Raw genomic sequence first — 69210 nt, 5'->3', positions numbered from 1 at the left:
AGTTGGCCAATAAAGCTTGTTTGGAGCAGTAGTTGGCCAATAAAGCTTGTTTGGAGCAGTAGTTGGCCAATAAAGCTTGTTTGGAGCAGTAGTTGGCCAATAAAGCTCGTTTGGAGCAGTAGTTGGCCAAGTTGGCCAATAAAGATTGTTTGGAGCAGTAGTTGGCCAAGTTGGCCAATAAAGCTTGTTTGGAGCTGTAGTTGGCCAATAAAGCTTGTTTGGAGCAGTAGTTGGCCAATAAAGCTTGTTTGGAGCAGTAGTTGGCCAATAAAGCTTGTTTGAAGCAGTAGTTGGCCAATAAAGCTTGTTTGGAGCAGTAGTTGGCCAATAAAGCTTGTTTGGAGCAGTAGTTGGCCAATAAAGCTTGTTTGGAGCAGTAGTTGGCCAATAAAGCTTGTTTGAAGCAGTAGTTGGCCAATCGCCGTCTTCCTACGAATTCCGGCCAATACTAAAGTGCTCTATCACTTTTTTAAAAACTTCGTTCTAAACGAGGGCAGGAAAATGACATCGAGACTACCAAGACTACTGGCTGTGAGACTAAGCAGACAATATGCTAATTTCATCCAATCAAACGAGGACATACTAATTGTTTGCCAGTTAGACGGCTGCTGGTAGAAGTGTTAGCAAGCCTGACGTCATCAGCTGGGTCAGTCATGTTGTCAACACGCATGACGGGAGAGTTGCTGGACCGGCCAACTACCAGGTGTGACCAATCAAGGTTAATTACAGCTGACCTGTAGACCAATCAAGGTTAATTACAGCTGACCTGTAGACCAATCAAGGTTAATTACTGCTGACCTGCCACCCCCCCCCCTCCCGTGCTGTCTGACCGCATCCATGGACGTATATCAGTATCTGTGGATCAAAGTGGGGGGGGGGGGGGGTATCAATTGTTTCTTGTTTCCTAGTGTAAGTTTCTTTCGTTATTTCGATACGATATTTTTACGTCACCCAATACTCCCCCCCCCCCCCACCTTCTTAAAATTCTAGGCACGAATATGGAAGTGTTGTTTGCAAAGACGGTGCCCACACAGACCTAATACGGTAATAAATATGTGCCCAGTGTTTTACACGGCCGAGGGTATCTCATGTACGAAGTTTTATTTGGGGGGGGGGGGGGGGGAGTGTATGGCAGGATTGTTTGATTACATTTCAAGCTAAACAAAATGACCATCCATACGAGACAAAGACCTTTAAACCCGGTCCATACGTCACTGGCTTAAAGTAAATCTTGACGTTTATACTTTAGACCGTTTCCATTTTTTGATATGAAAACGTGATTAGAAAATTCCACAGGAAAATTCCTTGCACACTCTTGTGTCAACAGAGGCCACCATTTGCCCACAGTACCAGATTGGCTTCACTTATCTCAGAGGCCGCCAATACAGGCTTTGATCCAAGGGGGGGGGGACACACACACCCCACCCAACCTTGCACCCCACCCTCCCCAACACGAAAAGACTACTGGTACTACCTGCTTTGATTGTGGGGTTGAAGCCACGCCCCCCCCCCCCGTACACACCATTCACCGTAAGACCATCCGTACCAGAGGTTTATTTATACATCCTAAGATCTTTTCTTTTTAGGTTCCCCGCAGACTTTAGAGGAAAAGTGTATTTAACAAGAACATCATCCCACTGCTATTTCCCCCCCCCCCAGCTATTATCCCCCTGATATTACCCCCACCCTTGCTATTACCCCCCATCCCTGCTATTACCCACCTACTATTACCCACCTACTATTACCCCCCTGCTATTATCCCCCTTATATTACCCCCACCCCTGATATTACCCCCACCCCTGGGTCAAAGGGGGAGTGTTTGGCTGCCACTAGCAGCGTTAGCCCGGAGGTACAGAGTTCGGATCTCGGTTCGGACCTGTGACTGTAGGACGTCACTGAGTTGACAACTGACCAGTGAATGACTTACTGGCGACTGACCAGTGAATGACCTTCTGACATCTGACAACTGACCAGTGAGTGACCTAATAACAAGTGACAAGTGAATGACCTATTGACGTCTGAGCTACACCTACTAGCGTGCTGCTCGCTACAATCCCCAGCTGAGGATCAATCAATCGATTGATTGGATGGTTGCTATTGATCACTTTGATTGGACCGTGACCAACTAATTAATTTACAGCAGCTCCAATTAATTAACGAACACACAAGTGGCTGCAAGAAGTATTTTTGTCTTCAATCTATTTCATTAGCCCACCACAAACTACAACAAACGACCCCCGCCAACATTAAACCACCAAACCACCACAATCCACCAAACCACCACAATCCACCAAACCACCACAATCCACCAAACCACCACAGTTTCCACCGCAAGGGGTGGAGATTGTGTGGAGTGTTAATTTAAATTAAATCTATGTGGTTTAATTTTGAGAAGATTAGAAACCCAGTCGAATTTTTAATTTATCATTTGAAATGTGGTAAAGCCACTGTCATTGGAATGTGGTAAAACCACACACCAGTAATCCCCCTGTTGATGTAGTGATTTCAAATTTCAGTCGAGTATAATCCAACCCGTCAAACAAGTTGGCGAGCAAAATCTGGCGATTACACACAATGACTCAACAAGTGGGCCTCTCTTGACTTGCTCCACTCTCCTGCCCCCTACAGCTGACGACAATGGTTTGAAAATGTTTGTTTTGAAAAAGTTGTTTCATTTTTTAGCGCTTTCCGTGTCGCCAAGTTGGTGACGTCATGCAGCAATGGCCGCCCCTGTTATAGAGAACTAGAGTGACCTTTGAACTTGGAGCGTCTGCAGGGAATAACAAAGATACAGCATTGTTTTTTTTCCATAACTAAACAGTGCCCCGCGTCATTCGATTTACTGGCAAATATTTGACAACTTTAGACCTAATGAGAAACGTTTGACAACTTTAGACCTAATGAGAAACATTTGACACAATTTAGGTCTAACGACATATCAGACATACAATTTAGGTCTAACGGGACATATCAGACATACAATTTAGGTCTAACGGGACATATCAGACATATAATTTAGATCTAACGGGACATATCAGACATACAATTTAGGTCTAACGACATATCAGACATACAATTTAGGTTTAACGGGACATATCAGACATACAATTTAGGTCTAACGGGACATATCAGACATATAATTTAGATCTAACGGGACATATCAGACATACAATTTAGGTCTAACGACATATCAGACATACAATTTAGGTTTAACGGGACATATCAGACATACAATTTAGGTCTAACGGGACATATCAGACATACACTTTAGCAGCAGAGATACCATCTGAATACCATTAGGTCTCTAATTACCTGTAGGCTAGAGATGCACAGAGATGGGTCACATGATAACCGACATGTGAGGTGCGGCTAACTAACAAAACACACATGAATCGAACTTTAGTCGGATGTACTTCTTAAGTTACTTACTTGGGGCGCTTTAACCTTATTTTTATCTATTTGGTTTCAATCAACGGTCGACGTGCAAGGAGAGAGGTGTCGAATTCTGATTTTTCTAGTAAACATGGTTGGTAGTGATTAAACGGTAAATTAATTAACACATTTTGTTTCTAGAGGCGTAGCGACCCTTCCCGGCGCCCGGGGACATACTTTCAATTTGGCGCCCCCCTCGGGAGCAAATTTTCGATTTGCACCCCCCCCCCCCTCGAACTTTTCATTTGCACCCCCCCCCTCAAATTTTCGATTTGCACCCCCCCTCGAACTTTTCATTTGCACCCCCCCCTCAAACTTTCAATTTGGCGCCCCCCCCTAAGGTCGGCGCCCGGGGACATATGTCCCCCCCCCCGCCCCCCCCTCGCTACGCCTCTGTTTCAATAAAAAAAAGTTGTTATCGGTTAAATTCGGAGGTGATCTCCCCTAAACTTACTCGAATATACTTAATAAGACTACGGGGGATGGCAACTCGGGATATAGACATGATTTTTAATCCATTTTTAATTACTTAAACTTTAAAAAAACATAATAGAATATGGTTGAACAAAAATTGCGCATCAAATGAACAGCAAGCACTGTGTGTATAATAGTGCGGAATATTCGTACTTTATGAAGTCATATGCGTTTTTTAAATTTAGAAATCGGAAATAGCGCAAAGTTCTACTTGCGGTCAACTGAAATTACTCAAAATTCCACAGAAGGCAGAGAATTAGATCTTTTACTTACTTGTGAAATTTCGTCTATCTGAAACAGTACTCAAGTTATTGGATTTTGATAAACCAAACGTAGAATAAGTTCAACTTCCGGTTGAATTGCTCAAAAGTTGACACATAACTACACATTTGATATAATACTTATATATGAAATTTCATCAGCCTAGCTGTAACGGTACTCAGGTTATCGTGTTCACAGACATACTCACATACACACACAGATGTTTTTTTCGACTACATTTTTTTGCACGCTCTATACTTCGTGTACGAGAGAGTAAAAAAAAAACCCAATATGTTTTGGATATGTGCTGTATACTTTATGTATGATGTGTGTGATGTTGACTAGGGATATGATGTGTGTAATGTTGAAAGTTGGGGTATGATGTTGACAGTTGTGATTGATGATGTGATTGATGATGTGTGATGTCAAGGTGTTTGAAGGATCCCACCTAATCATATCCCTAAATATCGGAGTGCAAGAGTTGTGACGTCATGTATGTAGAGAGAGAGAGAGATAAAAAGAGAGAAAGTTGTGAGACCCACACAAGACACAGGTCACGTGAGGTTGTCTTAGTACCAGCAGACCTGTCTTACCGGTTAGGGCAAAAACTGAATGGGGGGTGGTAGATACGACATTCTGCAATTGCTGGGGTGGGTGGGGAGGGGATGGTAAGCCGCTCTTTCCCGTTTGTCCCGTCACATGACCATGCTACCACCCCTCCCCACCCATCAAACATGCTACCACCCCTCCCCACCCATCATACATGCTACCACCCCTCCCCGCCCATCAAACATGCTACTAGCCCCTCCCCACCCATCAAACATGCTACCACCCCTCCCCACCCATCAAACATGCTACTAGCCCCTCCCCACCCATCAAACATGCTACCACCCCTCCCCACCCATCAAACATGCTACTAGCCCCTCCCCACCCATCAAACATGCTACCACCCCTCCCCACCCATCACGTAAACATGTGTGACGTCACGGCAGTTTGAACCGTCACAAATGCGTCATGAAGTCACGCGTGCATGACGTCACGCTTTGACCTACGATATGACAGACGACTACCGAAACGCTGACAAAGCAACCGCATGACGTCAGCACTTTCTGTTATTTCTCCCGCCCTTTCTAGCCAGTCAAAACGACCTTGACCCTACGGTTTTCTTGCAAATGTTGTTTCACGCGCATGTTGCGAGAAGCAACAAAACTGGACCTGACTGTTATATAACAAGTGTAAGTGTAAGGACTAGGTCAGGCCGTGTAATCAAAGGTTCTGGTCAGTCATTTATTTGATAGATTTGACCCCTGTTCCCCACGATCTCTGATTACTGCCGGACATTTTGTGTGACTCTCGTCTGTTGCCAGTTTTTAAATCTTCTGCTGGATGGGTCTGACCCGCGACCCCACGACTCGTGACCGCACGTCCCGTGACCCCAACCCCAACCCCAACCCCCACGACCCCAACCCCAACCCCCACGACCCACGACCCGTGACCCCAACCCCCACGACCCGTGACCCCACGACCCGTGACTCCACGACCCGTGACCACATGACCCGTGACCCCACGACCCGTGACCCCAAACCCCACGACCCGTGACCCCACGATCCGTGACCCCAACCAGTTTGTCACGCCGGATTCAAACGGAACTTACGTCAACACGAATTAATGTCTTTAGAAATCATTTGGACAATTTTGATTGGACATATTTGACAGCAACCTACACAAACCCTTCAGAAAATATTGTCTACTTGGGTATCGATTTCCGCAGTTGCAAATCGATCAATCAATCAATCAACCGATCGTTGAATCGATTCAACAGTTTGTTATTCACGCTCTATATTTCAGTGTGTAGTTCTCGTGTCCAAACAGTTGCCGCACCAAACATGAAAACATTTGTTGCCCACAGTTTGACCGTGTCACCAAATATTTGTTGCCCACAGTTTGACCGTGTCACCAAATATTTGTTGCCCACAGTTTGACCGTGTCACCAAAGATTTGTTGCCCACAGTTTGACCGTGTCACCAAACATGAAAACATTTGTTGCCCACAGTTTGACCGTGTCACCAAACATGAAAACATTTGTTGCCCACAGTTTGACCGTGTCACCAAACATTTGTTGCCCACAGTTTGACCGTGTCACCAAACATGAAAACATTTGTTGCCCACAGGTTTGGTCCTCTGGGTGTTCTAATAGTTTCAAGTTGTTGATAGAATTAGGTGTAGAGATGCTTTTAAAGGGTCGTCCGTAATCGACGTCACACTCCTAGGCGTCGGACCGGGAATTGGGGGGGGGGGGCGGGGTCGAAAAAAACGATATGTGGAGGGGGGGGAGTTGGGTTCTAAAAGTGTGACGACACTCTTTTACATTTTCAGATGTCGTGATAGAAACTTTAACAACTGACAGCGACATTCACACAACATAAACAGCCAACATTGTGATTCACTCAACATAAACAGATAATACATTGACATTCACACAACATAAACAGATGAAACAGTGACATTCACACAACATAAACAGATACAACATTGACATTCACACAACATAAACAGATGAAACAGTGACATTCACTCAACATAAACAGATAAAACAGTGACATTCACTCAACATAAACAGATACAACATTGACATTCACACAACATAACCAGATGAAACAGTGACATTCACTCAACATAAACAGATAAAACAGTGACATTCACTCAACATAAACAGATTAAGCATTGTGATTCACTCAACATAAACAGATGAAACAGTGACATTCACTCAACATAAACAGATACAACAGTGACAATCACTCAACATAAACAGCCAACATTGACATTCACACAACATAAACAGATGAAGCATTGTGATTCACTCAACATAAACAGATAAAACAGTGACATTCACTCAACATAAACAGATGAAGCATTGTGATTCACTCAACATAAACAGATGAAACAGTGACATTCACTCAACATAAACAGATACAACAGTGACATTCACTCAACATAAACAGATAAAACAGTGACATTCACTCAACATAAACAGATGAAGCATTGTGATTCACTCAACATAAACAGATAAAACAGTGACATTCACTCAACATAAACAGATGAAGCATTGTGATTCACTCAACATAAACAGATACAACAGTGACATTCACTCAACATAAACAGATAAAACAGTGACATTCACTCAACATAAACAGATGAAGCATTGTGATTCACTCAACATAAACAGATGAAACAGTGACATTCACTCAACATAAACAGGTACAACAGTGACATTCACTCAACATAAACAGATGAAACAGTGACATTCACACAACATAAACAGATGAAACATTGACATTCACTCAACATAAACAGCCAACAGTGACATTCACTCAACATAAACAGATACAACATTGACATTCACACAACATAAACAGATGAAACAGTGACATTCACACAACATAAACAGATACAACATTGACATTCACACAACATAAACAGATGAAACAGTGACATTCACACAACATAAACAGATACAACATTGACATTCACTCAATATAAACCTCCATCACCCACATCCAGTCATTAGATAAACCTTGTGTTCTAAAAATATCTTTTCATTCCCAGCAGCCCCCGTATCAAGGCCAGACGACCAGAGCCTGGACAATGTGAGTTGTTTTATCTTTTGATTAGACTGGACAATGTGAGTTGTTTTATCTTTTGATTAGACTGGACAATGTGAGTTGTTTTAGTGGACACTTTCATCTTTTGATCAGACTGGACAATGTGAGTTGTTTTAGTGGACACTTTCATCTTTTGATCAGACTGGACAATGTGAGTTGTTTCATCTTTTGATCAGACTGGACAATGTGAGTTGTTTCATCTTTTGATCAGACTGGACACATGACTTTCTTTAGTGGACACGCCCACACACTGGGCACTTCCGGTGGCAGAGTCTAACATGGTCTGGTAGTGTGGGGGATTGTGGGGCTCATTATTGTGTGGGCTCCCTACAGTGTTTGGCTGTCTAAGTTGTGGGGCCCCTAAGGATTGAGGGCTTCCTAAGTTGTGGGGCTCCCTAAAGTGTTTTGCTCCCTACAGTTCGACTATCTTTTTAACAAAAAAAAAACAACAACAAACAACTGAGGTAATTAGGACGCACCTGGAAGGATACACGACCCCGACCCTTACAAAGGTGACGCCACTTTAATGACGGGTGACGCCACATGAGTGACGGGTGACGCCGTTTAAGTGGACTCCCGGCTGTCACTTTCCCAAAATCTTAAGAAAAAAAATCGATAACGAGGCCGATATTTAAATGTCTTATCTATTGACTTAATCCAAATCAGTCAGGTATTGAATGGAAGCACAGGAGAAAGCATTTGTTCAATGCTACATTAGTTGGATCGGGATCAGGATATTCAGTGCATTACCAGTAGCTACTTTTTTATGCGTTTGATTGAAACTTATTACGATAGAATTAACCGTAAATAAACATTCAACTGATAGTATAAGGGAGGGGAGTGTTATATCATCTGATTGTCTAAAGGTGTGCTATATCATCTAATTGTCTAAATGTGTGTTATAACTATAATCAAACCTTTCTTCTCGCTCTTGATATAAATGGCCAGAATTGTGTCAGTAAACTTAGTCTATCCCCTGTAGATCCCTGGGGTCATTAAACTTTGCCTGTCCCCTGCATATCCCTGGGGTCAGTAAACTTTGCCTGTCCCCTCAGATCCCTGCCCACACCCTGGGGCCAGAGGAGACCAGGTGGAGACTACTCCAGATCCAGAGGTCACATGATGAGAGGGTTAAGGACAGGGATGACACCATCGCTCACCTTCGTCAGATCATTACAGACCAGGAAACACAAGCACACGGTAGGGGCATTTGTGGGGAGGGGGTGGTGGGGGTGGTAGGGGCATTTGTGGGGAGGGGGTGGTGGGGGTGGTAGGGGCATTTGTGGGGAGGGGGTGGTGGTGGTAGGGGCATTTGTGGGGAGGGGGTGGTGGTAGGGGCATTTGTGGGGAGGGGGGTGGTGGGGGTGGTAGGGGCATTTGTGGGGAGGGAGTGGTGGTAGGGGCATTTGTGGGGAGGGGGTGGTGGTGGTAGGGGCATTTGTGGGGAGGGGGTGGTGGTAGGGGCATTTGTGGGGAGGGGGTGGTGGGGGTATGGGCATTTGTGTGGAGGGAGTGGTGGTAGGGGCATTTGTGGGGAGGGGGTGGTGGGGGTGGTAGGGGCATTTGTGGGGAGGGGGTGGTGGTGGTGGTAGGGGCATTTGTGGGGAGGGGGTGGTGGGGGTATGGGCATTTGTGTGGAGGGAGTGGTGGTAGGGGCATTTGTGGGGAGGGAGTGGTGGGGGTGGTAGGGGCATTTGTGGGGAGGGGGTGGTGGTGATAGGGGCATTTGTGGGGAGGGTGGTGGTGGTGGTAGGGGCATTTGTGGGGAGGGGGTAGGGGCATTTGTTGGGAGGGGGATGGTGATATTGGTAGGGGCATTTATGGGGAGGGGGTGGTGGTGGTGGTAGGGGCATTTTTGTGGGGTGGTAGGGGCATTTGTGGGGAGGGGATGGTGGTGATAGGGGCATTTGTGGGGAGGGTGGTGGTGGTGGTAGGGGCATTTGTGGGGAGGGGGTAGGGGCATTTGTTGGGAGGGGGATGGTGATATTGGTAGGGGCATTTATGGGGAGGGGGTGGTGGTGGTAGGGGCATTTGTGGGGAGGGGGGTGGTGGGGGCTGTAGGGGCATTTGTGGGGAGGGGGTGGTGGGGGTGGTAGGGGCATTTGTGGGGAGGGGGTGGTGGGGGTGGTAGGGGCATTTTTGTGGGGTGGTAGGGGCATTTGTGTGATGGTGGTAGCGGCATTTGTTTGGGAGGGGGTGGTGGTGGTGGTAGGGGCATTTATGTGGGTTGAGAGGGCTTTTTCTAGGATGGTGTGTATACTGTGGTAGGTTGTGTGTAGGGTGTGTGTGGGGTGTGTGTGGGGTGTGTGTGGGGTGTGTGTGGGGTGTGTGTGGGGTGTGTGTAGGGTGTGTGTGGGGTGTGTGTGGGGTGTGTGTGGGGTGTGTGTGGGGTGTGTGTGGGGTGTGTGTGGGGTGTGTGTGGGGTGTGTGTGGGGTGTGTGTGGGGTGTGTGTGGGGTGTGTGTAGGGTGTGTGTAGGGTGTGTGTGGGGGGTGTGTGGGGTGTGTGTGGGGTGTGTGTAGGGTGTGTGTGGGGTGTGTGTGGGGTGTGTGTGGGGTGTGTGTGGGGTGTGTGTGGGGTGTGTGTGGGGTGTGTGTGGGGTGTGTGTGGGGTGTGTGTGGTGTGTGTGTGGGGTGTGTGTGGGGTGTGTGTGGGGTGTGTGTGGGGTGTGTGTAGGGTGTGTGTGGGGTGTGTGTGGGGTGCTGTGTAGTTTGACATGGTCTGGTGGGGGCTGTATAAAGAATCAGACAGGAGACATGTTGAGTCTTTCATCCATCAAAATTTGAATCACTTTCAGCCGACAGCCTCAACTCTGCTGGACATGCAGCAAGCGTCAGACAGACGACACCAACCAGCAAGTTGCTGGATCAGATCCAAAGTCTGCAGAGAGAGAAAGAAACTCTCTTACTAAAGGTGAACAAATCCACCTGACATTCTATTTATATCTCATCAACATGGGGGCACAGCGGTTTATTTGTCGTTAATGTATCACACGTCTGGTCTGTTTACTAGATTGTATTTGAATTCACCTCAAATCATTCAATAACCCATTGTTGTCTATCGTGGCACATTTGGTGAATACGACCAGTTTATTTAGCTTTGGGAAGAGCCAGTAACAATAACTCTTGTAAAAAAAGGGCAACCAAGTAACAACAACTCTAGTAAAATAATTATTTTTACTTTCTCGTATATACGAAGTATAAAGAACGTATTGTAATCGTGCAAAAAATAAAATCGAGATTTTTAGAAATCTCGACGTTTTACACTTCACTGATACGGAAAAATATAATTTTGTAATCTTGTCCGTATGTCTGTGTATTTGTGTGTGTGTCTGTCTGTGTGTAAACACGATAACTTGAGTACCGTTACAGCTAGGTTGATGAAATTTCATATATAAGTATTTTATCAAAATCGTAGATCTGTATCAACTTTTGAGTGATTTTCGATAACCGGAAGTGGTACTTTTTCTACTTTGAATTTTTCAAAAGCCTATAACTTGAGTACTATTTCAGATAGATAAATGAAATTTCACATGTAAGTAAAAGATCTAATTCTCTACCTTCTTTCAAATTTTGAGTACTTTCCGTTGATCGGAAGTACTAATTTACGCTATTTCCGATTTCTCAAAAAACGCATGTAAATTTATAAAGTACTAATAATATTGCGCACTATTATGCACATTTTGTTTTGGCGTTCGCTCGGTGCGCAATTCTTTTTTCTATGAGATTCTTTTCTATTTTCCCACGTTTTCTTTAACTTGCTTTCTCTGTTTGTTTGTCTTTCCAATCAAATCTTGCGATCGAAATTTCTGGCACTTCCCAGTTAGCTAGCGCGCTGAAATTTTCAGGGAAGCTTTCTTTTGGATGACCATTGAATATTCAATTGTTATTATTACTAAATTGATCAATGGAAACATTTTATTGAGCATTTTAGACCGCTATATAATCTATATATATAATTCTCCTCTGCTAGCGTTAGAATAATAATCATTAAAAAAGTTTTAAAAAACCCACGTTTTCTGATTGAACTAAAAAGTAGAAAATAAATACTATACATCACAATAATGCAAGCGATCACTCTACTATAAGCTATCAAAAACGTGGTTCGCCGAAGTAAAAGTTATATTACTATTGATTAGATAATACTATTGACTTTTATTAGGGAGCTTGTAGAGAGTCAACAGTATTAGAAACTGTAAGAAAATCACGGCGCCCCACGTTTTTGATAGCTTATAGTAGAGTGATCGCTTGCATTATTGTGATGTATAGTATTTATTTTCTACTTTTTAGTTCAATCAGAAAACGTGGGTTTTTTAAAACTTTTTTAATGATTATTATTTAAAAGTTTAAGTAATTAAAAATCATGTCTATATTCCAAGTTATATAAGAATATTCGAGAAAGTTTAGGGGAGATCACTCACGGTTTATTTTTATAAAGCAGTAATGATAACTCTTGTAAAATAATAAACTCTTACCACCTCCAGCTGACAGAGCATGAAACCAAATCTATTATCGACTCGATGACGACTGGGGATGGCTCTGGTGATGGCTCTGATGATGACGTGGACGAATCTGTGCAGGTAAGAACCTACATGATGACAGGTACAAAACCTCGATAGATAGAGCCGCACACACACAGGTGGATGCCATACAACATGTGATGAAGTGGACAGATACAACACCTCGATAGAGCCGCACACACACAGGTGGATGGCATACAACATGTGATGGAGTGGACAGATACCTCTCTCAATATTTGATACAACACAACATCAAAGATACAGTCCTTTTTTTCATACACGACATTACTAGAAATTATATTTAATTAAACATTTTTAGTAGAAAATTGAAAGTAAGTCTGACAACAAAACATTTTACCAAACAATCTTTTGGAAACCTTTACATTTTTTTCTAGCAACAAAACATTTTACCAAACAATCTTTTGGAAACCTTTAAATTTTCTTGTAGCAACAAAACATTTTACCAAACAATCTTTTGGAAACCTTTAAATTTCCTCTATCAACAAAACATTTTATCAAACAATCTTTTGGAAACCTTTAAATTTCCTCTATCAACAAAACATTTTACCAAACAATAATCTTTTGGAAACCTTTAAATTTTCTCTACCAACAAAACATTTTACCAAACAATCTTTTGGAAACCTTTAAATTTTCTCTACCAACAAAACATTTTACCAAACAATCTTTTGGAAACCTTTAAATTTTCTCTACCAACAAAACATTTTACCAAACAATCTTTTGGAAACCTTTAAATTTTCTCTACCAACAAAACATTTTACCAAACAATCTTTTGGAAACCTTTAAATTTTCTCTACCAACAAAACATTTTACCAAACAATCTTTTGGAAACCTTTAAATTTCCTCTATCAACAAAACATTTTATCAAACAATCTTTTGGAAACCTTTAAATTTCCTCTATCAACAAAACATTTTACCAAACAATAATCTTTTGGAAACCTTTAAATTTTCTCTACCAACAAAACATTTTACCAAACAATCTTTTGGAAACCTTTAAATTTTCTCTACCAACAAAACATTTTACCAAACAATCTTTTGGAAACCTTTAAATTTTCTCTACCAACAAAACATTTTACCAAACAATCTTTTGGAAACCTTTAAATTTTCTCTACCAACAAAACATTTTACCAAACAATCTTTTGGAAACCTTTAAATTTTCTCTACCAACAAAACATTTTACCAAACAATCTTTTGGAAACCTTTAAATTTTCTCTACCAACAAAACATTTTACCAAACAATCTTTTGGAAACCTTTAAATTTCCTCTATCAACAAAACATTTTATCAAACAATCTTTTGGAAACCTTTAAATTTCCTCTATCAACAAAACATTTTACCAAACAATAATCTTTTGGAAACCTTTAAATTTTCTCTACCAACAAAACATTTTACCAAACAATCTTTTGGAAACCTTTAAATTTTCTCTACCAACAAAACATTTTACCAAACAATCTTTTGGAAACCTTTAAATTTTCTCTACCAACAAAACATTTTACCAAACAATCTTTTGGAAACCTTTAAATTTTCTCTACCAACAAAACATTTTACCAAACAATCTTTTGGAAACCTTTAAATTTTCTCTACCAACAAAACATTTTACCAAACAATCTTTTGGAAACCTTTAAATTTTCTCTACCAACAAAACATTTTACCAAACAATCTTTTGGAAACCTTTAAATTTTCTCTACCAACAAAACATTTTACCAAACAATCTTTTGGAAACCTTTAAATTTTCTCTACCAACAAAACATTTTACCAAACAATCTTTTGGAAACCTTTAAATTTTCTCTACCAACAAAACATTTTACCAAACAATCTTTTGGAAACCTTTAAATTTTCTCTACCAACAAAACATTTTACCAAACAATCTTTTGGAAACCTTTAAATTTTCTCTACCAACAAAACATTTTACCAAACAATCTTTTGGAAACCTTTAAATTTTCTCTACCAACAAAACATTTTACCAAACAATCTTTTGGAAACCTTTAAATTTTCTCTACCAACAAAACATTTTACCAAACAATCTTTTGGAAACCTTTAAATTTTCCTCTACCAACAAAACATTTTACCAAACAATCTTTTGGAAACCTTTAAATTTTCTCTACCAACAAAACATTTTACCAAACAATCTTTTGGAAACCTTTAAATTTTCTCTACCAACAAAACATTTTACCAAACAATCTTTTGGAAACCTTTAAATTTTCTCTACCAACAAAACATTTTACCAAACAATCTTTTGGAAACCTTTAAATTTTCTCTACCAACAAAACATTTTACCAAACAATCTTTTGGAAACCTTTAAATTTTCTCTACCAACAAAACTTTTTACCAAACAATCTTTTGGAAACCTTTAAATTTTCTCTACCAACAAAACATTTTACCAAACAATCTTTTGGAAACCTTTAAATTTTCTCTACCAACAAAACTTTTTACCAAACAATCTTTTGGAAATCTTTAAATTTTCTCTACCAACAAGACATTTTACCAAACAATCTTTTGGAAACCTTTAAATTTTCTCTACCAACAAAACATTTTACCAAACAATCTTTTGGAAACCTTTAAATTTTCTCTACCAACAAGACATTTTACCAAACAATCTTTTGGAAACCTTTAAATTTTCCTCTAGCTCGGCTCCTGTATTTCGGACACGGAAAAAGAATTGATGCTGATAAAAAGGGACAAAACTCATTTGAGCAAAGAGATCAAGGTAACAATTCTTCGTTTGCCTCCCTTAATATATTTGTGGGGGGGGGGGGGGGGGGGGGTTGGAGAATTTTTTTTTTGCTTAATTTTTTAAATACAATTTTTAAAACAACCCTTCCTCTAAATAATTATATAAAAAATGAACTTTTAAAACTAATTCAAACAACGGAACTATTTAGAACTTGGTATCTAGAAGATGTTAATGATTGAAAATAACATTCTGTCCTGTCTGCTTGCAGAGGCTGAAGGAAGAGAACCAGGCATTACGTCATCATTTGACCAGGTGTGGCGTCAACGTCCCCCAGCTGAACTCTCGTACACAGCCAGGTCAGGTCAAAGGTCAAGTCAAAGGTCAGCCAGAAGTTGGGACAGCAGTTGCTTCCCTGGATGATCATCTCCACATGCTGACAAGAGAGGTAACTGCTGCAAGATCTTTGGTTGTGTGGGGACGTCAATGTCTGGTTGTGTGGGGACGTCAATGTCTGGTTGTGTGGGGACGTCAATGTCTGGTTGTGTGGGGACGTTAGGCTCTGGTTGTGTGGGGACGTCAATGTCTCGTTGTGTGGGGACGTCATTTGGATAGTTCCCCTTTGTGTCACAAATGGTACGCCTGACAAAAATTGCCCGAGACATTTGCTACGTCATTCGTCTCGTGTGTCTGAGCATTCACGTTGTCTAAACACTAGGTGGACCTTCAGCTCAAGGAGCTAAGCCACAGTGAGCTCAAGCTGGAGCTGTACGAAGGTCACCACAAAGGTCACGATGAGCAGGTGAGGTCAGAGGTCAGCCAGGAAGTGCAGGAGGAGGTTAGAAAGTTGAAGGCCACGCTGCTCAGGTTACGTGACGTCACAGCGGTGGTCAGCTCCGAGTTTCAGGTTGTCAAGAAATCTTACCTGGCACTGAAGAGAGAGGTCAAGGACATTCCACTCACAGTAGGACAGGCCATGGCACTCTTACATCAGCAGGTACATTTTTTGTCCAGATAAAAATGTCCACTATTTTGTCCAGATAAAAAAGTGTCCACTATTTTGTCCAGATAAAAAAAAATGTCCACTATTTTGTCCAGATAAAAATGTCCACTATTTTGTCCAGATAAAAAAAATTTCCACTATTTTGTCCAGATGAAAATGTCCACTATTTTGTCCAGATAAAAAAATGTCCACTATTTTGTCCAGATAAAAATGTCCACTATTTTGTCCAGATAAAAAAATGTCCACTATTTTGTCCAGATAAAAAAAATTTCCACTATTTGTCCAGATGAAAATGTCCACTATTTTGTCCAGATAAAAAAAATGTCCACTATTTTGTCCAGATAAAAATGTCCACTATTTTGTCCAGATAAAAAAAATGTCCACTATTTTGTCCAGATAAAAAAATGTCCACTATTTTGTCCAGATAAAAAATGTCCATTATTTTGTCCAGATAAAAGAATGTCCACTATTTTGTCCAGATTAAAAAATGTCCATAATTTTGTCCAGATAAAAATGTCCATAATTTTGTCCAGATAAAAAAATGTCCACTATTTTGTCCAGATAAAAAAATGTCCACTATTTTGTCCAGATAAAAAAAATGTCAATTTTTTTGTCCAGATACAAAAAATGTCCATAATTTTGTCCAGATAAAAATGTCCACTATTTTGTCCAGATTAAAAAATGTCCACTATTTTGTCCAGATAAAAATGTCCACTATTTTGTCCAGATCAAGACGAGTTTGGAGGACATCAACAGCAGGAACCAGGAGCTGGTGGAGAAATACCTGCGGGAGATGAAGCTACGCAAGAAGTTGCACAACCAGCTGGTGGAGGTCAGAGGTAAACATGGCGTCACCAGGGTCAAGGTCAGGGTGGGGTCAACAGGCAGAGAGGGGGGGATGTCAGAGCTGGTGTGTGACGTAATTTGTTTCATTAAGCAGTTTACCAAATCTGGGTAATTTGTAACATTTGAAGGGAGGTCAAAAACTGTAACATGAGTTCATTGAGAGCGTGTTACAAACACACCTAAGGCCCGTCTCTCGTGTACCACCAGGCAACATCCGGGTCCTGTGCCGAGTGCGGCCAGCCATCAAGGAGGACGGGACGGACGAGACAGCCCTGGTTGTCTCCCTTGACAAGGACGACGACTCTCTTGTCAAGGTACTCAACAACGGCCGTCTGCAGCTTTTCGACGTCGATAAGGCTTTCGGCATGGGCAGCACGCAGTCTCAGGTCAGACGCCAGTCAACCCTGTCTAGGTAGTCGCCCCTCTCCGGCTAACCTCCCCTGTCTAACTAACCTCCCCTGTCTAACTAACCTCCCCTGTCTAACTAACCTCCCCTGTCTAACTAACCTCCCCTGTCTAACTAGCCTCCCCTGCACCTTATATTGACTGATCCAATTTGTTCAGGTTTTCGATGAAGTGTCGGCTCTAGTGAGGTCAATCATTGACGGCTACAATGTCTGCATTTTCGCCTATGGGCAGACAGGCTCAGGGAAGACTTTCACAATGGAGGTATTTCTGGTTTCTTTAGGGGTCGGTGTGTACCGGGGTCAGTGTGTACTGGGGTCGGTGTGTACCGGGGTAAGTTTGTACCGGGGTCAGTTTGTACCGGGGTCAGTATGTACCAGGGTCAGTTTGTACCGGGGTCAGTGTGTACCGGGGTCAGTGTGTACTGGGGTCAGTGTGTACTAGGGCTCAGCATATGCTTGGGGTCAGTAAGCCGCAACCAGCAATGTCTCTACGTGTTTCTGTTCTAGGGCACTAAAACAGATCCGGGCATCAACCAAAGGGCACTTCAGCTTCTGTTCGAGGAGACCCAGGGCATAGAGGGCAGCGAGTGGCAGTACGAGATCACGGCAAGCGTGGTGGAGATCTACAACGAAACCATCAGGTAAGTGGGTGACCTTAGTTACACGCAAGGTGACCTTAATTACACGCAAGGTGACCTTAATTACAGACAATGTGACTTTATCTACACGCAGGGTGACCTTAATTACACGCAAGGTGACCTTAGTTACACGCAAGGTGACCTTAATTACATGCAAGTTGACTTAAATTACACGCAAGTTGATCTTAATTACACGCAAGTTGACATTAATTACACGCAAGTTGACTACACCCAATGCACGAAATCATGAACTTTAGAGAAGAATGAATTGTCTAAAACGTGAATTTGTCCTTCAGAGACCTTCTGAGCCATGACCCCAACAGCAAGTTAGAGGTCAAGATGAAACCAGAAGGAGGCTACCACGTGCCCGGTCTATACACCGTGTCTGTTTCTTCTTTGGCAGAAGTTAATAAAGTAGGTCAACACTTTTAGTTTTAAAATACGTAATCTTGTTAGCAGATCCTATAAAACTAATCTTTATAAACTGACCACTTATGTAATCATGTCTGCAGATGTAACCTATAAACTGACCACTTATGTAATCATGTCTGCAGATGTGCCCTATAAACAGACCACTTATGTAATCATGTCTGCAGACGTGACCTATAAACTGACCACTTATGTAATCATATCTGCAGATGTGACCTATAAACTGACCACTTATGTAATCATGTCTGCAGACGTGACCTATAAACTGACCACTTATGTAATCATATCTGCAGATGTGACCTATAAACTGACCACTTATGTAATCATGTCTGCAGATGTGACCTATAAACTGACCACTTATGTAATCATGTCTGTGTGACCTATAAACTGACCACTTATGTAATCATGTCTGCAGACGTGACCTATAAACTGACCACTTATGTAATCATGTCTGCAGACGTGACCTATAAACTGACCACTTATGTAATCATGTCTGCAGATGTGCCCTATAAACTGACCACTTATGTAATCATGTCTGCAGACGTGACCTATAAACTGACCACTTATGTAATCATGTCTGCAGACGTGCCCTATAAACTGACCACTTATGTAATCATGTCTGCAGATGTGACCTATAAACTGACCACTTATGTAATCATGTCTGCAGACGTGACCTATAAACTGACCACTTATGTAATCATGTCTGCAGATGTGCCCTATAAACTGACCACTTATGTAATCATGTCTGCAGATGTGCCCTATAAACTGACCACTTATGTAATCATGTCTGCAGACGTGACCTATAAACTGACCACTTATGTAATCATGTCTGCAGATGTGCCCTATAAACTGACCACTTATGTAATCATGTCTGCAGATGTGACCTATAAACTGACCACTTATGTAATCATGTCTGCAGATGTGACCTATAAACTGACCACTTATGTAATCATGTCTGCAGATGTGACCTATAAACTGACCACTTATGTAATCATGTCTGCAGATGTGACCTATAAACTGACCACTTATGTAATCATGTCTGCAGATGTTTGAGACCGGAAGAAGGAACCGAGTCACGGCCTCCACCAACATGAACGAGCACTCCTCCAGATCTCACTGTCTGTTGTGTGTGACAGTCAAGGGGCACAACCCCATCACAGGAGTTCGCTCCCTTGGTAAAGTTTCTGTTGTGTGTGACAGTCAAGGGGCACAACCCCATCACAGGAGTTCGCTCCCTTGGTAAAGTTTCTGTTGTGTGTGACAGTCAAGGGGCACAACCCCATCACAGGAGTTCGCTCCCTTGGTAAAGTTTCTGTTGTGTGTGACAGTCAAGGGGCACAACCCCATCACAGGAGTTCGCTCCCTTGGTAAAGTTTCTGTTGTGTGTGACAGTCAAGGGGCACAACCCCATCACAGGAGTTCGCTCCCTTGGTAAAGTTTCTGTTGTGTGTGACAGTCAAGGGGCACAACCCCATCACAGGAGTTCGCTCCCTTGGTAAAGTTTCTGTTGTGTGTGACAGTCAAGGGGCACAACCCCATCACAGGAGTTCGCTCCCTTGGTAAAGTTTCTGTTGTGTGTCACAGTCAAGGGGCACAACCCCATCACAGGAGTTCGCTCCCTTGGTAAAGTTTCTGTTGTGTGTGACAGTCAAGGGGCACAACCCCATCACAGGAGTTCGCTCCCTTGGTAAAGTTTCTGTTGTGTGTGACAGTCAAGGGGCACAACCCCATCACAGGAGTTCGCTCCCTTGGTAAAGTTTCTGTTGTGTGTGACAGTCAAGGGGCACAACCCCATCACAGGAGTTCGCTCCCTTGGTAAAGTTTCTGTTGTGTGTCACAGTCAAGGGGCACAACCCCATCACAGGAGTTCGCTCCCTTGGTAAAGTTTCTGTTGTGTGTGACAGTCAAGGGGCACAACCCCATCACAGGAGTTCGCTCCCTTGGTAAAGTTTCTGTTGTGTGTGACAGTCAAGGGGCACAACCCCATCACAGGAGTTCGCTCCCTTGGTAAAGTTTCTGTTGTGTGTGACAGTCAAGGGGCACAACCCCATCACAGGAGTTCGCTCCCTTGGTAAAGTTTCTGTTGTGTGTGACAGTCAAGGGGCACAACCCCATCACAGGAGTTCGCTCCCTTGGTAAAGTTTCTGTTGTGTGTGACAGTCAAGGGGCACAACCCCATCACAGGAGTTCGCTCCCTTGGTAAAGTTTCTGTTGTGTGTCACAGTCAAGGGGCACAACCCCATCACAGGAGTTCGCTCCCTTGGTAAAGTTTCTGTTGTGTGTGACAGTCAAGGGGCACAACCCCATCACAGGAGTTCGCTCCCTTGGTAAAGTTTCTGTTGTGTGTGACAGTCAAGGGGCACAACCCCATCACAGGAGTTCGCTCCCTTGGTAAAGTTTCTGTTGTGTGTCACAGTCAAGGGGCACAACCCCATCACAGGAGTTCGCTCCCTTGGTAAAGTTTCTGTTGTGTGTGACAGTCAAGGGGCACAACCCCATCACAGGAGTTCGTCCCCTTGGTAAAGTTTCTGTTGTGTGTGACAGTCAAGGGGCACAACCCCATCACAGGAGTTCGCTCCCTTGGTAAAGTTTCTGTTGTGTGTGACAGTCAAGGGGCACAACCCCATCACAGGATTCGCTCCCTTGGTAAAGTTTCTGTTGTGTGTGACAGTCAAGGGGCACAACCCCATCACAGGAGTTCGCTCCCTTGGTAAACCAAAGTGTCTGTGTATCCCAGGTAACTGCTGCTGTATGGCATCTGTCACATGAGCACATCATCATGGTTGACCTGGACACATTGATAATTAAAGCTTTAAAATGTACCAGTAATGTCATAAAATACAAGCTTTCACAAACGGGACAACCGTTACATTTAAAAAAAAACAAACTATGAACCCCACTTCAGTCCTAGTAAATACTAATTGGAGATACAATTGAAAAAGATATAAATAGATACCGCATTGAACATCAGCACCACAGAGAAAAATTAAGGCTTGTTTAAATTACAGTAGTCAGACATTATATAGAGTTACTTCCCCTACCCCAGACATTATAGAGAGTTACTTCCCCTCCCCCAGTAGTCAGACATTATAGAGAGTTACTTCCCCTCCCCCAGACATTATAGAGAGTTACTTCCCCTCCCTCCAGACATTATAGAGAGTTACTTCCCCTCCCTCCAGACATTATAGAGAGTTACTTCCCCTCCCCCAGACATTATAGAGAGTTACTTCCCCTCCCCCAGACATTATAGAGAGTTACTTCCCTCCCCCCAGACATTATAGAGAGTTACTTCCCCTCCCTCCAGACATTATAGAGAGTTACTTCCCCTCCCCAGGTCGGCTGAACCTGGTTGACCTGGCCGGGTCCGAGCGGGTCAGCAAGTCCATGGCAGACGGCAGCCGTCTGAAGGAGGCCCAGAGTATCAACAAGTCCCTGGCCTGTCTGGGTGACGTCATACACGCCCTCAGGAACAAGCAGGCGCACATCCCGTACCGGAACTCTAAGCTGACCTATTTACTGCAGGACTCGCTGGGTGAGTGCAGCCTTTTCATTGGTCAGTTACACCACACATTTCATTGGTCAGTTCTGGTACACCACACATTTCATTGGTCAGTTCTGGTACACCACACATTTCATTGGTCAGTTCTGGTACACCACACATTTCATTGGTCAGTTCTGGTACACCACACATTTCATTGGTCAGTTCTGGTACACCACACATTTCATTGGTCAGTTCTGGTACACCACACATTTCATTGGTCAGTTCTGGTACACCACACATTTCATTGGTCAGTTCTGGTACACCACACATTTCATTGGTCAGTTCTGGTACACCACACATTTCATTGGTCAGTTCTGGTACACCACACATTTCATTGGTCGGTTCTGGTACACCACACATTTCATTGGTCGGTTCTGGTACACCAGACATTGACAAGCATCTTAATGCCATCTACCTGACATCTAGCTGACAATAACCTGACATCTACTTGCCATTTGGCATCTAGTTGACTTTGACCTTGTTGCAGGCGGTGACAGCAAGACACTGACATTGACCTGACATCTAAATGCCATCTGACATCTAACTGACCTTGTTGCAGGTGGTGACAGCAAGACGCTGATGATCGTGCAGGTGGCGCCGGTCGAGAAAAATGTTCACGAGACGGTCTGCACTTTGACCTTTGGTCAACGTGTCAAGAACGTCGAGCTGGGGACCGCCACCAGGAACGTGGACAGTGTCAAGGTATGTCACTATTTGTCTCGGTATTCTTTCAACACAATCTTGACTTACACAACTTGACAGAGAAACTTGACTTAATCTTGACAGAAAAGTTAACTGATGCACAGAGAAATGTTCTAGAACTTAAAAATTATTTTGCAGACGACCCCCATGACGCCTGCGACCCCTGCGACCCCCGTGACCCCCGTTCGACCTTCAAGCATTAAAATCATGACATCATCTGCCTCCACGCCGTCATCAGTGACGTCATCCCCCGTCAGCTCACCTGGTACCTCCCGCCGCCTCCACCTGACCGCCTCCACGCCCCAGCTGACCGCGAGGTCAAGGACGTCCATGTCTCAGTTGGGTCTCCGATCTCTAACATCTTCACCTACCTCGCCAAGGTCACCCGTCTCGCCCAGGTCACCAAGGTCACTGGTGATAAACAGAACACTCGAGTTGAGCAAGAAGTCGCCCTCATCGAGCAGTCTGTCGTCTGTCAGCAGTCTGTCGTCTGTCAGCAGTCTGTCATCTGTCAGCACCCCCACCACTGCCGGCAGCAGAGCAACACAACGGCTCCACAAGTCTTCCACGTTACCGAGAAATTTTAATGTAAAGCAAGAGCGGACATAAGTAAATTCAGCCCCCCACCCACAGCCCCCCCCCAATCACAGCTCCCCCTCCAAAAGAATAAACCTAAGTAAATTCAGCCCCCCACCCACAGCCCCCCCCCCCCCCTCTAAAAGAACATATTTAAGTAAATTCAACCCCCCCCTCCACCCACAGCTCCCCCCGCCAAAAGAACAAACCTGCGTAAATTCAGCCCCCCACTCACAGCTCCCCCCCCCCCCAAAGAACAAACCTACGTAAATTCAGCCCCCCACAGCCCCCCCCCCCCCCCCCCAAAGAACAAACCTACGTAAATTCAGCCCCCCCCACAGCCCCCCCCCCAAAGAACAAACCTTAGTAAATTCACCCCCCCCCCCCAATTGAAACCTGAAGTATCAAACTGTGCCTTACTATGCCCATGGTGTGTTGTAAACTTTTACTCTCATCGTGTGTGTGACCTATAATATGTTGTAGAGTTGTATACTTCTTATGTATGTAGTTGTTTGTAGTTTTGCATTTCTTGTATATATAGTTGGTGTATAGTTTTATACTTATTGTGTATATAGTTAGTGTATAGTTTTATACTTCTTGTGTATATAGTTAGTGTATAGTTTTATGCTTACTGTATATAGTGTCCCAGTTTTATTGAGGTAGAGATGGCAGCATTGTAAATCTTGTGAACCGTATTTACAACAAGGTGTTCTAGCCTTTTGCAAAGCATGAACCCCTCTGTCGGTCAGTTGATCAACCCTTGTTAGAAAGTAGAATTTTTACATTTCTGGTGTGAACTTAAATGTTAACTTTAGGCAACTCCATTGGTTGAGACCCTAGGTTAAAGACCCCTGGGTTAAAGACCCCTAGGTTAAAGACCCCTGGTTAAAGATAGGAAAATTAGATCATAATGACCTGATAACTAATCTACTTCTAAGTTGGAAAACTTATGTCAAGGAGTAGATAGGTGACAATTTTTTAGAGCTGATGGTCAAGGAAACAGTTTAAAATATTGTCAAGTTTGTGTAAATGACCCATTTTGTTGTTAATATATATTTATGTCAAACATTCCAGTCAGATTTACCTCACTGTAAATTAGAATTAGGTAGACCAATATGTAGACACGTGTTTCAGACTTTTTGATTTACCTCACTGTAAATTAGAATTAGGCAGACCAATATGTACACATGTTTCAGACTTTTTGATTTACAACACGTGTAGGTTATAAAAGCAACATTTTCACATTAACATTTTGAAAACTTTTTTCTCCCTCTATTTATCGCTTTATTAGCTTGATTAGAATAGTGAAGACTTTTTAGCTAACGTGTAATAAATCCCCCCCCCCTCCCCCATCATTGAGTCCATCATGCAATGTTAGGTCGACCTTTGTGTTGGCTCACAGCGCTAAACAGGAGCTTGTCAGCACACCATTCTTCCTGCTTCAATCTTGAATGCTGTTCTATTTTTACATTGTTTGACTTTTATCCACATTATATATATATTTTTTTTTCTCTAAATTAAATACTGTAGCCTATGTGTAAATACATTTGTATTTATTTACTAATTAGACATGCACAATTACACAAATAAATCTGAAAAGCTTGAATTAAATAGTGTTAAATCAACTTTTAAAAAAAATTATGCGCTGTCACTAATTATGAGAAGTCACTAATTATGAGAAGTCACTAATTATGAGAAGTCACTAATTATGAGAAGTCACTAATTATGAGAAGTCACTAATTGCAAGAATTATTTGAGACCGACAGACCTACTAATTTTATTATACAGTCAACAAACGACTCCATGAGAGGGAGGTAACTCACATAATTTACCTTTGTCTAGGTTTTGTTTGAGTTGCTTCCCCCAATACCGAACAGTTCAGTAAGTTGCAGTATCTTATCCTAATATTTAAAAGCGCACTTCTCTCTATGTCTGCAATTTTTTTAAGGCGATGTGATTAGTATGTTCAGCGATATATAGAGAAGTCATAGAAACAGACTTTTATTAAAAATAATATGGTGGATATTATAAATGTATAAACTAAATTTTATTTAAAGAAGAAAAATACAAATAAAGGCATATTCGAATGTAGAAACACAATTTTAATTATGCAACCGGAAAAGCGTTTATTGTTGTGACAAGTTCGCAAAACACAATGACGTCACATGTCACATATTTAAACTATGGAAAATTTAGAGTAAGAATAAATGAACTATTTCATTCAAATTTGATTTAGATCTAGATCTATAGAACTACTTATCAAGACGTACGCTATGAAATGTATACAATTTTCTTGATCTAAACTAATAAAATTACTTTAAATAAACCGGGAGTGATCTCCCCTAAACTTTCTCGAATATTCTTATATGAAACAACAAGGGATGGCAACTCGGGATATAGACATGATTTTTAATCCATTTTAAATACTTAAACTTTTTAAAATAGAATAAAATCTCGTAAAAAAAGAATTGCACACCAAAAGAACGCCAAATAAAATGTGCATAATAGTGCGGAATATTATTAGTACTTTATAGATTCACATGCGTTTTTTGAGAATAAAAAAATAGCGAACATTACTACTTCCGGTCAAAGTAAATTACTCAAAATTTGATAGAAGGCAGAGAATTAGATCTTATACTTACAAGTGAAATTTCATTTATCTATCTGAAATAGTACTCAAATTGAAAGTAAAAAAGTTCCACTTCCGGTTATCGGAAATCGCTCAAAAGTTGATACGGATCTACGATTTTGATATAATACTTATATACTTACAACTTATTTTATTGGAGCTATAACGTGTTGGATGGATCTATACACAGTCTTACAAAGTTTCAAACTTTTTACAACTTATTTTATTGGAGCTATAACTTAACAACGTGTGTGTGTGTGTGGGGGGGGGGGGGTATGCTTTGCCTATTGCCATTCGCTACCCACATTTAAACAAAATCCCCCCCCCCCCCCGCATAAAAAGAAAGTGCTAATTATCACTTTTGAAAATTCAAAAATAATGTTCAAAACTCGCGACATTTTCAGACCACACAGTCAGATGGTGGAGTTAAAAGTTACCGCCCCTAATCGCAAGCAGTTATCGCTCTTGGTTTACCAACACGTCGGCCATAAAGGCCGATCGGCCGGGCTGTAATGGACTTGTGAAACACTCGCTACAAGCCGCTGTGATAACAGGCATCGTTACTGAAATTTATGGCCCGATAGCGTGGCCCGTGTTGGCTGGTGAGGGGTGGGGGGCGGAGGGGGGAAGTAAGAAAGGTGGGGGGGGGGGGGGTGATAGGCTGACACGCTCTTCAATTTCACGGCGGATTTGTTCCTGCCAGTTGGAATAAAAAGAAGAACCGGCAAGCAATGGGCGGGGCAGGAGGTTTATGATTGAATAATGAAGTCGCCGGCCAAGTGTGGGGTCAGCGCACGACCCCGTGACTGAAACATCAAAGCCGCCTCTCCCCTCCCCCAGCCACACACCCGCCCTCCCCGCCTGTACTGCCACCACCGGCGGGCAGACAGCGAGGTCTGGCCCGCCGCCGCGAGTCGGGGAAGACAGTAGTCGACACCATGTCAGACCCGGCCCCATCGATCGCGGACCTCCTCAAAAACACGTTTTAAAGCCCTCGTCTCCCAACGTATCTTTCCCAATCGCGGGGATTTTCTGCCAAGCGGAAACGAAGGAGCTCATATTGTTTTTACTGCCCTCGGAAAATGTGTCGGTTGTTGAGTTGAGTTTTAACGAGGGGTGAAAAAAAAAACTTCTCTCACCTGCCCGTCTCTTGTTTAGGCCGAGTGGCCGGAAGTGGCGTCAGTGTGTGTTGGCCATGGCGAATGGCCAAGACTGGATACAGTCGGCAAGTTTTCTTTGGATTTTTACTCTTCTACTCAGCGAGTCGCAGAGCAAGAAAACACAAATTTGTAAGTTTTAATTTTTTTTTTTACAAATTTATAGTACGAGTGACCTTTACAAGTACATTTCCATGCGATCTCGCCAAATGCCTTCACATAGACTAGTTAGACCAGAACGTGTCGTCTGCTAGTGTCTCTCGTCTGCTACAATGTGTCACATTCTTACCTGGGTAGCGGATAGCCCGATCAACTAAGTACGTCACCTTCATAGCCTTTTTGTTGGTTAAGAAAATCATTTTCTCGCGGGGCCTAGTGACACAATTTGAATTTTGTTTTTTTTCAGCCCTGTTCTAGGCCTCAATCAAATGCATGACTAATAAACCGATTTCATGATTGGTGCAGCAATTATTTGATGTCACGAGTGGTGTAGTAATTAATTGATGACATGATTGGTGCAGTAATTAATTATTGTCATGATTGGTGCAGAATTAATTATCGTCATGGTTTGCATGGTTGGTGCAGTAATTAATTATCGTCATGGTTTGCATGGTTGGTGCAGTAATTAATGATCGTCGTGGTTGGTGCAGAAATTTATTAATTTTATAATTGGTGCATTATTCGTACGGAAATTCGAAGAAATCATCAAACTATGAATTAATACCAGGCCCGAATTCACCTCACAAATGATAATCCCAACAATAATCCCAACAATAATCCTAACTATAATCCTAACTATAATCCTGATGTTATACCTGCCACATTGTGTTTTTTTTCATTCATCAGATATAGGGTTGTCCTGATTTCATTCAGCAGATATAGTGTTGTCCTGATTTCATTCAGCAGATATAGTGTTGTCCTGATTACATTCAGCAGATATAGTGTTGTCTTGATTACATTCAGCAGATATAGTGTTGTCTTGATTACATTCAGCAGATATAGTGTTGTCTTGATTACATTCAGCAGATATAGTGTTGTCTTGATTTCATTCAGCAGATATAGTGTTGTCTTGATTTCATTCAGCAGATATAGTGTTGTCCTGATTACATTCAGCAGATATAGTGTTGTCCTGATTTCATTCAGCAGATATAGTGTTGTCTTGATTACATTCAGCAGATATAGTGTTGTCCTGATTACATTCAGCAGATATAGTGTTGTCCTGATTACATTCAGCAGATATAGTGTTGTCCTGATTTCATTCAGCAGATATAGTGTTGTCTTGATTACATTCAGCAGATATAGTGTTGTCTTGATTACATTCAGCAGATATAGTGTTGTCTTGATTTCATTCAGCAGATATAGTGTTGTCCTGATTTCATTCAGCAGATATAGTGTTGTCCTGATTACATTCAGCAGATATAGTGTTGTCTTGATTACATTCAGCAGATATAGTGTTGTCTTGATTACATTCAGCAGATATAGTGTTGTCCTGATTACATTCAGCAGATATAGTGTTGTCTTGATTACATTCAGCAGATATAGTGTTGTCTTGATTACATTCAGCAGATATAGTGTTGTCTTGATTTCATTCAGCAGATATAGTGTTGTCTTGATTTAATTCAGCAGATATAGTGTTGTCTTGATTTCATTCAGCAGATATAGTGTTGTCTTGATTACATTCAGCAGATATAGTGTTGTCTTGATTACATTCAGCAGATATAGTGTTGTCTTGATTACATTCAGCAGATATAGTGTTGTCTTGATTACATTCAGCAGATATAGTGTTGTCCTGATTACATTCAGCAGATATAGTGTTGTCTTGATTACATTCAGCAGATATAGTGTTGTCTTGATTTCATTCAGCAGATATAGTGTTGTCTTGATTTCATTCAGCAGATATAGTGTTGTCCTGATTACATTCAGCAGATATAGTGTTGTCTTGATTACATTCAGCAGATATAGTGTTGTCTTGATTACATTCAGCAGATATAGTGTTGTCCTGATTACATTCAGCAGATATAGTGTTGTCCTGATTACATTCAGCAGATATAGTGTTGTCCTGACAATTGTTGTCAATTTGACACGTGAAAATAATGAACATGTACCCATAGTGGGACAACGTTCAGCGTTAGTATTGTGTGTTCCGTTACATTCCATTATAATACACAATGTTTTGCTACACACCATCATACTACACACCAGTATACACATCATTTTTCTACAACCATTTCACTACACACCATTTCACTACACACCATTTTTCTACAACACACCATTCCACTACACACCATGCTATGATCGATCATAGGTTAATCCAGTTGATTTAATCCAGTTGATTTAATCCCATAGATTATCTATTGCTTTTTCTTAGTCCATCAGACCCAACACTGGCTGAATACATGACGGCAACTTTTATTTTACAATGCTCTAGAACCAGTGATCGTCGTTTGTAACCCTCAAGTGAGATAACTTCTGATGGTGCTGAGTTCCACTTACCTGCCCTTGTTTAGCACCAGACCCGTATGGGTTGTTTATTTCCTGCCAGCACACATGCCCTGCCAGTGTGGGCACATCTGCCCTGCCAGTGTGGGCACATCTGCCCTGCCAGTGTGGGCACATCTGCCCGGACCAGCTGACCATAGGGCTACGACCTGACCAGCTGACCATAGGGCTACGACCTGACCAGCTGACCATAGGGCTACGACCTGACCAGCTGACCATAGGGCTACGACCTGACCAGCTGACCATAGGGCTACGACCTGACCATAGGTCTACGACCTGACCATAGGGCTACGACCTGACCAGCTGACCATAGGGCTACGACCTGACCAGCTGATCATAGGGCTACGACCTGACCAGCTGATCATAGGGCTACGACCTGACCAGCTGACCATAGGGCTACGACCTGACCATAGGTCTACGACCTGACCATAGGGCTACGACCTGACCAGCTGACCATAGGGCTACGACCTGACCATAGGTCTACGACCTGACCATAGGGCTACGACCTGACCATAGGGCTACGACCTGACCAGCTGACCATAGGGCTACGCCTTGAACTAGGCTTATTCTCCACGAGTTCATCCTTCGCCACCATTGTTCGCCTGTCTGGCGACTCGTGATGTTCTCAGATCGATAAAGCATTGTTGACGCAAATTCTTGAAATAGCGGTTGTCATGACAACTGCAGATTTGTTCCATCACCACCTACACCGGCCACAGGTTTAACCGGCTACCTGTGCTGGCCAGGTCAAGATGACCCACCGGACACAATATTGGGTCATGTGACTTTCTGGATATCTGGTCTGGTATGACACCACAGGATTGACGTCATAAAACACACCGTGACGTCAGTTTGTCGTCACTCACCCTATCACCCCACCAACCCTCAGCCATTGTCTCCCACACAGTCAAGTGACGGCCCAATAGGATGTTTATAGAAGGTATATTTTGTCCGGATGTTTATAGAAGGTATATTTTGTCCGGATGTTTATAGAAAGTATATTTTGTCCGGATGTTTATAGAAGGTATATTTGTCCGGATGTTTATAGAAAGTATATTTGTCCGGATGTTTATAGAAGGTATATTTTGTCCGGATGTTTATAGAAAGTATATTTGTCCGGATGTTTATAGAAGGTATATTTTGTCAGGATGTTTATAGAAGGTATATTTTGTCCGGATGTTTATAGAAGGTATATTTTGTCCGGATGTCTATAGAAAGTATATTTTGTCCGGATGTTTATAGAAGGTATATTTTGTCCGGATGTTTATAGAAGGTATATTTTGTCCAGATGTTTATAGAAAGTATATTTGTCCTGATGTTTATAGAAGGTATATTTTGTCCGGATGTTTATAGAAAGTATAATTTGTCTGGATGTTTATAGAAGGTATATTTTGTCCGGATGTTTATAGAAAGTATATTTTGTCCGGATGTTTATTGAAGGTATAATTTGTCTGGATGTTTATAGAAGGTATATTTTATCCGGATGTTTAAAGAAAGTATATTTTGTCTGGATGTTTATAGAAAGTATATTTGTCCGGATGTTTATAGAAGGTATATTTTGTCAGGATGTTTATAGAAGGTATATTTTGTCCGGATGTTTATAGAAGGTATATTTTGTCCGGATGTCTATAGAAAGTATATTTTGTCCGGATGTTTATAGAAGGTATATTTTGTCCGGATGTTTATAGAAGGTATATTTTGTCCGGATGTTTATAGAAAGTATATTTGTCCGGATGTTTATAGAAGGTATATTTTGTCCGTATGTTTATAGAAAGTATAATTTGTCTGGATGTTTATAGAAGGTATATTTTGTCCGGATGTTTATAGAAAGTATATTTTGTCCGGATGTTTATAGAAAGTATATTTTGTCCGGATGTTTATTGAAGGTATAATTTGTCTGGATGTTTATAGTAGGTATATTTTGTCCGGATGTTTATAGAAAGTATATTTTGTCCGGATGCTTATAGAAACTATATTTTGTCCGGATGTTTATTGAAGGTATAATTTGTCTGGATGTTTATAGAAGGTATACTTTGTCCGTATATTTATAGAAGGTATATTTTGTCAGGATGTTTATAGAAGGTTTATTTTGTCAGGATGTATATAGAAAGTATATTTTGTCAGGATGTTTATAGAAGGTATATTTTGTCAGGATGTTTATAGAAGATATATTTTGTTTGGATGTTTATAGGAGGTATATTTTGTCAGGATGTATATAGAAAGTATATTTTGTCTGGATGTTTATAGAAGATATATTTTGTCCGGATGTTTATAGAAGGTTTATTTTGTCTGGATGTTTATAGAAGGTATATTTTGTCCGGATTTTTATTGAAATATATTTTATCTGGATGTTTATAGAAAGTATATTTTATCTGGATGTTTATAGAAAGTATATTTTGTCATGATGTTTATAGAAGGTATATTTTGTCCGGATGTTTATTGAAGGTATATTTTGTCTGGATGTTTATTGAAGGTATAATTTGTCTGGATGTTTATAGAAGGTATATTTTGTCATGATGTTTATAGAAAGTATATTTTGTCCGGATGTTTATTGAAGGTATAATTTGTCTGGATGTTTATAGAAGGTATACTTTGTCCGTATATTTATAGAAGGTATATTTTGTCAGGATGTTTATAGAAGGTTTATTTTGTCCGGATGTTTATTGAAGTATATTTTGTCAGGATGTTTATAGAAGGTATATTTTGTCAGGATGTTTATAGAAGGTATATTTTGTCAGGATGTTTATAGAAGGTATATTTTTGTCAGGTTATTTATAGAAGATATATTTTGTCCGGATTTTTATTGAAGTATATTTTATCTGGATGTTTATAGAAAGTATATTTTGTCTGGATGTTTATAGTAGGTGTATTTTGTCAGGATGTTTATTGAAGGTATATTTTGTCCGGATGTTTATTGAAGGTATATTTTATCAGGATGTTTATTGAAGGTATATTTTGTACGGATGTTTATTGAAGGTATATTTTGTGCGTTTTATAAGGTGTATCTGCCACTACCAGCCACGTACCTGCCACTACCAGCCACGTACCTTCCACTACCTGCCACGTATCTGCCACTACCTGCCACGTATCTCCCACTACCTGCCACAGGGCCAGATCTGGTATGTGCCTCTGCCTCCTGTCTCTGCCCTCCAGTCTGGCAGATTGATCTAAAGGTTACCTCTCCCCATCACGTGACTGGCCTGGGTTGGGGCACATTTAGAGGACCCCAATAACAGCCCGCATGGGAAAGTTGAGGGCTGAACATAGAGGAGGGTTAACGCAGGGAATTTGTAGGGAGTGTACACAGCACATGAATGCGAGATATACTTTCCCGAGGCGAGCAAACATTTTAACCCTGGAGGGTGGGGGGGGGGGGGGTAGATAACCTGATAGGTTTGCGAGACTCAAGATTAGTTAGACTCACAAGTTAGACTTAGGGTCATCTTAAACCCCTACCCCCACCCCAGTTACCAACCTCCGAACATGATGTGACTTCCTCACCCACCTGCAGTAGTTTCGTTTTTTTTTGTTAGGCAAGACGATCAATGTTGATCCTGTGATACGTTATGCTGAACTAGATAAACACCTTACACCATACCACCACCCTTACACCATACCACCACCCCCACACCATACCACCACCCCCACCCCTACACCATACCCCAACCCCTACACCATACCACCACCCTACACCATACCACCACCCCCACACCATACCACCACAACCACCCCTACACCATACACCCACCCCTACACCATACCACCACCCCACCCCTACACCATACCACCCCCCACACCATACCCCCACCACTACACCATACCCCAACCCCTACACAATACCACAACCTCCACACTACACCATCCCTCCACCCCTCCACCTCTACACGCCGCAACCCCTTACCCTCAGTCCCTCCACTATGCCCGACCCCCGGAGGTGTGAAGTCGGGACACACGGGTATCTCAAGCCCTCGCTACCACATTGATCCACGAGAAACGTGTGCCGGCTTCAGTTTGTGCCGGCTTCAGTTTGTGCCGGCTACTGTTGTGCTATAGATTATAGCCGGCTATAAGATTTAAAGTCATGGAAGTGCTATTTGTAGCCATGTGTGTACGTGTGTGTGTGAGAGGGATTTGTGTGTGTGGGTGTATCTGTAAGGAGGATGTGTGTGTGTATCTGTGTGTGTGTGTGTGGCTGACGACTGTCCGAGGTCAACCAATCACGCGCTTGTGTATGGTAGTTCATTCTGTGAGTGACATGGGTCTGTGAGTGACATGGGTCTGTGAGTGACACGGGTCTGTGAGTGACACGGGTCTGTGAGTGACACGGGTCTGTGAGTGACACGGGTCTGTGAGTGACACGGGTCTGTGAGTGACACGTTGAGTGACACGGGTCTGTGAGTGACATGGGTCTGTGAGTGACACGTTGAGTGACACGGGTCTGTGAGTGACACGGGTCTGTGAGTGACACGTTGAGTGACACGGGTCTGTGAGTGACACGGGTCTGTGAGTGACACGTTGAGTGACACGGGTCTGTGAGTGACACGTTGAGTGACACGGGTCTGTGAGTGACACGGGTCTGTGAGTGACACGTTGAGTGACACGGGTCTGTGAGTGACACGGGTCTGTGAGTGACACGTTGAGTGACACGGGTCTGTGAGTGACACGTTGAGTGACACGGGTCTGTGAGTGACACGTTGAGTGACACGGGTCTGTGAGTGACACGGGTCTGTGAGTGACACGTTGAGTGACACGGGTCTGTGAGTGACACGGGTCTGTGAGTGACACTTTGAGTGACACGGGTCTGTGAGTGACACGGGTCTGTGAGTGACACGTTGAGTGACACGGGTCTGTGAGTGACACGGGTCTGTGAGTGACACGGGTCTGTGAGTGACACGGGTCTGTGAGTGACACGGGTCTGTGAGTGACACGGGTCTGTGAGTGACACGGGTCTGTGAGTGACACGGGTCTGTGAGTGACACGTTGAGTGACACGGGTCTGTGAGTGACACGGGTCTGTGAGTGACACGGGTCTGTGAGTGACACGTTGAGTGACACGTTGAGTGACACGGGTCTGTGAGTGACACGGGTCTGTGAGTGACACGGGTCTGTGAGTGACACTTTGAGTGACACGGGTCTGTGAGTGACACGGGTCTGTGAGTGACACGTTGAGTGACACGGGTCTGTGAGTGACACGGGTCTGTGAGTGACACGGGTCTGTGAGTGACACGGGTCTGTGAGTGACACGGGTCTGTGAGTGACACGGGTCTGTGAGTGACACGGGTCTGTGAGTGACACGGGTCTGTGAGTGACACGTTGAGTGACACGGGTCTGTGAGTGACACGGGTCTGTGAGTGACACGGGTCTGTGAGTGACACGTTGAGTGACACGTTGAGTGACACGGGTCTGTGAGTGACACGGGTCTGTGAGTGACACGGGTCTGTGAGTGACACTTTGAGTGACACGGGTCTGTGAGTGACACGGGTCTGTGAGTGACACTTTGAGTGACACGGGTCTGTGAGTGACACGGGTCTGTGAGTGACACGTTGAGTGACACGGGTCTGTGAGTGACACGGGTCTGTGAGTGACACGTTGAGTGACACGGGTCTGTGAGTGACACGTTGAGTGACACGGGTCTGTGAGTGACACGGGTCTGTGAGTGACACGGGTCTGTGAGTGACACGTTGAGTGACACGGGTCTGTGAGTGACACGGGTCTGTGAGTGACACGGGTATGTGAGTGACACTGAAATTTGTCACAATGTTGGCCAGCCTGGCGATGTCCGCCTTTAATATGTGCAGTCACGCTTGACTGGTGTCCGATGGAGCGTGACGCTAGATCATGGGTTCAAGGGTTTGATCGAAGGCGGGGACTTGAGGGAGGCCTGGGTCATTTGTATCGGCTTTCATCTGCTCTCTCGTCCGCTCTTTCATCGATTGAAGCGATGAAACGGTTAGAACACGAACAGGTTGTTGTGCTACACGCCACTCTATAGCTACCTCAGTGCTACACGCCACTCTATAGCTACCTCAGTGCTTCACGCCACTCTATAGCTACCTCAGTGCTACACGCTACTCTATAGCTACCTCAGTGCTACACGCTACTCTCTAGCTGCCTCAGTGCTACACGTCACTGTATAGCTACCTCATAATATAGGCGTTAAAGCTGTATTGAGGTATGTATCGCATAGAATTTAGGCAAGTTAAAGCTGTATTGAGGTATGTATCGCATAGAATTTAGGCAAGTTAAAGCTGTATTGAGGCATGTATCGCTTATAATTTAGGCAAGTTAAAGCAGTATTGAGGCATGTATCGCATATAATTTAGGCAAGTTAAAGCTGTATTGAGGCATGTATCGCATAGAATTTAGGCAAGTTAAAGCTGTATTGAGGCATGTATCGCATATAATTTAGGCAAGTTAAAGCTGTATTGAGGCATGTATCGCATATAATTTAGGCAAGTTAAAGCTGTATTGAGGTATGTATCGCATATAATTTAGGCAAGTTAAAGCTGTATTGAGGTATGTATCGCATAGAATTTAGGCCAGTTAAAGCTGTATTGAGGCATGTATCGCATAGAATTTAGTCAAGTTAAAGCTGTATTGAGGCATGTATCGCATATAATTAAGGCAAGTTAAAGCTGTATTGAGGCATGTATCGCATATAATTTAGGCAAGTTAAAGCTGTATTGAGGTATGTATCGCATATAATTTAGGCAAGTTAAAGCTGTATTGAGGTATGTATCGCATAGAATTTAGGCAAGTTAAAGCTGTATTGAGGTATGTATCGCATAGAATTTAGGCAAGTTAAAGCTGTATTGAGGTATGTATCGCATAGAATTTAGGCAAGTTAAAGCTGTATTGAGGCATGTATCGCATAGAATTTAGGCAAGTTAAAGCTGTATTGAGGTATGTATCGCATATAATTTAGGCAAGTTAAAGCTGTATTGAGGCATGTATCGCATATAATTTAGGCAAGTTAAAGCTGTATTGAGGTATGTATCGCATATAGTTTAGGCAAGTTAAAGCTGTATTGAGGCATGTATCGCATAGAATTTAGGCAAGTTAAAGCTGTATTGAGGTATGTATCGCATAGAATTTAGGCAAGTTAAAGCTGTATTGAGGCATGTATCGCATAGAATTTAGGCAAGTTAAAGCTGTATTGAGGCATGTATCGCATAGAATTTAGGCAAGTTAAAGCTGTATTGAGGCATGTATCGCATATAATTTAGGCAAGTTAAAGCTGTATTGAGGCATGTATCGCATATAATTTAGGTAAGTTAAAGCTGTATTGAGGTATGTATCGCATATAATTTAGGCAAGTTAAAGCTGTATTGAGGTATGTATCGCATAGAATTTAGGCAAGTTAAAGCTGTATTGAGGCATGTATCGCATAGAATTTAGGCAAGTTAAAGCTGTATTGAGGTATGTATCGCATATAATTTAGGCAAGTTAAAGCTGTATTGAGGTATGTATCGCATAGAATTTAGGCAAGTTAAAGCTGTATTGAGGCATGTATCGCATAGAATTTAGGCAAGTTAAAGCTGTATTGAGGCATGTATCGCATATAATTTAGGCAAGTTAAAGCTGTATTGAGGCATGTATCGCATATAATTTAGGCAAGTTAAAGCTGTATTGAGGTATGTATCGCATATAGTTTAGGCAAGTTAAAGCTGTATTGAGGTATGTATCGCATATAATTTAGGCAAGTTAAAGCTGTATTGAGGTATGTATCGCATATAATTTAGGCAAGTTAAAGCTGTATTGAGGTATGTATCGCATAGAATTTAGGCAAGTTAAAGCTGTATTGAGGTATGTATCGCATAGAATTTAGGCAAGTTAAAGCTGTATTGAGGTATGTATCGCATAGAATTTAGGCAAGTTAAAGCTGTATTGAGGCATGTATCGCATAGAATTTAGGCAAGTTAAAGCTGTATTGAGGTATGTATCGCATAGAATTTAGGCAAGTTAAAGCTGTATTGAGGCATGTATCGCATAGAATTTAGGCAAGTTAAAGCTGTATTGAGGTATGTATCGCATAGAATTTAGGCAAGTTAAAGCTGTATTGAGGTATGTATCGCATAGAATTTAGGCAAGTTAAAGCTGTATTGAGGTATGTATCGCATAGAATTTAGGCAAGTTAAAGCTGTATTGAGGTATGTATCGCATAGAATTTAGGCAAGTTAAAGCTGTATTGAGGCATGTATCGCATAGAATTTAGGCAAGTTAAAGCTGTATTGAGGCATGTATCGCATAGAATTTAGGCAAGTTAAAGCTGTATTGAGGTATGTATCGCATAGAATTTAGGCAAGTTAAAGCTGTATTGAGGCATGTATCGCATAGAATTTAGGCAAGTTAAAGCTGTATTGAGGCATGTATCGCATAGAATTTAGGCAAGTTAAAGCTGTATTGAGGCATGTATCGCATAGAATTTAGGCAAGTTAAAGCTGTATTGAGGCATGTATCACACTGAATTTAGGCAAGTTAAAGCTGTATTGAGGCATGTATCACACAGAACCTCGGCAGGTTAAAGACCTAATTAGGACACGAATCTTTCCCCGACGGCCATTGATCGTGGCCACATTCTGGCGTGGATAGAATCAAGACGGACCCAGCCATCTGGAAAATGGCCGCCCAGTCCCGCTCTAATATCCCCCTCATTTGCAGCCCCACCCCCTCCCCCTATCCTTCTCAAGACATCATTTCCTGCCCGCCCCGGTGAACCCACAAAATGTCACCAACAAGAAATAATCACGGCTACAGGATCGGACGAGGGCATCTATTGCTGTAAATTATCTTTACACGAGGGCATCTATTGCTGTAAATTATCGTGAGGGCATCTATTGCTGTAAATTATCGCGAGGTCATCTATTGCTGTAAATTATCGCGAGGGCATCTATTGCTGTAAATTATCGCGAGGGCATCTATTGGTGTAAATTATCGTGAAGCATCTATTGCTGTAAATTATCGCGAGGGCATCTATTGCTGTAAATTATCTTTACACGAGGGCATCTATTGCTGTAAATTATCGCGAGGGCATCTATTGCTGTAAATTATCGCGAGGGCATCTATTGGTGTAAATTATCGTGAAGCATCTATTGGTGTAAATTATCGCGAGGGCATCTATTGCTGTAAATTATCGTGAGGGCATCTATTGCTGTAAATTATCGCGAGGGCATCTATTGCTGTAAATTATCTTTACACGAGGGCATCTATTGCTGTAAATTATCTTTACACGAGGGCATCTATTGCTGTAAATTATCTTTACACGAGGGCATCTAATGCTGTAAATGACCTTGTGACCTTTGAGAAACGGCGGCCCTATACAAGGAAGACAAATTGTCGGCGGAAATTCCTGTTGGTGGAAGATTTAGTGCGCATGTCAGCGCATATCGACCGGATGTAGATTTCTTTAAACCTTTTTTCTCTCTCAACTAATCAATTGTTTTTTGGTTGACGTCAGGTTATACAATCATCTTAGTTGGGTTGACGTCAGTTTAGGTGTACAATCTTGGTTGGGTTGACGTCAGGTTATACAATCTTGGTTGGGTTGACGTCATGTTAGGTGTACAATCTTGGTTGGGTTGACGTCAGTTTAGGTGTACAATCTTGGTTGGGTTGACGTCAGTTTAGGTGTACAATCTTGGTTGGGTTGACGTCAGGTTATACAATCTTGGTTGGGTTGACGTCATGTTAGGTGTACAATCTTGGTTGGGTTGACGTCAGTTTAGGTGTACAATCTTGGTTGGGTTGACGTCAGTTTAGGTGTACAATCTTGGTTGGGTTGACGTCAGGTTATACAATCTTGGTTGGGTTGACGTCATGTTAGGTGTACAATCTTGGTTGGGTTGACGTCAGGTTATACAATCTTGGTTGGGTTGACGTCATGTTAGGTGTACAATCTTGGTTGGGTTGACGTCAGTTTAGGTCTTGTCTATTCAGCTGCTGTCCCTTGTTTACATGACCCACAGGGAAGGGGGGGGGGGTAAGACGTGCTTGAGGTGGAGGTGGGGAGGGGAGCGATGCCTAAATTAAAAGAAATTCTGCGGATCGGCTGTGTTTACTTGACTCATTAAAATATTTGTTGGTTAATGCTGTGATATCTGGTGATGTAGTCACACACAACCCCACATAGCCACACACAGCTACACACAGCCACACACAGTCACACACAGCCACACACAGCCACACATAGCCACACACAGCCACACACAGCTACACATAGCCACACATAGCCACACACAGCCACACACAGCCACACACAGTCACACACAGTCACACACAGCCACACACAGCTACACACAGCCACACACAGTCACACACAACCACACACAGCCACACAGCCACACAGTAACACACAACCACACACAACCACACATAGCCACACACAACCACACAACTACTAGTTGGCGACTTTTAACATTTACCCTCTCTGGCCTTGAACTTTGTCCTACCTCGGACTTGCGCCCACCCCCACCCCCAGACATGCCCCCCCCCCCTTACGTGTACTCCCCCTCGGTCCCCGTACTCCAGGCCAGGACAATGGGGCTAGACAGAATGTAACGTCTGGGGCTTTTGTTTGGGGCAGCTCTCGCTACCCCACCCCCCCCCCCCAACTCAGTGCGCCGTCCGTGTTCCTAACTGACAGGGGGAGGGGCGTTGTAAGACCAGGGGTGGGGCAAAGTGGAGTTTGTAGGACAAGGATTTAAACTTTACAGTTATTCCCCGTTAGTGAGATAAAGTTTAGAGTTACTCCCCGTTAGTGAGATAGTTTAGACTTATTCCCCGTTAGTGAGATAAAGTTTAGACTTATTCCCCGTTAGTGAGATAAAGTTAAGAGTTACTCCCCGTTAGTGAGGTAAAGTTTAGAGTTATTCCCCGTTAGTGAGATAAAGTTAAGAGTTACTCCCCGTTAATGAGATCAAGTTTAGAGTTATTCCCCGTTATTGAGGTAAAGTTTAGAGTTATTCCCCGTTAGTGAGGTAAAGTTTAGAGTTATTCCCCGTTAGTGAGATAAAGTTTAGTTATTCCCCGTTAGTGAGATAAAGTTTAGAGTTACTTCCCGTTAGTGAGATAAAGTTTAGAGTTATTCCCCGTTAGTGAGAGTCAGGGACCAAGATGGGGGTACAGAGGCGTCATGGTGAGAACATGATTACATTCTATCTTAGGGGGCATCCATAAATGACGTCACGCTTCTTTTGACGATTTTTAACCTCCCCCCTCCCCTCCGTCACACATCATCACAAAAAGCCACACACCCCTAAAATGACGTCACACCTTAGCTTACAAACCCCCCCCCCCCCACCCCCCCCCCCTCAAAATTTCTGTTGAATTTTTTTTTAAACATCGATATTTTTTACAAAATCTTGTCTTAACTCTGTCAAAATCGAGTATTTTAATCAATTCCTATTACAATTTATTAAAACAGTTTTCTAAAACGCGAAATAACGCCTTCGTTTTCTAACATTGCTTTTTATTTTCTCGTATATACGAAGTATAGAGAAAGTCTTGTAATCGTGAAAAAAAAAATCGAGATTTTTGCAAATCTCGACGTTTTACACCTCACTGATACGGAAAAACATAATTTTGCAATCTTGTCCGTATGTCTGTCTGTGTGTGTCTGTAAGTAAACATGATAACTTGAGTACCGTTACAGCTAGGTTGATGAAATTTCATACATAAGTATTGTATCAAAATCGTAGATCCGTATCAACTTTTGAGCGATTTCCGATAACCGGAAGTGGTACTTTTTTTACTTTGAATTTTTCAAAAGCCTATGAGTACTATTTCAGATAGATACATGAAATTTCACATGTAAGTAAAAGATCTAATTCTCTACCTTGTGTCAAATTTTGAGTAATTTACGTTGAACGGAAGTACTAATTTACGCTATTTCCGATTTCTCAAAAACTAATGTAAATTTATAAAGTACTAATAATATTCCGCACTATTATGCACATTTTATTTGGCGTTCACTGGCGTGCAATTCTTTTTTCTACAAGATTTTATTCTATTTTAAAAAGTTTAAGTATTTAAAATGTATTAAAAATCATGTCTATATCCCGAGTTCCCATCCCCTGTTTTTTTTATAAAAGAATATTCGACAAAGTTTAGTGAACATGATTACATTGTTACTGTCAACATTTCGGACCTGTTTCTGTGACCTTACATTATGAAGGGATAGCGTGGTTACCAGTCACATTATGAAGGGGTAGTGTGGTTACCAGTCTTAGGTTCTGCCCTCCAACCACGCCGCCTCCTATATCATGCGACATTTTTCTAGTTGTGTAAAACAGTCTCCTATATCATGCGACATTTTTCTAGTTGTGTAAAACAAAGTCTCCTATATCATGCGACATTTTTCTAGTTGTGTAAAACAGTCTCCTATATCATACGACATTTTTCTAGTTGTGTAAAACAGTCTCCCATATCATGCGACATTTTTCTAGTTGTGTAAAACAGTCTCCTATATCATGCGACATTTTTCTAGTTGTGTAAAACAGTCTCCTATATCATGCGACATTTTTCTAGTTGTGTAAAACAAAGTCTCCTATATCATGCGACATTTTCCTAGTTGTGTAAAACATATTCTGCTATATCATACGACATTTTTCTAGTTGTGTAAAACAGTCTCCTATATCATGTGACATTTTTCTAGTTGTGTAAAACAGTCTCCTATATCATGCGACATTTTTCTAGTTGTGTAAAATATAAAAACAACTTTAGCACACACATCAATTGAGCAAAGAAGTGTGTCGTGTTAAATGTGTTGTGTGTCATGCTAAATGTGTTGTGTGTCATACCAAATGTGTTATGTGTCATACAAAATGTGTTGTGTGTCATACCAAATGTGTTATGTGTCATAACAAATGTGTTGTGTGTCATACCAAATGTGTTATGTGTCATACCAAATGTGTTGTGTGTCATACCAAATGTGTTGTGTGTCATGCTAAATGTGTTGTGTCTCATGCTAAATGTGTTGTGTGTCATACCAAATGTGTTGTGTGTCATACTAAATGTGTTGTGTGTCATACTAAATGTGTTGTGTGTCATGCTAAATGTGTTGTGTGTCATGCTAAATGTGTTGTGTGTCATACCAAATGTGTTGTGTGTCATGCTAAATGTGTTGTGTGTCATGCTAAATGTGTTGTGTCTTATGCTAAATGTACTATGTGTCATGCTAAATGTGTTGTGTGTCATGCTAAATGTGTTGTGTGTCATGCTACATGTGTTGTGTGTCATGTTAAATGTGTTGTGTGTCATACTAAATGTGTTGTGTGTCATACTAAATGTGTTGTGTGTCATGCTAAATGTGTTGTGTGTCATACTAAATGTGTTGTGTGTCATGCTAAATGTGTTGTGTGTCATGCTAAATGTGTTGTGTGTCATGCTAATTGTGTTGTGTGTCATGCTCAATGTGTTGTGTGTCATGCTAAATGTGTTGTGTGTCATACCAAATGTGTTGTGTGTCATGCTAAATGTGTTGTGTGTTGTGTGTTGTGTTTCATGCTAAATGTGTTGTGTCTCATGCTAAATGTGTTGTGTGTCATACCAAATGTGTTGTGTGTCATACTAAATGTGTTGTGTGTCATACCAAATGTGTTTTGTGTTGTGTGTCGTGCTAAATGTGTTGTGTGTCATGCTAAATGTGTTGTGTGTCATGCTCAATGTGTTGTGTGTCATGCTAAATGTGTTGTGTGTCATACCAAATGTGTTGTGTGTCGTGCTAAATATGTTGTGTGTTGTGTGTCATGCTAAATGTGTTGTGTGTCATACTAAATGTGTTGTGTGTCATACCAAATGTGTTGTGTGTCGTGCTAAATATGTTGTGTGTTGTGTGTCATGCTAAATGTGTTGTGTGTCATACTAAATGTGTTGTGTGTCATACCAAATGTGTTGTGTGTCGTGCTAAATGTGTTGTGTGTTGTGTGTCATACTTAATGTGTTGTGTGTCATGCCAAATGTGTTGTGTGTCATACCAAATGTGTTGTGTGTCATGCTAAATGTGTTGTGTGTCATGCTAAATGTGTTGTGTGTCATGCTAAATGTGTTGTGTGTCATACTAAATGTGTTGTGTGTCATACCAAATGTGTTGTGTGTCGTGCTAAATGTGTTGTGTGTTGTGTGTCATACTTAATGTGTTGTGTCTCATGCTAAATGTGGTGTGTTATGCTAAATGTGTTGTGTGTCATGCTAAATGTGTTGTGTGTCATACTAAATGTGTTGTGTGTCATACCAAATGTGTTGTGTGTCATACCAAATGTGTTGTGTGTCATACCAAATGTGTTGTGTGTTGTGTGTTGTGTGTCATGCTAAATGTGTTGTGTGTCATACTAAATGTGTTGTGTGTCATACCAAATGTGTTGTGTGTCGTGCTAAATATGTTGTGTGTTGTGTGTCATACCAAATGTGTTGTGTGTCATACCAAATGTGTTGTGTGTCATACCAAATGTGTTGTGTGTTGTGTGTTGTGTGTCATGCTAAATGTGTTGTGTGTCATACTAAATGTGTTGTGTGTCATACCAAATGTGTTGTGTGTCATACCAAATGTGTTGTGTGTCATACCAAATGTGTTGTGTGTTGTGTGTTGTGTGTCATGCTAAATGTGTTGTGTGTCATCTCTTTGAACATCGACCGATCGTGTCCGTGTCATTTTCCATCCAGCACAAACCCTCCCCCCCACCCCCTCAGCTTTTTTTTTGTAGTTTCGCCCGTCGTGTCAGTGATTAAAATAACTTTCCCATCCTGCCCGACCCTAGGGAGGAGATGGGGGGGTGGGGGAGGACTGTGTCTAGATCAATAATCTTCTGGCCGCCGCTAACAACAAGATGTTTTGTTCCCATTACGGCGGTGTTTTTAATTAGCTGGTACACAATTTGGGCGGGCAGGGAATCAACACCTTCAACCCTGTTATAGGGAAAGTTTGGCAGAAAACATCACCTTCAAAACATCAGTTTCATATCAATTTTATAAGAAATCAATTTTATAAGTTTCATAACGTTAGTCTCCAAACGTATTTCGAAACGTCTACTTCATATCGGTTTTAAAATCGATTATTTCATAAATTTAAGGCACCCTTTACCTAGTATAGACGTATTTGACGTAATTTAACCTGCAATGGCAAATATTGGTGGCTGAAGGTGTTAAGGTTTTTTAGCGCGATACTTTTCTTTGATTTGGAAGCTCTGATCGAGAGCGCTCGATCAACTAAGATTTGAACTCATGTCATGTGTCATGTTGACATGTCATGTTTGACGTGTCATGTTTGACATGTCATGTTTGACGTGTCATGTTTGACATGTCATGTCATAATTGTGTGTCTTTTGATGTGCCATGGTTGACGTCAGAAGAAGGACGCGTCTCTTTTTAATTAGAGACCTAAAGTATCTTTTTTGGTTCATCACGGGCTTTAAGTGTATACTTGGTGATGTATTCTACTGTATACCTGTCTAGTGATGTATTCTACTGTATACCTGCGTGGTGATGTATTCTACTGTATACCTGTCTAGTGATGTATTCTACTGTATACCTGTCTAGTGATGTATTCTACTGTATACCTGTCTAGTGATGTATTCTACTGTATACCTGTCTAGTGATGTATTCTACTGTATACCTGCCTAGTGATGTATTCTACTGTATACCTGAAGCACTCAGTGGACCCCCCCCCCTCTTATCAAACATTAGCGATGCCGTGGTTTTTACAGCCTGCCCCCCCCCCCCCCCCCCCCAGGGTTTGTTGTTTCTTGTTCCTAAGGGTCTGTCGTCCCCCCCTCCCCCCGTCTCATGGTTCTAAGGGTTGGTCGTCTCCCCCCCCCCCCGTCTCATGGTTCTAAGGGTTGGTCGTCTCCCCCCCCCCCCCCCAATCCCCTGTTTATTTGGACAGGTGAAAGCTACGCCTCATGTCACTCTGGGCGACGTGTCAGATTTGTGGCGGCACTTGTTCAACGACCGGCACTTGTTCCACAACACGGTGCTGTTCTATAAGGCACATGTTTTATAAGGACGTGGCACATGTTCTATGGCTATAACTTATTAAATTTAAATATTGTATAGTATAATATTTAGATGAGTTATTGTTTGCGTTATATAATCCAGTGTTAAGTTTGTTATATGACCCAATGGTTGTGTTATAAGACCCAGTGGTTGTGTTATATGACCCAGTCGTTGTGTTATATGACCCATTTGTTGTGTTATATGACCCAGTTGTTGTGTTATATGACCCAGTGGTTGGGTTATATGACCCAGTGGCGTAGCCGTTGAAGGACTGAGAGGGCAAATATGTCTAGATGTCTATAAATACTAGACCTACGTGCAAGTATGTCTAGATGTCTATAAATACTAGACCTACGTGCAAATATGTCTAGGTGTCTATAAATACTAGACCTACGTGCAAATATGTCTAAATGTCTATAAATACTAGACCTACGCGCAAGACAAAAACTAGACCTAAATCCACATATCAACAAACTATTAGATTTAGACCTGCATGCCTTAAAAATGTTTTCCCTCAACCTGTCAACTTGTCTTTCTCAACACATAAAAATATATCAATCCACTTAACTCATAAGGCACATTATATTATGTATTTCTTATGGGAGTTTTAGTTCGTATGTTGTGTATGTAGTGAGCGAGTGTGTGTGTTTGAGCGAGTGTGTGAGTGAGTGTGTGTGTGAGTGAGTGTGTGTGTGTGAGTTAGTGAGTGTGTGTGTGTGAGTGAGAGAGTGAGTGTGTGTGTATGAGTGTGTGTGAGTGTGTGTGTGTGAGTGTGTGTGTGTGTGTGTGAGTGAGTGTGTGTGAGTGTGTGTGTGTATGTCGTAACCCCCTGACCGCGTGACCTCTACTTGCAGACTACATGGAGGGCGGCGACTGTGGCGAGAGGAAGCAGGTGGGAGGGGCGGTGGTCTACTCCCACCTGCCCAGCACGGGCGAGAGGTACCCACGTGACATCGACTGCCAGATGACCTTCGAGGCTGAGTACAGCGAGTGGAAGCTGATGCTGCGCGTGCTGGAGATGGACATACCGGACCGCACGGCCAGCGGGCTCTGTAACGACGCGCTCTACGTGTACGACGACAGCACTTTCCTGACCCGGGCTATGGTGAGTACTCAGTCATGGGGGGGGGGGGGGGGTTGGTAGGTCATGGGTTGGCCTTCAGGTTGGCATGTCGCGGGCTGTACTGTAGTGGGTTGGCGTGTCGTGGGTTGGCATGTCGTGGGTTGGCTTGTCGTGGGTTGGCTTGTCGTGGGTTGGCATATTGTGGGTTGGCTTGTCGTGGGTTGGCATGTCGTGGGTTGGCTTGTCGTGGGTTGGCATGTCGTGGGTTGGCTTGTCGTGGGTTGGCATGCTGTTAACTGTTTTTTTGTGGCTCCCGGAGCAGACCCGACGACTGGTAATTAAAACCTGAGGGACGCACAAAGACTCGCGTGAACGAGGGCAACAATGTGCACTTGGGCACTAAGTGCACATAAATGCACCGCCGTGTCAGTGGATCACGTGCCAACAGGGGAGACAAGGAGTTGTCAGGGGCGATAACATTTCCCGTCGTGTGTGGACGTTGGATTGTCCCCCATTAGAGGGACAAGGCATTGTTCATCACACAACAGCTTTTAAAACTTTTAAAACAAACCGACCGTCTCCTCCCCCACCCCCGGGTCTTAAGGAAGATGAACTAGGTACACGTAATGGGATCCCAGGGTCACATGACCAGCACCCACTGCCGTCTGGGTCAGGTCGCATCTAGGTGCTGTCAGCTGAGGTATGTGTGTGTGTGGGGAGGGGGGGGGAGACGGGGACGTGACTAATTACAATTTAATATGTGTTTGTGTATGTGTGGGTCACAATACATAGAAGTCTGTGAGGTGAGTGTTGTGTGAGGTGAGTGTTGTGTGAGGTGAGTGTTGTGTGAGGTGAGTGTTGTGTGAGGTGAGTGTTGTGTGAGGTGAGTGTTGTGTGAGGTGAGTGTTGTGTGAGTGTTGTGTGAGGTGAGTGTTGTGTGAGTGTTGTGTGAGGTGAGTGTTGTGTGAGGTGAGTGTTGTGTGAGGTGAGTGTTGTGTGAGGTGAGTGTTGTGTAGTGTTGTGTGAGGTGAGTGTTGTGTGAGGTGAGTGTTGTGTGAGATGAGTGTTGTGTGAGGTGAGTGTTGTGTGAGATGAGTGTTGTGTGAGATGAGTGTTGTGTGAGGTGAGTGTTGTGTGAGGTGAGTGTTGTGTGAGGTGAGTGTTGTGTGAGGTGAGTGTTGTGTGAGGTGAGTGTTGTGTGAGGTGAGTGTTGTGTGAGGTGAGTGTTGTGTGAGGTGAGTGTTGTGTGAGGTGAGTGTTGTGTGAGGTGAGTGTTGTGTGAGGTGAGTGTTGTGTGAGGTGAGTGTTGTGTGAGGTGAGTGTTGTGTGAGGTGAGTGTTGTGTGAGTGTTGTGTGAGGTGAGTGTTGTGTGAGTGTTGTGTGAGGTGAGTGTTGTGTGAGGTGAGTGTTGTGTGAGGTGAGTGTTGTGTGAGGTGAGTGTTGTGTGAGTGTTGTGTGAGGTGAGTGTTGTGTGAGGTGAGTGTTGTGTGAGATGAGTGTTGTGTGAGGTGAGTGTTGTGTGAGTGTTGTGTGAGGTGAGTGTTGTGTGAGTGTTGTGTGAGGTGAGTGTTGTGTGATGAGGTCGGGCACCACTGGACACTTGCATGGACTGCGTGCTGGTGCCATGGAGAAAAGACCGCAGACTATGAGTTAGGGCACAGCCTACGTTCTGAGTTCCCCCCCCCCCCCCCCCCAGAGAACAGCCCAGGTTCTGAGCCCCCCCCCCAGAGAACAGCCCAGGTTCTGAGCTCCCCCCCCAGAGAACAGCCCAAGTTCTGATCCCCCCCCCCCAGAGAACAACCCAGTCTCTGAGCCCCCCTCCCCCCCGCCCACATCCGTGCAGCCCCCGTCCATCCATCTTCTGCTCCCACACAGGGGTGCTAATGGGGTGTAGTTAGTTGTGGTCTGTGACTGATGCTGTTCGTTCGTGGTGTTTGTTCGTGGCACGAGACCACAATGACGTCACTTCCTGGAATTATTCGGCGCCCCCCCCCTTCACCGACTCTGAAATTTAAAACGTTGGCCAGAAAATGTCTGACGATTTTTCAACATTATCTCCCCTGGAATCGTGCGTTGGTTATCCGCCCCTGACTAGATTCATCTTTTTAGACAGGAGTGAAAGTCCCCACACAATCTACGACCAACGCTAAAGTCTAGAGGGCCATCAATATAGTCTAGAGGGCCATCAATGTAGTCTAGAGGGCCATCAATGTAGTCTAGAGGGCCATCGATGTAGTCTAGAGGGCCATCAATGTAGTCTAGAGGGCCATCGATGTATTCTAGAGGGCCATCAATGTAGTCTAGAGGGCCATCAGTGCAGTCTAGAGGGCCAGCGCTGTAGTCTAGAGGGCCATCAATGTAGTCTAGAGGGCCATCAATGTAGAGGGCCATCAATGTAGTCTAGAGGGCCATCAATGTAGTCTAGAGGGCCATCAATGCAGTCTAGAGGGCCATCAATGCAGTCTAGAGGGCCATCAATGTAGTCTAGAGGGCCATCAATGTAGTCTAGAGGGCCATCAATGTAGTCTAGAGGGCCATCTATGTAGTCTAGAGGGCCATCAATGTAGTCTAGAGGGCCATCAATGTAGTCTAGAGGGCCATCTATGTAGTCTAGAGGGCCATCTATGTAGTCTAGAGGGCCATCAATGTAGAGGGCCATCAATGTAGTCTAGAGGGCCATCAATGTAGTCTAGAGGGCCATCAATGTATTCTAGAGGGCCATCTATGTAGTCTAGAGGGCCATCAATGTAGTCTAGAGGGCCATCAATGTAGTCTAGAGGGCCATCAATGTAGAGGGCCATCAATGTAGTCTAGAGGGCCATCAATGTAGTCTAGAGGGCCATCAATGTAGTCTAGAGGGCCATCAATGTAGAGGGCCATCAATGTAGTCTAGAGGGCCATCAATGTAGTCTAGAGGGCCATCAATGTAGTCTAGAGGGCCATCAATGTAGAGGGCCATCAATGTAGTCTAGAGGGCCATCAATGTAGACTAGATGGCCATCTATGTAGTCTAGATTGCCATCAATGTAGTCTAGAGGGCCATCAATGTAGTCTAGAGGGCCATCAATGTAGTCTAGAGGGCCATCAATGTAGTCTAGAGGGCCATCTATGTAGTCTAGAGGGCCATCCATGTAGTCTAGAGGGCCATCTATGTAGTCTAGAGGGCCATCCATGTAGTCTAGAGGGCCATCAATGTAGTCTAGAGGGCCATCAATGTAGTCTAGAGGGCCATCGATGTAGTCTAGAGGGCCATCAATGTAGTCTAGAGGGCCATCGATGTATTCTAGAGGGCCATCAATGTAGTCTAGAGGGCCATCTATGTAGTCTAGAGGGCCATCTATGTAGAGTAGAGGCCATCAATGTAGTCTAGAGGGCCATCAATGTATTCTAGAGGGCCATCAATGTAGTCTAGAGGGCCACATGTAAAAACTAAGGGTTGTCCTCCTTTCAGTCGTTGGTCAAGAATACGTCAATCAGACGACAGGAAAGCCACGCCTCCAATATGGCCGAACTTAAACTGTCGTAATGAGGTCACCATTGTGGTGTAATGAGGTCATTGACGTGGGTGTAATGAGGTCACCATTGTGGTATAATGAGGTCACCATCATGTGTGTAATGAGGTCACCATTGTGGTGTAATGAGGTCATTAACGTGGGTATAATGAGGTCACCATCATGTGTGTAATAAGGTCACCATTGTGGTATAATGAGATCACCATCGTGGTGTAATGAGGTCACCATTGTGGTGTAATGAGGGTGCGAAGAGACGACGCGTGTAACAGGAGAACACGTGACAGCACTTACCACTGAAACTGATTGCAGGTGTCCGAAATGTCGGTCTGTACAGGTGTTAGCGGCCTACAGTCTGGCCTTCACCTTGAGCCGGCCACAAGATGGTGGACACTGTGACGTAACTTAGCCAAACCCCAACCAGTCCCACAATTTACACCCTCACAGAACTTAGCCAAACCAAAACTCTTCCACAATTTACACCCTCACAAAACTTAGCCAAACCAAAACTCTCCCACAATTTACACCCCTAATTTTCTGTGTTTTTTTGCCGCCATACTTGGTGCTGACGTCACGTGCCGTAACTCTCGCGTCCCGTCTGGTGCGTGTAGAGGGCCATAACTCAAGGCGGCTCCGTCGCTCAGTGCAGCCGAGTGCATCTTGTGCGGCCCGGGGATTAGCCCGGCTCACGCCAAATGGGCCCGGGCACCGTGTTTGTTATGTAATGACCAGTCGACGTGGCGGTAGATTAGGATCCGATTCTGGTCAGGAACAATTTGTTTGACAGGGGCAGCAACCCATGGCCATTTCTTCTGTCTGTTCTAGTGAGCTTCACGCCGGTCGGTGATGTATAGCATCATCATAAGGGTGGGGCAGGGGTGGGGGGGTAGGGTAGGCCGATGTGGTCAGCGGAATTGGGATTTAAGCCACATCAAACCAACTGACAAAAAAAACAACAACACGCAAACACACTAATACACTAACACATGAACACAAAACCACACACACACACACACAATACACAAACACACAAACAAACCCACAAAAAAACACACATAACTGGATAAAAAAACATGCTAAAAGGTTTAATTTATCTAATGTGCCTTTATTAGATCCAGTCATAAATCTCCCCCCCCCCAACATTTTTCTACGTACTGAGTGTTGTTCTCTAATAAATTGAGCCCCCCCCCCCCCCCCAGTGAACACCTGTCTACCCCAATAAATGGCTGTTTTCTCCTCACACAAAACGGCTTGTTTGGATTGCAGTGGCCTGTGTATTTTTCCTGTGCGCTTGTTTCGACCGACGGTCTCCGTTAGACAACAGCAGGTGTGGGGTAAACGGAAAAAAAGTCACAGGAAAAAAAAAACACAGAAAAAAAGTCACAGTTTTTGCTAGGAAAAAAAGTCACAGAAAAAAAGTCACAGTGGAAATAAAAAATTGGAAAAAAAGTCACAGAAATAAAGTCACAGAAAAAAAGTCACAAAAATATTTTTAGAAATATTTTTTTAAATTTGTTTAGAATTGTAAAATTTTGTATGTTTATTGTTGTGGGTTGTATTTTTTATAGCATAATTTATTTATAGACGTTAAAAGCATTATGGTTTATACAATTTACACAACAATCTCAACTTTTGTTACGTATTTAGTTAAATACGCGGTAGAAAAGTTAATTATAAAAGAAATTTAGGCAAATTTTGCCGTAGGCTATTCTCTGGTCGGCCTCTCCTCAGTATGCATTGTCCGAAGATTGTTGACGTCATGCGTCAATGACAGCCTTTGAACCTTGTCGGCTTTCTGTTTTGATCCTAAGTGTTGTTATGTAATGAGCGTGATAAATGTGGGCAGTAAAGGTGGTTGAACTAAACATCTAAACATAACTATTGTGGCCATGAGTTGAGGGCAGCAAGTCAGACGAACTTACCATTTCACGGTAATTTAATGTTGGTATTTTAAAAAAAAAAAACAGGATTAAAACCGTGGACTTTGGAGCATTCTATTAAACGCTACTAATCTTAAGTTTAATTTAATTACAATCTACATACTTCATACTAAATATTTTTAGATGAATTATAAAAATTACTATGCGTATACAGCCTACACACATTACATTTAATTAATCCTAAGTTAATTTGCACTCTCTAAATATTTAATACATAAAAGTATTAACAAGTATCATGCAAATATATATTTGTGACTTTTTTTCCTGTGACTTTTTTTCCTGTGACTTTTTTTCCTGTGACTTTTTTTCTGTGTTTTTTTTTCCTGTGTTTTTTTTTCCTGTGACTTTTTTTCCTACAATCAGGTGTGGGACGTTCTACCTGAGTGGAGTGAGAAGCCTAGTTGTGTGAGAGAGGTCAATTTGTGTGAGAGGTCAAAATATGTGAGAGGTCAAGTTGTGTGAGAGGTCAAGTTGTGTTGTGTGAGAGAGGTCAAGTTGTGTTGTGTGAGAGAGGTCAATTTGTGTGAGAGGTCAAGTTGTGTGTGAGAGGTCATGTTGTGTGTGAGAGGTCAAGTTGTGTGAGAGAGGTCAAGTTGTGTGAGAGAGGTCAAGTTGTGTGAGGGAGGTCAAGTTGTGTGTGAGGTCAAGTTGTGTGAGAAGAGGCCTGCTCACGTGATTCACAGCATCCCCTGTCAGCGTGTCATGCATTGTCCGAGGTCTAGAATTACGTCCTGGAGTGGCGGCCATCTTGGATGAGTACACGTGATCGCGTGAGGTGCAGCATAGGCTGATGTTATAACGTCTGCAACATTTTGACACCAGGTTTTCGATTCAGATGTTTCCTTACGGGGAGGGTGGAGGGGGTGTACTGAGGGTGGGTGGAGGGGGTGCACTGAGGGTGTGTGGAGGGGGTGTACTGAGGGTGGGTGGAGGGGGTGTACTGAGGGTGGGTGGAGGGGGTGTACTGAGGGTGGGTGGAGGGGGTGTACTGAGGGTGGGTGGAGGGGGTGTACTGAGGGTGGGTGGAGGGGGTGTAATGATTTTGGGTATTCGAGCGCCCTACTACACGACCACGCTGTCAGCAAGTTGACCTACACAAGTAACAAGAATAATGACAAGAATAATGACAAGAATAATGACAAGAATAATGACAAGAATCATGACAAGAATAATGACAAGAATAATGACAAGAAAAATGACAAGAATAATGACAAGAAAAATGACAAAAATAATGACAAGAATAATGACAAGAAAAATGACAAGAATAATGACAAGAATAATGACAAGAATAATGACAAGAATAATGACAAGAATAATGACAAGAAAAATTACAAGAATAATTACAAGATTGAAACACGACACCAGGAGGTTTGCTTGAAGCCTGATCAATAGATGAGTGCTGCAGTTATCTGCCCCTTACTAGAGTAGGTGATACACTGTGTATGTGGAGATACGCTGTTTGTGGGTGATGATACATTGTGTGTGGGTGGTGATACACTGGGTGTGGGTGTGGTGATACACTGTGTGTGTGGTGATATACTGTGTGGGTGGTGATACATTGTGTGTGGGTGGTGATACACTGTGTGTGTGGGTGGGGATACACTGTGTGTGGGTGGTGATACACTATGTGTGGGCGGTGATACACTGTTTGTGGGTGGTGATACACTGTGTGTGTGTGGGTGGTGATACACTGTGTGTGTGGGTGGTGGTGATACAATGAGGGTGGTGGTGATACACTGTGTATGTGGTGATTCACAGTGTGTGGTGGTGATACACTGTGTGTGTGGGTGGTGATACACTGTGTGGGTGGTGATACACTGTGTGTGGGTGGTGATACACTGTGTGTGTAGTGATACACTGTGTGGGTGGTGATACACTGTGTGGGTGGTGATACACTGTGTGTGTGTGGGTGGTGATACACTGTGTGTGGGTGGTGATACACTGTGTGGGTGGTGATACATTGTGTGGGTGGTGATACACTGTGTGGGTGGTGATACACTGTGTGGGTGGGTGGTGATACACTGTGTGTGTGGGTGGTGATACACTGTGTGTGTGTGGGTGGTGATACACTGTGTGGGTGGTGATACACTGTGTGTGTGGGTGGGGATACACTGTGTGTGTGTGGGTGGTGATACACTGTGTGGGTGGTGATACACTGTGTGTGTGGGTGGGGATACACTGTGTGTGGTGGTGATACACTGTGTGTGTGGGTAGTGATACACTGTGTGTGTGGGTGGTGATACACTGTGTGTGGGTGGTGATACACTGTGTGTGTGGGTAGTGATACACTGTGTGTGTGGGTGGTGATACACTGTGTGTGTGGGTGGTGATACACTGTGTGTGTGGTGATACACTGTGTGTGTGGGGGGGATACACTGTGTGGGTGGTGATACACTGTGTGTGTGGGTGGGGATACACTGTGTGTGTGGTGATACACTGTGTGTGTGGGTGGTGATACACTGTGTGTGTGGGCGGTGATACACTGTGTGTGTGTGGGTGGTGATACACTGTGTGTGTGTGGGTGGTGGTGATACAATGAGGTTGGTGGTGATACACTGTGTATGTGGTGATTCACAGTGTGTGGTGGTGATACACTGTGTGTGTGGGTGGTGATACACTGTGTGTGGGTGATGATACACTGTGTGTAGTGATACACTGTGTGGGTGGGTGGTGATACACTGTGTGTGTGGGCGGTGATACACTGTGTGTGTGTGGGTGGTGATACACTGTGTGTGTGTGGGTGGTGGTGATACAATGAGGTTGGTGGTGATACACTGTGTATGTGGTGATTCACAGTGTGTGGTGGTGATACACTGTGTGTGTGGGTGGTGATACACTGTGTGTGGGTGATGATACACTGTGTGTAGTGATACACTGTGTGGGTGGTGATACACTGTGTGTGTGTGGGTGGTGATACACTGTGTGTGGTGGTGATACACTACACTGTGTGTGGTGGTGATACACTGTGTGTGTGGGTGGGGATACACTGTGTGTGTGTGGTGATACACTGTGTGTGGGTGATGATACACTGTGTGGGTGGTGATACACTGTGTGTGTGGTGATACACTGTGTGTGTGGTGATACACTGTGTGTGTGGGTGGTGATACACTGTGTGTGTGGGTGGTGATACACTGTGTGTGTGGTGATACACTGTGTGTGTGTGGGTGGTGATACACTGTGTGTGTGGGTAGTGATACACTGTGTGGGTGGTGATACACTGTGTGTGTGGTGATACACTGTGTGTGTGGTGATACACTGTGTGTGTGGGTGGTGATACACTGTGTGTGTGGGTGGTGATACACTGTGTGTGTGTGGTGATACACTGTGTGTGTGTGTGGGGATACACTGTGTGGGTGGTGATACACTGTGTGTGTGGGTGGGGATACACTGTGTGTGTGGGCGGTGATACACTGTTTGTGGGTGGTGATACACTGTGTGTGTGGGTGGTGATACACTGTGTGTGTGTGGGTGGTGGTGATACAATGAGGGTGGTGGTGATACACTGTGTATGTGGTGATTCACAGTGTGTGGTGGTGATACACTGTGTGTGTGGGTGGTGATACACTGTGTGTGGGTGATGATACACTGTGTGGGTGGTGATACACTGTGTGTGTGTGGGTGGTGATACACTGTGTGTGGTGGTGATACACTGTGTGTGGTGGTGATACACTGTGTGTGTGGGTGGGGATACACTGTGTGTGGGTGGTGATACACTGTGTGTGTGTGTGGGGATACACTGTGTGGGTGGTGATACACTGTGTGTGTGGGTGGGGATACACTGTGTGTGTGGTGATACACTGTGTGTGTGGGTGGTGATACACTGAGTGTGTGGGTGGTGATACACTGTGTGGTGGTGATACACTGTGTGGGTGGTGATACACTGTGTGTGTGGGTGGGGATACACTGTGTGTGTGGTGATACACTGTGTGTGTGGTGGTGATACACTGTGTGGGTGGTGATACACTGCGTGTGTGGGTGGTGATACACTGTGTGTGTGGGTGGTGATACACTGTGTGTGTGGGTGGTGATACACTGTGTGTGAATGTAGCGACAGGTTTATCGTGTAAGACGTGTTGTCTAGCGGGTTCGCCCATAAACTCGCCGTCTGCTAGTTGTGGGCCGCCGTCTGCTAGTTGTGGGCCGACGGCTGGACACCTTGAGATACCGGACGATAAACGGGCGAGGTCCACCTGGACAGGTGACTGGTGTGAGTAGCTGGCACACGTGCAGTATCTGGCTCACGACTACATGGGTGGGGGTGGGGCCTGCTGCTTCTGTCTGGTATGGAGAGAGAGAGAGAGAGAGAGAGAGAGAGAGATAGTGTGTGTGTGTGTGTGCGCGTGTAGTTGCTGGAGTTGTTATAGCGTGATCCAGACGTCACCGCCCCTATTGACGGGGCGCAGATGATGGGGCGCAGGTTACCATGATGGGGCGCAGGTTGCCTGGGCGCCCGCGGGCGGCTTTTCTCCCCGGGTTTGTGCTGTGAGCGGCCCAGTCCGCCTGCCGCAGGTGTGCGCAGGTAGACCTGCCGCAGGTGTGCGCAGGTAGACCTGCCGCTGCTCCACCAAACATGCCCGGGGGTTGGGCGGGAACTTCCTGTGGCGCTCACCCCTGGGTGGGGCAGATGGGGTCATGGTGGGGCAGATGGGGTCATGGTGGGGCAGATGGGGTCATGGTGGGGCAGATGGGGTCATGGTGGGGCAGATGGGGTCATGGTGGGGCAGATGGGGTCATGGTGGGGCAGATGGGGTCATGGTGGGGCAGATGGGGTCATGGTGGGGCAGATGGGGTCATGGTGGGGCAGATGGGGTCATGGTGGGGCAGATGGGGTCATGGTGGGGCAGATGGGGTCATGAAGCTTCAATAGACTTGTACACTGCTAGTAGAAGCATACTTGTACTGCCAGTAGAACTATACTTGTACTGCCAGTAGAACTATACTTGTACTGCCAGTAGAACTATACTTGTACTGCCAGTAGAACTATACTTGTACTGCCAGTAGAACTATACTTGTACTGCCAGTAGAACTATACTTGTACTGCCAGTAGAACTATACTTGTACTGCCAGTAGAACTATACTTGTACTGCCAGTAGAACTATACTTGTACTGCCAGTAGAACTATACTTGTACTGCCAGTAGAATCATACATGTATACTGCCAGTAGAACTATACTTGTACAGCCAGTAGAACTATACTTGTACTGCCAGTAGAACTATACTTGTACTGCCAGTAGAACTATACTTGTACTGCCAGTAGAATTATACTTGTACTGCCAGTAGAATTATACGTGTACAATCCGTGTGTCTGGGTTGTCTGATAATTTTAAAACTCGCCCCCCACCCCCACCCCCACCCCACCCTACCCCACCAGCCCAGCCCTTGACCTTTCAGCTAATGAGACACCACTTGACGTCACATTTTGTCGTCATCTTGTTATTGCGACTTCCGTCTTCAGACTGTGTACATGATACATGTCCAAACGAAAAAGCTAGGGAGAGGGGTGGGACTAGGAGGTGGGGGGTGGCGGGGGCTGATTCAATTTAACGGCAAATAATGGCTGGGTATGTGGTGGAGGGGTGGGTTCTATGGGAGGTGGGGGAGGTTTCTGTGGGAGGTGGGTAACAGGGGTGGGTTCTATGGGAGGTGGGGGAGGTTTCTGTGGGAGGTGGGTAACAGAGGGGTGGGTTCTATGGGAGGCGGGCAACAGGTGGATTGTATAGGAGGTGGGAGGTGTGGATTCTGATTGTAGGAAAAAAAGTCACAGGAAAAAAAAACACAGGAAAAAAAAAACACAGAAAAAAAGTCACAGGAAAAAAAGTCACAGGAAAAAAAGTCACAAATATATATTTGCATGATATTTGTTAATACTTTTATGTATTAAATATTTAGAGAGTGCAAATTAACTTAGGATTAATTAAATGTAATGTAATGTGTGTAGGCTGTATACGTATAGGAATTTTTATAATTCATCTAAAAATATTTATTATGAAGTATGTAGATGGTAAGTATGTTAAACTTAAGATTAGTAGCATTTAATAGAATGCTCCAAAGTCCACGGTTTTCATCCTGTGGTTTTTTTACTTTCTCGTATATACGTAGTATAGAGAAAGTATTGTAATCGTGCAAAAAAAAAAATCGAGATTTTTACAAATCTCGACGTTTTACACCTCACTGATACGGAAAAACATAATTTTGCAATCTTGTCCGTATGTCTGTGTGTGTGTGTCTGTCTGTGTGTGTGTCTGTCCGTGTGTAAACACGATAACTTGAGTACCGTTACAGCTAGGTTGATGAAATTTCATATATAAGTATTTTATCAAAATCGTAGATCCGTATCAACTTTTGAGCGATTTCCGATAACCGGAAGTGGTACTTTTCCTACTTTGAATTTTTTAAAAGCCTATAACTTGAGTACTTTTTTTCCGTTTACCGTGGATTCTATGGGAGGTGGGAGGTGTGGATTCTATGGGAGGTGGGAGGTGTGGATTCTATATTGCTGAACGTCTCTGTCCACCAATTTTTGTTTTGTTTTAAACTACGTCACTAATGTAAACTTTGGTAAAACCACGTCACAAATGTAAACTTTGGTAAAACCACGTCACAAATGTAAACTTTGGTAAAACCACGTCACTAATGTAAACTTTGGTAAAACCACGTCACAAATGTAAACTTTGGTAAAACCACGTCACTAATGTAAACTTTGGTAAAACCACGTCACAAATGTAAACTTTGGTAAAACCACGTCACTAATGTGAACTTTGGTAAAACCACGTCACTAATGTAAACTTTGGTAAAACCACGTCACTAATGTAAACTTTGGTAAAACCACGTCACAAATGTAAACTTTGGTAAAACCACGTCACAAATGTAAACTTTGGTAAAACCACCTCACAAATGTAAACTTTGGTAAAACCACGTCACTAATGTAAACTTTGGTAAAACCACGTCACTAATGTAAACTTTGGTAAAACCACGTCACTAATGTAAACTTTGGTAAAACCACGTCACTAATGTAAACTTTGGTAAAACCACGTCACTAATGTAAACTTTGGTAAAACCACGTCACTAATGTAAACTTTGGTAAAACCACGTCACTAATGTAAACTTTGGTAAAACCACGTCACTAATGTAAACTTTGGTAAAACCACGTCACTAATGTAAACTTTGGTAAAACCACGTCACTAATGTAAACTTTGATAAAACCACGTCACAAATGTAAACTTTGGTAAAACCACGTCACTAATGTAAACTTTGATAAAACCACGCCACTAATGTAAACTTTGGTAAAACCACGTCACTAATGTAAACTTTGATAAAACCACGTCACAAATATAAACTTTGGTAAAACCACGTCACTAATGTAAACTTTGATAAAACCACGTCACAAATGTAAACTGTGAAACTACGTCACTAATGTAAACTTTGATAAAACCACGTCACAAATGTAAACTTTGGTAAAACCACGTCACTAATGTAAACTTTGATAAAACCACGTCACAAATGTAAACTGTGAAACTACGTCACTAATGTAAACTTTGATAAAACCACGTCACTAATGTAAACTTTGAAATTACGTCACTAATGTAAACTTTGGTAAAACCACGTCACAAATGTAAACTTTCGTGAAACCACGTCGGTAACGTCCATTGTATGGTTGCTGTTGTCCATTGTGCCTGTGCAGCTGCTGTTTGTCGCGACCATTACGATTTGCCGCTGACGTCACGCCGGGGTCTGGAACCCACGAGGGAACAAGTCGGCGCTGGAGCCGCCTGGCGAGGTCTAGCACCAGACAAGCGCCGATGACAGGGCCGAGCAAATTTCATCTTGGAGCAACTCGCATCTATTTCCCCCGGGATTAACACGAGGTCATCAAGTACACTCTTTGATCAATGAGTTAATGGATTGATCTACATCAGCCCCCCCCACCTCCCCATAGCTCCACATTAGCATAGCGCCCCTACACCCCCAGCGCCCCCACACTCACATTCCACAAGCGGTGTTCATTAGCACTGGACCCAGTGATTAACAAGGATTAACGTCCTAATCCATGTGCCTCTTTTAATCTACGTTTAGCGTCCTAATCCAGTGGCCCCGGTTTTAGCCGACCCCAGCGGGCCATCCATGAAGTTCCGCGGCCCGGTGTTTGACCTGAGACGTGGCCCGACTCGATTGGTTGGCCAAGTGATTCCATACGGCCGACATACGCCAGCGTTTGATTGGCTAGTGCTAATTTTGTAATTAGCTGATAAAAATAATGGGTGTGTCACGTGATTGAGCTCGAGGCATGGCGGGAGATCGAAGACTGAGTCTATTTGGCTGCGTCTATTTGGCTGCGTCTATTTGACTGCGTCTATTTGTCTGCGTCTATTTGGCTGCGTCTATTTGGCTGCGTCTATTTGGCTGCGTCTATTTGGCTGCGTCTATTTGGCTGCGTCTGTTTGGCTGCGACTATTTGGCTGCGACTATTCTGGTCCCGGGATGAAGCCGTGGCACCCCTGACACTCTCAAGTCAAAACACGATTAGCCGCCCCTTGACGTGAGCACCTGATTAAGCGCAGGTAGCGTCGTGTGTGTGAGCAGTGCATGCTGGGAGAGATGCGTGCTACACATCCCCCCTCCCCCACCCACACATATGACGACTTGACCAGCCTCTGACCACTCGGCCACTACCAGACCAGCACACAAGAAACTTCTAGAACCAAAGTCTGGTAGTGAGCCCTTTCTTATTGTAATACATCGGACAAGCTGTGATGACGTCATGGGGTAAACCACGAGAGGCGGAGTAAACCCGTGTGTATGACGTCACCCGGTGAAGCGGGGTGCTAAGCCCACGGTCTCAAATCACTCACGTGACCTACAAATGACTCACGTGACCAAGAGTTCCAGACTCACGTAGGGAAGATTAGCGAGATTAGCGCGTCAATTCGGGATTAGAAAGAAAACCTATTTCTGTGACGTCAGAAGGGATGTAGTACGTATTCTAGAGCTACTCTACTGTACCTACATTAGCCCGGTTTAGAGCTACTCTACTGTACCTACATCATCCTGGTCTCGAGCTACTCTACTTTGCCCCCCCCCCCCCAAACACCAACAATTCGTATAATATATGTAAAGATGTAGTACCATCGCATGTCCGGATTTGAAGGATTGTACCTCTTGTATTTAACCCGAACAACGATTGGCTGGTGGAGTATAGTGGAATGGTGGAGTATGGGCAACGTGGGCTGGTGGAGTATAGTGGAATGGTGGAGCATGGGCAACGTGGGCTGGTGGAGTATAGTGGAATGGTGGAGCATGGGCAACGTGGGCTGGTGGAGTATAGTGGAATGGTGGAGCATGGGCAACGTGGGCTGGTGGAGTATAGTGGAATGGTGGAGCATGGGCAACGTGGGCTGGTGGAGTATAGTGGAATGGTGGAGCATGGGCAACGTGGGCTGGTGGAGTATAGTGGAATGGTGGAGCATGGGCAACGTGGGCTGGTGGAGTATAGTGGAATGGTGGAGTATGGGAAACGTGGACTGGTGGAGTATAGTGGAATGGTGGAGCATGGGCAACGTGGGCTGGTGGAGTATAGTGGAATGGTGGAGCATGGGAAACGTGGGCTGGTGGAGTATAGTGGAATGGTGGAGCATGGGCATCGTGGACTGGTGGAGTATAGTGGAATGGTGGAGCATGGCCAACGTGGGCTGGTGGAGTATGGGGCAACGTGGACATCACATACAATCATTCGGTCGGACAGGCTGCACGAACGGCTGACTATGGGCAGATGACATACAAACATGTTGTAATGACAGATGACATACAAACATGTTGTAATGACAGATGACATACAAACATGTTGTAATGACAGATGACTAAAAAACTTGTTGTATTGACGGATGACTAAAAAACTTGTTGTATTGACGGATGACAATATATCATGACCGTCAGAGCGTACAACCACCACTAAAACACTTTTGTCCCCACTAAAACACTTTTGTCCCCACTAAAACACTTTTGTCCCCACTAAAACACTTTTGTCCCCACTAAAACACTTTTGTCCCCACTAAAACACTTTTGTCCCCACTAAAACACTTTTGTCCCCACTAAAACACTTTTGTCCCCACTAAAACACTTTTGTCCCCACTAAAACACTTTGTCCCCACTAAAACACTTTTGTCCCCACTAAAACACTTTGTCCCCACTAAAACACTTTTGTCCCCACTAAAACACTTTTGTCCCCACTAAAACACTTTTGTCCCCACTAAAACACTTTTGTCCCCACTAAAACACTTTTGTCCCCACTAAAACACTTTTGTCCCCACTAAAACACTTTTGTCCCCACTAAAACACTTTTGTCCCCACTAAAACACTTTTGTCCCCACTAAAACACTTTGATTTTGTCCCCACTAAAACACTTTTGTCCCCACTAAAACACTTTTGTCCCCACTAAAACACTTTTGTCCCCACTAAAACACTTTTGTCCCCACTAAAACACTTTTGTCCCCACTAAAACACTTTTGTCCCCACTAAAACACTTTTGTCCCCACTAAAACACTTTTGTCCCCACTAAAACACTTTTGTCCCCACTAAAACACTTTGTCCCCACTAAAACACTTTTGTCCCCACTAAAACACTTTGTCCCCACTAAAACACTTTTGTCCCCACTAAAACAATTTTGTCCCCACTAAAACACTTTTGTCCCCACTAAAACACTTTTGTCCCCACTAAAACACTTTTGTCCCCACTAAAACACTTTTGTCCCCACTAAAACACTTTTGTCCCCACTAAAACACTTTTGTCCCCACTAAAACACTTTTGTCCCCACTAAAACACTTTTGTCCCCATTAAAACACTTTTGTCCCCACTAAAACACTTTTGTCCCCACTAAAACACTTTGATTTTGTCCCCACTAAAACACTTTTGTCCCCACTAAAACACTTTTGTCCCCACTAAAACACTTTTGTCCCCACTAAAACACTTTTGTCCCCACTAAATTGTCCCCACTAAAACACTTTTGTCCCCACTAAAACACTTTTGTCCCCACTAAAACACTTTTGTCCCCATTAAAACACTTTTGTCCCCACTAAAACACTTTTGTCCCCACTAAAACACTTTTGTCCCCACTAAAACACTTTTGTCCCCACTAAAACACTTTTGTCCCCACTAAAACACTTTTGTCCCCACTAAAACACTTTTGTCCCCACTAAATTGTCCCCACTAAAACACTTTGATTTTGTCCCCACTAAAACACTTTTGTCCCCACTAAAACACTTTGATTTTGTCCCCAGGAAGACGCCGGTGGTGCAGGCGGCCTGTGTGGAGATATTTTACCTGTGACCTTGAAGTCGACGGGCAAATTTCTCACTGTTGGATTTAAGTAAGTTTTTTTACAGGTTTTTTACCAGAGGGGACCAGAGTTTCTTCCAGGCATCTCTTCGGGGGGGCGAAGCCCCCCCGAAAAATTTTTACCGCCCCCCCGAACGAAATGAAATTTATATAATTTATATAGAAAATATATACTTTTAACAGTGTCCGCCCCCCCGAAGAAAGTTTACCGCCCCCCCGAAGATTTCAAGTGCCCCCCCGGAGAAAAAAGTCTGGAAGAAACACTGGAGGGGACGGGTATGGGCATGGAGGGGTCGGGCTGGGGCATTGGGGGAGGTGGGGGGTCGGGTTGGGGCGTTGGTTGGGTGTGGGGGTCGGGGCATGGTTGGGGTCGGGTTGGGGCAAGGGTCATGTAGCTGGGGTCGGGGTTAGGCGGTGTTTAGTTTGGGGTATTACGAGGGTGAACGAATGATTGGGTTATCGTATGGCGGGGTCGGGGTGTGATACGGTCGGGGTATGACGGGGGTCGGGGTATGGCGGGGTCGGGGTGTGATAGGGTCGGGGTATGGCGGGGTCGGGGTGTGATAGGGTCGGGGTATGGCGGGGTCGGGGTGTGATAGGGTCGGGGTATGGCGGGGTCGGGGTGTGATAGGGTCGGGGTATGGCGGGGTCGGGGTGTGATAGGGTCGGGGTATGGCGGGGTCGGGGTGTGATAGGGTCGGGGTATGGCGGGGTCGGGGTGTGATAGGGTCGGGGTATGGCGGGGTCGGGGTGTGATAGGGTCGGGGTATGGCGGGGTCGGGGTGTGATAGGGTCGGGGTATGGCGGGGTCGGGGTGTGATAGGGTCGGGGTATGGCGGGGTCGGGGTGTGATAGGGTCGGGGTATGGCGGGGTCGGGGTGTGATAGGGTCGGGGTATGGCGGGGTCGGGGTGTGATAGGGTCGGGGTATGGCGGGGTCGGGGTGTGATAGGGTCGGGGTATGGCGGGGTCGGGGTGTGATAGGGTCGGGGTATGGCGGGGTCGGGGTGTGATAGGGTCGGGGTATGGCGGGGTCGGGGTGTGATAGGGTCGGGGTATGGCGGGGTCGGGGTGTGATAGGGTCGGGGTATGGCGGGGTCGGGGTGTGATAGGGTCGGGGTATGGCGGGGTCGGGGTGTGATAGGGTCGGGGTATGGCGGGGTCGGGGTGTGATAGGGTCGGGGTATGGCGGGGTCGGGGTGTGATAGGGTCGGGGTATGGCGGGGTCGGGGTGTGATAGGGTCGGGGTATGGCGGGGTCGGGGTGTGATAGGGTCGGGGTATGGCGGGGTCGGGGTGTGATAGGGTCGGGGTATGGCGGGGTCGGGGTGTGATAGGGTCGGGGTATGGCGGGGTCGGGGTGTGATAGGGTCGGGGTATGACGGGGGTCGGGGTATGACGGTAGTCGGGGTATGGCGGGGGTCGGGGTATTAGTTTACACACACCGTCTGGCCAACCATATATTATCAAAGGGCTGGAGAACCGTTGTGTTTAGTTGTACCATTTTTCCTAGAAGTCTAGAATGGTTGTGTTTAGTTGTGCCATTTTTCCTAGAAGTCTAGAACCGTTGGGTTTAGTTGTGCCATTTTTTTTCTGAAAGTCTAGAATCGTTGGGTTATGTTGTGCCCTTTTTCCTAGAAGTCTAGAACCGTTGGGTTACGTTGTACCCTTTTTTCCTAGAAGTCTAGAACCGTTGGGTTAAGTTGTACCCTTTTTCCTAGAAGTCTAGAACCGTTGGGTTACGTTATACCCTTTTTTCCTAGAAGTCTAGAACCGTTGGGTTATGTTGTGCCCTTTTTCCTAGAAGTCTAGAACCGTTGGGTTTAGTTGTGCCCTATTTCCTAGAAGTCTAGAACCGTTGGGTTAAGCTCTACCGTTGTGACGTCATGATACGCCCGTGTTATCCGTCAGATGACAAGATTAAAAGTTTGCCGAACCCTTCACGGAATTCTCCGGTCACAACAATCAGCCGGTTCGTCGTGTGTTGGAGGGCTAGATGCTATCTGCCGGCTGTGGTGATTAGAGCGGCATCTAGAAGTGCGAGGGCAGCTATTTACATGGCGAGGGCAGCTATTTACACAGTGAGGGCAGCTATTTACACAGTGAGTGCAGCTATTTACACGGCGAGGGCAGCTATTTACATAATTAGGGTAGCTATTTACAGTGAGGGCAGCTATTTACATAATTAGGGCAGCTATTTACACAGTGAGGGCAGTTATCTACACAGCAAGGGCTGCTATTTACACGGCGAGGGCAGCTATTTACACGGCAAGGGCAGCTATTTACACGGCGAGGGCAGCTATTTACACAGTGAGAGCAGCTATTTACACAGTGAGGGCAGCTATCTACACGGCGAGGGCAGATATTTACGACTTGGAGAAAATCTGGGTTGACCAGACGATCAGATCAGCTCCTGGTACTGTCTTAGTGCTGTCTTGGTACTGTCTTAGTTTTGTCTTGGTACTGTCTTAGTGCTATCCTGGTACTGTCTTAGTGCTGTCTTGGTACTGTCTTAGTGCTGTCTTGGTACTGTCTTAGTGCTATCCTGGTACTGTCTTAGTGCTATCCTGGTACTGTCTTAGTGCTGTCTTGGTACTGTCTTAGTGCTGTCCTGGTACTGTCTTAGTGCTGTCTTGGTACTGTCTTAGTGCTATCCTGGTACTGTCTTAGTGCTATCCTGGTACTGTCTTAGAGCTGTCTTGGTACTGTCTTAGTGCTGTCTTGGTACTGTCTTAGTTCTGTCTTGATACTGTCTTAGTGCTGTCTTGGTACTGTTTTAGCGCTGTCTTTGTACGGTCAGTCACTGTAAAACAGCTGATGAGAAGACGCTTACGGCTGTAAATACCGGACCGGTTCAATTGATCGGTATCTAACGGTTGCCGGTAGCCCCGCCCCCTTTGATGCCGGTAAGTGGGGGGGACAAGGTGCAAACAGCTGTGCCGTAACCTGAGACCCAGCCTCGGCCCTCGCGCAAATAGCTCGGGTCTATGATAATAATCATCTCTCTCACCTTGCTCTCACCACGCTAATCTCCCCTCACCTTTCTCTCCCCACGCTAATCTCCCCTCACCTTTCTCTCCCCATCTCCCCTCACCTTTCTCTCCCCATCTCCCCTCACCTTTCTCTCTCCATCTCCCCTCACCTTTCTCTCTCCATCTCCCCTCACCTTTTTCTCCCCATCTCCCCTCACCTTTCTCTCCCCTCACCTTTCTCTCTCTATCTCCCCTCACCTTTCTCTCCCCATCTCCCCTCACCTTTCTCTCCCCTCACCTTTTTCTCCCCATCTCCCCTCACCTTTCCTCTCTCCATCTCCCCTCACCTTTTCTCCCCATCTCCCCTCACCTTTCTCTCTCCATCTCCCCTCACCTTTTTCTCCCCATCTCCCCTCACCTTTCTCTCCCCTCACCTTTCTCTCTCCATCTCCCCTCACCTTTTTCTCCCCATCTCCCCTCACCTTTCTCTCTCCATCTCCCCTCACCTTTTTCTCCCCATCTCCCCTCACCTTTCTCTCCCCTCACCTTTCTCTCTCCATCTCCCCTCACCTTTCTCTCCCCATCTCCCCTCACCTTTCTCTCCACTCACCTTTCTCTCTCCATCTCCCCTCACCTTTTTCTCCCCATCTCCCCTCACCTTTTTCTCCCCATCTCCCCTCACCTTTCTCTCCCCTCACCTTTCTCTCTCCATCTCCCCTCACCTTTTCTCCCCATCTCCCCTCACCTTTCTCTCTCCATCTCCCCTCACCTTTTTCTCCCCATCTCCCCTCACCTTTCTCTCCCCTCACCTTCTCTCTCCATCTCCCCTCACCTTTATCTCCCCATCTCCCCTCACCTTTTTCTCCCATCTCCCCCTCACCTTTCACTCTCCATCTTCCCTCACATTTCTCTCTCCATCTCCCCTCACCTTTCTCTCTCCATCTCCCCTTCACCTTTCTCTCTCCATCTCCCCTTCACCTTTCTCTCCCCATCTTCCCTCACCTTTCTCTCCCCTCACCTTTCTCTCTCCATCTCCCCTCACCTTTCTTTCCCCATCTCCCCTCACCTTTCTCTCCCCATCTCCCCTCACCTTTTTCTCCCCATCTCCCCTCACCTTTTTCTCCCAATCTCCCCTCACCTTTCTCTCCCCATCTCCCCTCACCTTTCTCTCCCCATCTTCCCTCACATTTCTCTCTCCATCTCCCCTCACCTTTCTCTCCCCATCTCCCCTCACCTTTCTCTCTCCATCTCCCCTCACATTTCTCTCTCCATCTCCCCTCACCTTTCTCTCTCCATCTCCCCTCACATTTCTCTCCCCATCTCTCCTCACCTTTCTCTCCACATCTCCCCTCACCTTTCTCTCTCCATCTCCCCTCACCTTTCTCTCTCCTTCTCCCCTCACATTTCTCTCCCCATCTCCCCTCACCTTTCTCTCCCCATCTCCCCTCACCTTTCTCTCCCCATCTCCCCTCACCTTTCTCTCCCCTCACCTTTCTCTCCCCATCTCCCCTCACCTTTCTCTCCCCATCTCCCCTCATCTTTCTCTCTCCATCTCCCCTCACCTTTTTCTCCCCATCTCCCCTCACCTTTCTCTCCCCATCTCCCCCTCACTTTTCTCTCCCCATCTCCCCTTCACCTTTCTCTCTCCATCTCCGCTTTACCTTTCTCTCCCCATCGCCCCTCACCTTTCTCTCCCCTCACCTTTCTCTCTCCATCTCCCCTCACCTTTCTCTCCCCTTACCTTTCTCTCCCCACCCCCCTCACCTTTCTCTCCCCATCTCCCCTCATCTTTCTCTCTCCATCTCCCCTCACCTTTTTCTCTCCATCTCCCCTCACCTTGCTCTCCCCATCTCCCCTCACCTTTTTCTCCCAATCTCCCCTCACCTTTCTCTCTCCATCTCCCCTCACATTTCTCTCCCCATCTCCCCTCACCTTTCTCTCCCCATCTTCCCTCACATTTCTCTCTCCATCTCCCCTCACCTTTCTCTCCCCATCTCCCCTCACCTTTCTCTCTCCATCTCCCCTCACATTTCTCTCTCCATCTCCCCTCACCTTTCTCTCTCCATCTCCCCTCACATTTCTCTCCCCATCTCCCCTCACCTTTCTCTCCACATCTCCCCTCACCTTTCTCTCTCCATCTCCCCTCACCTTTCTCTCTCCATCTCCCCTCACATTTCTCTCCCCATCTCCCCTCACCTTTCTCTCCCCATCTCCCCTCACCTTTTTCTCCCAATTTCCCCTCACCTTTCTCTCCCCATCTCCCCTCACCTTTCTCTCCCCATCTTCCCTCACATTTCTCTCTCCATCTCCCTCACCTTTCTCTCCCCATCTCCCCTCACCTTTCTCTCTCCATCTCCCCTCACCTTTCTCCATCTCCCCTCACCTTTCTCTCCCCATCTTCCCTCACATTTCTCTCTCCATCTCCCCTCACCTTTATCTCCCCATCTCCCCTCACCTTTCTCTCTCCATTCCCCTCACCTTTCTCTCTCCATCTCCCCTCACATTTCTCTCCCCATCTCCCCTCACCCTTTTCTCCACATCTCCCCTCACCTTTCTCTCCCCATCTCCCCTCACCTTTCTCTCTCCATCTCCCCTTCACCTTTCTCTCCCCATCTTCCCTCACCTTTCTCTCCCCTCACCTTTCTCTCTCCATCTCCCCTCACCTTTCTTTCCCCCATCTCCCCTCACCTTTCTCTCCCCATCTCCCCTCACCTTTTTCTCCCCATCTCCCCCTTCACCATTTCTCTTCTCCCCATCTCCCCTCACCTTTCTCTCCCCATCTTCCCTCATATTTCTCTCTCCATCTCCCCTCACCTTTCTCTCCCCATCTCCCCTCACCTTTCTCTCTCCATCTCCCCTCACATTTCTCTCTCCATCTCCCCCTCACCTTTCTCTCTCCATCTCCCCTCACATTTCTCTCCCCATCTCTCCTCACCTTTCTCTCCACATC

General features: G+C 44.3%; 2 protein-coding genes across 2 annotated transcripts; both read left to right on the top strand.

Moving 5' to 3' along the window:
* Window positions 1–8884: 8884 nt before the first annotated feature.
* LOC131933517 (kinesin-like protein KIFC3) lies at window positions 8885–23236 on the top strand (the record flags this gene model as incomplete). Its single annotated transcript, XM_059290267.1, is given in 15 exon segments — window positions 8885–9029; window positions 10626–10741; window positions 12312–12407; window positions 14991–15071; window positions 15307–15483; window positions 15754–16032; window positions 16766–16877; window positions 17092–17270; window positions 17449–17553; window positions 17799–17932; window positions 18226–18343; window positions 19404–19533; window positions 21693–21890; window positions 22459–22601; window positions 22740–23236. Coding segments are annotated over 15 exon segments (2484 nt in total), but the record flags the coding sequence as incomplete, so codon positions are not given.
* A 3533-nt stretch (window positions 23237–26769) lies between these two features.
* LOC131933516 (FNIP repeat-containing protein DDB_G0290617) lies at window positions 26770–53355 on the top strand. Its single transcript, XM_059290265.1, has 3 exons — window positions 26770–27095; window positions 46306–46556; window positions 53107–53355. Exons 1-3 carry the CDS (start codon window positions 27002–27004, stop codon window positions 53353–53355), a joined length of 594 nt encoding a protein of 197 aa, XP_059146248.1. The 5' UTR covers window positions 26770–27001.
* The last annotated feature ends 15855 nt before the right edge of the window (window positions 53356–69210 follow it).

This window comes from Physella acuta, unplaced genomic scaffold (assembly GCF_028476545.2).
Source record: "Physella acuta isolate Inbredline_101_S28 unplaced genomic scaffold, ASM2847654v3 ptg002540l, whole genome shotgun sequence".
In the NCBI taxonomy this organism is placed as follows: Eukaryota; Metazoa; Mollusca; class Gastropoda; family Physidae; genus Physella; species Physella acuta.
The sequence above is the reverse complement of the archived record's forward strand: the minus strand, read 5'-3'. Positions and strand labels throughout refer to the sequence as shown.

Bases quoted from the DNA above. Each gene is read 5' to 3' on its own strand.
- LOC131933516 (XM_059290265.1), top strand. From the start codon at position 27,002: ATGGCGAATGGCCAAGACTGGATACAGTCGGCAAGTTTTCTTTGGATT. The intron at 27,096-46,305 runs GTAAGTTTTAAT...CTCTACTTGCAG, and splicing joins GAGCAAGAAAACACAAATTT to ACTACATGGAGGGCGGCGAC. The intron at 46,557-53,106 runs GTGAGTACTCAG...AATAATGACAAG, and splicing joins CTTTCCTGACCCGGGCTATG to AATAATGACAAGAATCATGA.